The sequence below is a fragment of the Trematomus bernacchii genome, unplaced genomic scaffold (assembly GCF_902827165.1).
Source record: "Trematomus bernacchii unplaced genomic scaffold, fTreBer1.1, whole genome shotgun sequence".
Classification (NCBI taxonomy): Eukaryota; Metazoa; Chordata; class Actinopteri; order Perciformes; family Nototheniidae; genus Trematomus; species Trematomus bernacchii.
Genome location: NW_022988050.1, coordinates 16,421,403 through 16,493,491, shown reverse-complemented (window position 1 = coordinate 16,493,491; position 72,089 = coordinate 16,421,403). Strand labels below are relative to the sequence as shown.

The window sequence follows — 72,089 nt, the reverse complement described above, 5'->3', positions numbered from 1 at the left end:
AAGTAGGGTTCATACTTGGCAAGGCAAAGCTGGCCCCGCAGCCTGAACTAACAATTCCCAGATTGGAGCTATGCGGCGCCGTCTTAGCCACTGAGATTGCAGAAGTCATCTTGGAAGAGATAGACCTGCGACCCGACTCAATCAGGTTTTTCACAGACAGCAAGGTCGTGTTGGGCTATATTCACAATCAGTCAAAACGCTTCTACGTCTTTGTGAACAATAGAGTACAGCGCATCAGACAGTCCACCCAACCTGAACATTAGCATTACGTGCCGACCGAACAGAACCCTGCAGACCATGGCTCACGTTACGTCGCTGCCTCAAAGCTCAGCAGCACCACGTGGCTTACAGGTCCCGCTTTCCTCCGTCTTCAGCCCAAGCAGCTCCCAGAAGAGCATGCCGTGTTCGACCTAATCGACCCAGGCTCAGATGTAGATATCCGCCCTGATGTAAACGTCCTCACCACCGTCATCTCTGAAAAAAGCATAGGCTCAAAGCGGTGGGAGCGATTCTCCAACTGGAAGGTCCTCGTCAAAGCAGTAGCTCATCTCCATCACATTACTCACTGCTTCACCCATGCAGCAGACGTCAGCGACTGTGTCGGCTGGCACGTCTGTAATCAAGTCAAAACCAAGGTCTTCTTAAGACCCATTTCAGAACTTGCTTAGTAAAGCTTCAAAACATCACCTCGTGGTCCTGAGTTTTACTGTGTGAGTGTTTATCTCGCTGGTTAACCGAGAAGGAGATTTCGGCGAGGCCAGTAAACTGGTAATTGGTACTCCCAGTTTACTGGGATGGGGTTCGATTCCCTGCGGTGTCCTGCTGGTTTCTTTGGCATGTACATGAAAGACCATACTATTTTGTACTATAATAATAATAAAAATAGTACTAATAAGTATCTCTTACAACTGACACAAGCTTCCAAAAACTCTCAAAAACTTTCATGAAATATCAGCCATAAAGGCCACCACAGAGAGGTTGTTACAATAACAATACAATTATTATTAATGTCCTTAGATGTTACTGACCAAATTTGAAGTTGACAGGATGTAATCTGTAGGAGTTTTAAAAAGTATGGTGCTTGAAAAAGGTGAAGAAGCATCTAAAACTGCATACAACATTGATAGCAGCTGTCATACTTCACTCAGTGTGCAAAGTTTGAGTTCTTTTTTGAACATCCCATACATAAAATACAGTTAGAATGATCACATCCGGCTTCATGGGAACTAATGTGATGATATCATGGCTGCAGCTTTCAAGGAAAACTCACAATTAGCATGTTGTTGAATTATGTGCTCCCATGGCAACGGGATGTGATGGAACCTCACAAGTGGTGAGATGTGTTCAGGGCTGAACATGTGAAGTTTGAGGCCATTTAGAACATGTCCATGGGCGTTATGACAACATCATGTTTCATGGCAAGTGATGTGTTGACGCGGTAACAGCATTTCATGAAAACTCTCGAGCATCATGTAGATCAGGGGTACTCAAACTTTTTTATTAAAGGTCCACTTGTGAACTTTATACAAGGTCACTGGTCCGGATCAAAGTCATCAGTTTATCAGAATCAGATTTTTATTTTTATTTTTTTATAATTTTTTTTATTTTTTTATAATGGGACACAGGGTTCGGTCCGGATTGATTTGCAGTTCGGTCCGGATCCGGACCTTGGTCCGGAGTTTGAGAAGCCCTGATGTAGATGGAACTTTAGCAAACGTGTGCAATTTTTGGATGATATCAACATGTACATAGGAGGTACAGCAAGATCCTCTTTTATGGCATAGGATCTGTCCCCACGGCAACAGCATTTGATAAACCTCACGATTGTCATAAAGATGACTTGTGGCCTCGGCTGTAACCCACCATATAAAGTCTTGGGCCGTCTGGAGCACGTCCAGAGGAGTTGGGACAGAACCGTGTTTCATGGCGAGCATTGTGTTGCCATGGCAACAACTTTTGACGAAATGTCTAAACTGACACGTAGACGTCTTCACCGGTGGACTGTTATAACAGATGTTAAGTTTGAGCACTTTTTGACCATTTTCATAGGAGTTACAGTGTTATCGTGTTTCATGGCGAGTAATGTGTTGTCATGGAAATGGCGTTTTAGCGAATCTCACAATTGTCATATAGACATATTGAGGGCCAGACCATTAGCCATCATCTGAAGTCTGGTGCCATTTGGATGATTTTCCTAAGAGTTACGACAACATTGTGATTTATGGCGAGGGATGCGTTTCCATAGACCTCAGTTTTGACGTAGAGCTGTTGAGGCATGGACCGATGATATACAAGTGAAGTTTGGGGGACGATCAGACCGTGTCCATTGGAGTTACAGCGACATCGTGTTTTATGGCGAGGGATGCGTTGCCCTGGCAACGGCATTTGGCGAAATCTCAAATCTGACACGTAGATGTCTTCAGGGCTGGACCGTTAGCACACATGGGAAGTTTGAGCACTATTTGATCATTTTCTTAGGAGATATAGCAATATCGTGTTTTACGTCGAGGGATGTGTTGCCATGGCAACGGCGTTGGAGCGAATCGCACAATTTTCATATTGAGGTTTTGAGGGCTGGACCATTAACCATCATCTGAAGTCTGGTGCCGTTTGGACAATTTTCCTTTGAGTTACGACAACATCGTGTTTAATGGCGAGCATTGTGTTCCCATGGCAACGGCATATGATGACACCCCATCATTGCCGTAGAGCTGTTAAGGGCCGGACCATTAACCATCATCTGAACTCTGGTGCTGTATGGACGATTTTCCGTTGAGTGTTTTGTGACGAGGGATCCATGGAAACGGCATATGATGAATATGATGGCATATGATGAAACTGCCAATTTGACATGGAGCTGTTGAGGCATGGACCGATGATATACATGTGAAGATTGGGGGACGATAGGATCGTGTCCATTGGAGTTACAGCAACATCGTGTTTTATGGCGAGGGACGCTGCCATGGTAACGCCACATCATGTAAACTCAGATTTGACGTAGAGCTGTTCAGGGCAGCAGTGTTAACCATCATGTGATGTTTTGCGGCGTTCTGAGCATATCAGTTGGAGTCATGACATCATCGTGTTCCATGGCGAGGGACTGCTTAGCATCGAGCAAACGTGAATTTGGGCGCCAAATCACGGCTACCTGTTTAGTGTTAGCTACCTAGAGGTCAAAGTGTTACAAAAAACGTCCTAAAAACCATGAAAACAAAAACAGGGTTTGTAGTTTAATTGAATTGATTTGATTGGAAAAGGACACATATATTGAAAATAAGAAACCAAAAGGTGGAGTAACGTCTTTTACTGTAATAAATCAAGTGCAAGACATACATTCAAAAGTGTCCTTAAGTAAAAGTACAAAGGTGTCTGCACTACACATACAGATGCTCTATTTCAGTATGAGTATTATAGGATTACAAGCATTAATGTGTTGCAGGCCTTTTTAAATATATATATATGTTTGGATATACCAAGCATAGGATGGAAATACTAAACTTGAGTACCTCAAAGGTGTACTTAAGCACAAAGTCAATGTACTTAGTTAGAGTCCTTAAAGGGGAAACGCTTGCTTCTATTAATGATGTGCATTGCTTTAATTGGTTTCTGACTTTAATTGGTGACTGAATGTCATTTTATATTTTGATCCGCTGCACTTTTTCTCAATGCTCTTAATTTTTGTACAGCACTTTGAATTGCCTTGTGTTGTAAGGTGCTGCCTTGCCTTAATGTCAAATGTGACCCGCTCTATCGAAATCAGTCGGAAGTCGCAACGGCTCATTTCAAAATAAACGTGGATTTGCGTAAAAAACTATTTTTTCGGGGTTCGGGTGTTTTGTTTGATTTTAAATAAACAAAGTCTTGGCTTTCAGAATATGAAACTTTTATTTCCAAAATCACACGATAAATACATTTGTGAAGCTTGTGAAGGGAAGATGACAGGCACCTCTCGCTCGCAATCTGCTCTTCCGTAGCGCAGCTCCCCCTCCCTCCGGCTGAAATTATGAATGTAAGGCATATAGTAATCATAGATAACACGGCAGGGTCCGTTACAGTTTGTTTTAATCTGATTTCAATTAAACAAAGTCTTGGCTTTCAGAATATTAAACTTGTTTCGGCACATTTAGATGATAAATACAACTATGAAGCTTGTAACGGCATATTTACAAGCGGAGAACGGAGTAATTTAACGTCACAGCAAGCATAACAACAGCCGGTGTTTCTCGTGAGTGTTTTCCCCGGGAAACAAACACAAAATACACAAACGCAAAAATACACAAACACACACACACACACTCGCGAGCTTCCCCCAGACCAGTAATCCAAACGGAAATATTTTCCCTCCGGACTATTTTGATCATTTGCTCCGCTAATAATCAATCAGATCGATGGATTCCAGAGAAGAGGAAACTTTGAAGGCCTTTTTCTCAAAATGATGACTCAGTGACAGTCATTATATAATGTGACATATTTTGCTTAATATTTGGAGTACAAAAACAATCTTGATATCATTAGAAAGCTAGGAATCTCCTCTTTCCAACAGTGTATACAACTCAAAATGTGTCTTCGGGTCAATGCGACTGATTTCGATAGAGCAGGTCACAAATGTACTTTCTAAATATCTTTGTATTTATTACCAATTTAAAAAATCTACTAATTGTCAGCAAAACACACCTGTGTAAAGGTAGAGGACACCTTAAGGATGGCAGTGAACACTGCTTTTAATTGGCCCTTTTAAGAAAAGAACATGCATTAGAATCCATGTCCTCAGTGCGTAGATGTCAAATTGTTTAGTTTAAAAACAGTCGATCAGTTCTCCGACTTCATGGCGTCGACCTGGGGGGTCTCATGGTTTTGAGCGGGGGGGCAGAGAGGCTCAGAGGTCACCGTGCTGCCGATGCGTTCAGGGTCCTCCGGCTGCTGTGGGAAAAAAATAAGATGAGATAAGATGGACCTTCATTTCTCCCCGATTGGAAATTCAGTCGTTATAAAAGCAGTTAGTGAGAGTGAATATAGGAAAGAGGAAGATATCAGTATGTAGTGTCTCTACTTTAAAGAGTCATCTCCTGCTGATGTTCAGGTATATATCAGTATGTAGTGTCTCTACTTTAAAGAGTCCTCTCCTGCTGATGTTCTAACCCAGTCTCACGGCATTTCGTGTTATAGTCACAACATTAAATCTATTGATTCGTGTCACACAGAACGATTTTAAAAGCAATGTATTTCTATTGGTAGTATGTTTCGTGCCTGCACCCCGTCTTTTTGTCCGGTCGGGTCTTGGAAGACCGGAAGCTGTGTGGTTCATAAAAATATTTTCTTACTCAATATCAAGCCACGATTATTGTTTTTATTTTAAATCGTATAATGTCGGTGTAGCTCCCTCCAGTAAATGACACGAGGCTGAGGTCTTGTTTAAAATACGGGGTTTATTTCGTGGGACCTATTCCAACCCGTGAGAACTGGGTTATAAAACAGAAAAATATAAAAGGTAAACAACAAATAAATATGTAATATATGCATATGTCATCACTGTTAATGCCGCCAATTAAACAATAAACGGCACACATATCCCACACAGCAAGTAGCACAAGCTAACAATAGCATGTAGCACAAGCTAGCGCATAGCTACAGTCTGACTTTTTTTGCCGTCCGTGAGGAAAATAGATGGGGCTCAGAATACTGAAATCTGTATTTTTTGAATCTTTTTTTTCTTCTAATTTGTTATTCTTTTCTAAATAACACACTGTTATTTACTCAACAATAACACACACTTATCCTTGTTTTTATTTATTTGTTTGATTCTATAATATCGGGCTTTTTTGCCGTCCGTCAGGAACTGAATTTCAAAATAAAGTCACCGGAAACAGACATAGGCGATACACACCCACTGAACTGATTACCCAAGATCCTCAGCTATGGTTGAAGCTCGGTGATTGGATGTTTTAGCCGCAATGCATGTTGGGATATGGTGTTAATGCGATATGAAATAACTATCAACAGAATTGCGTTGCCAGGCAACAGCTTGGGGTGAAAACAGTATTTCCGGTCTCGAAGTTTGCATAGTAATGCAGTACTCATCAACTAAAAACATCAGTTTATCCTTGGTAATTACACAACATTGATTGGTTTAAATTGTACAATGCTTTTGTGTTTAACCCCTTCGATTCGGAGAAACAAATAGTTTTTGCGGAGATTAGGATGGCCGAAGACACTACACTACCCATAATCCTCAGCTATCGTTTGGGACTACAGTCCCTTTGCTTGACAAACCCTGTGATTGAACTGGTCGTTTGCTTGTGCTACACACCTGAAACCAATAGAACAGCTGTACAAGAGAGCTATCAAGGTGTTTGACAGAAAGCCTTATTCATACCACCATTGTACCATCCTTGAAAAACACAATTTCTTGAGTTTTGACAATTTTAAGTCTTTTAAAAGTATGTGTTTTATTTATAAATGTTTACATGGACATGGACCCTTAGGGGAATTCATCGACAAAAAACACACTGGACGCTGCACTAGGTCAGAAACCAGAGGAGACTGTGAAGTCCACCGTAGACGGACCACTTTCTGTCAAAATGTTCTATCAATTAAGGGCAGCTCTCAACTGAGTTACGGGATTGTCCCACTTTGAACAGTTTTAAAGGTCAACTAAAAGAATGGTTGAGAAACAAACAAACGTGCAATCACCGCTAGATGCACTTTAACACAGGGGCATCTCCTCTTGCACTTGATGTAGCTCTTTTATCTTCTCTTGCACTTTATGTAGCCCTTTTATCTTCTCCTGCACTTTATATTTCGTAGCTGCTACATTGTACTGCCATGTGGTAAATGCTTACAGTATATGCTGCTCATGCTCTTTCTGCATATCATGTATTTATTTTGCTATGTATATAAATGTCATGTTCTTAAATGTGTGAGGGACTACGGATGGAAACTAGCTCAAAGCTAAAATCAAACGTCAAACAGCTCTATGAAATGGAATGAAACCACGGCAGACTATCCAAAACTGGACTCGAACGGGTCCAGCCCCGCCCCCCCCAGAACTACACATGCTGGCTATTGTGTTTCGCAACATGTTCTATGGCACGTCTCTACTGGGAATTGTAGTTTTAAAAGACGTTTTCGTTTTTCCCACAATTAGAAGTTTCCAGTATTAAACTGTGTACAGCCCTGGAGGTTTAGGAGAAGAAAGATTGGTGTTATCAAATTTAAAACATATCATTAACCTGTTCCACTCTGAGCCTGTTTTTCAGGTCTCAGGCTCGAAAATGACATTCCCAGAACAAATGACCATATCTTCCCTTCTAAAAGGGTTAAATTAATAATCTTTTCTCAAAGTAATGATAAACCTGTGAGTTGGATGTAGAAGTGTCAGAATCAATATAAATGTTTTTTATTTTAAAGAAAATTCAGATTTTACATAGTAAAAAACTGTAAATTATAGTGTCCGTCCAAAAATTATTTTTTACAGATAGTGAAAACTACCCTTGGATGATGGGTTAGTAGACTAAAAGCTTTAGGAATCCAAAGTACAACATATAATAAGTACCCTGTATCAAGATTGATGCAAAACAAGTGAAATTTGACCTTTTTAGAGAGATTTAGCCAAAAACTGGGCCATCTGGGGTCATTTGGGTGGATTTGACCTATCTCTGGCCCCCCTTGCTCGATCTGGTTGGTTGACATACCCTTGTGACCGTTAGAGCCAATAGAATCGAAGGAGGATACTCTCATAGACACACATTGTAAAGAAAAAATGTTGCCGCTTCGCGTGTGGAAAGCGAAACTAAACTGGAGGAATGTCTCCTTCTGGAGTTTGGAAACTAAAACGCAGTTGTATTGCTTATGGATTATCAGAAATAATTTCAAAGAAGGCACAGACACATAGGATGAACCTATGGATTAACTGCAGCATCGTTTTTTTATCGTTTTAATGCCATTGAAGACCACTTTTGACCAAGGTAAGATATATTTACATGTTTAGCTTCTTGGCTCTACATGTGATGATGTACGCTTTCGTTGATAGCGTCGCAAATGTTTATCACTGAGTGTTGAGGTGGGCACCGTTAGATTCAGTGTCTCCAGGACACCAAAAAATAGTGTTTGGTTGTGCATCTAGGATAAGTAATAAGGGAGTTCTGAGTGAGTTTATGTGCCTTTGTCGGTCCCGTTTTTTCGATCGAGGCTAATTCAGAGGCTGAGTGCTAGCATTGTGGGTTTTTTTTGAAAAAAAAAATTAAAAAGATCAGTTAGCTGAGTTTCTTCCCGTTACATGGATATAACACATTCATAGTTTTATTCAATATTAAGATTCCTTAGACGTTGTTTCCTGCAAATGACGCGTTTATCCGCCCGGTACCGGGGGGAAGGCGTGAAACAGGTTAATAAATGGGTGAAAATTGCTTTTTTACTCCACTACATTTATTTTAGTTACTTTGCAGTTTCTGATTAATGATGTGAAATATAAACAACCCTTAAATCAGACTTTAGTTACACCTGAGTAAAATTCAGGGAAGGTGATTGTCAAGTGCCAACAATCAGGAGATATATTTGATAGTTGGTGCTTGAAAAGACTAAACATTTATCTGCAGATCCCTATAAAGCATATTCATTACTCGTTATTCTCTACTAATAGTTCATTAAAGACTGTATATAATGGCTATTTTGCACATCCCTTTCAAGATTTCAAGATTTTCTAAGGTTTATGGACATATCATATACACAACTACGGTGTAGTTATGCAATGATGAAAAACTTGGGTCGCAGGTTCCTCAACAGTGCATTACAAGACATCTATTAATATGTGTGTATACCTCCACCATTAAACTGTCATATTCTGCACATTTATTATACTATCTACATACATCTTATAAGAATATAATTAATATGTATAATATCAGTTCAAATAAGTGCTTCAACATAGTTAACATTGCAGGAAAGCAATATATTAGACGTTAAGTACTTTGTCAGGCTTAATATTTATCTGTAGATGGTTACCCCCAAAGCTTTTTTCTCATTTAAAAGAAGACCTTAACCTAAAGTATTCTTAAATGTTTAAATAAAGGTTAATTCGTTTTTCTGTTTTGCACATCCTCCTATTAATATCTTTGTACATCCGGCACTAAAGGGTTTTATTGTAGAGATCACTTACAGTATCTTCTTGATATTTTATATCTCGATCATTGACCTTCTGCTTTCCCCCTATTTTGTATGTACTCTTAATATTTTTTTCATCAAATATAACATATTCAACAAAAAAATTCAATAACGTGCTTTAACCACTAGGCGGTGCGGGTTAAAAAACTGTCAAGTTTAAAGTGTTAACACAACAAATTATACTTTTTATTATTAGTGTAGGACACTTATGTATGTATAACATCTGAAGATGTGTAGTTTTATTCATGTTTTCACATCATTTTACAGGATATTGCTATATTATTTGACATGTTTTACTTCTACACATTAATATCTGATTTGTAAAACATCACAGACAGAAAGGTATATCCGTCATTTAATGGTAAGCTATTGAAATTCTGAATCCATAGATGTGTCTCCCATCACCCAAAACCCCTGGCTATTCTCTCAACTCAGTATTTACGTTCTTTAATTCAAAGAAAATCAATAATATCTAGTCCCTGTCTATCAGCTGTGCACCGTTACCTATCTACCAATTGGATCAAATATAAAAGTCAGCCGAATTACTATTGATACTGCAAGGAGACGTATTGTATGAAGAGAAATTGAAGATGTTTAATTGCTGATATATTTATGATCCACGTCACGTATTCAGTTTCGGTGGCAGTTAAATGGTAAATGGACTGTACTTATATAGCGCTTTATCCAGTCTTTAAGACCCCTCAAAGCGCTTTACTTACTACATGTCATTCACCCATTCACACTGAAGTAAAAAGATATGATTCTACACTGTATTGAAGTAAACATGTATTGTTTGAACTGTTTTAGGTAATCACAAACGGGTTTTGATAAGTCACTTAGAATAGGAATGTTATTCTTACTTCCAAACTCACTGGCTTAGAGATTCTGTGTTTCAACACACCAACAATTCTTATCATCCATAAAAGCCAGATGTCGTCATCAAGTCGTTAAAAGACATCGTTAAATAGGTGAAGGAAAGTTTAAATGTCTGAAATAGGATAGTTAGGTGAAAATATCCCCTGGGAAAGGAATGTAGAGTAAGATAAGGTAAAGATAAACATTGACTTTTGACCTGGTGTGGTTTGGGATCTCACTCTGTTCGGAACTCTGATTGACCTCGGCCAGAAGCGAATCCAGCCAATCAGGGCACTTGGGGGAGGTGGTCAGTTTAAACAGCTCCTCCCCAGGGGTTCTCTAATTCGCTTGGGAGAAAAGTGGGAAGGAAGAATTCAACACATCTCCGCCCCAAAATAGGGATATGTATACGGTTGGTTTTGTATGTAAAAATGCTTCTGGTCTGTTGAAAGCTGGTGCTAGAAGACGGTAAACCGCATCACAAACCTGGAGTCCATACTTCTCGTTTTCTGAAAGCTGGTCTGTCTACCTGTAAAACCGCATCACAGGCCTGAAGTCCGGAGTGCTCGAGTACTCTGTATAACTTGTATATGTGTTTGGTTTCCTACTAGAAGTAAACTCAGATAATTTGTTATAACTTTGATTCCGGTGTTTTCAATTCCTTTCTTAATTTAATAGAGATCCAGCCTCATCCAACGAACGGCGCGTAGCAGAGGTATTCTACTCCAACAACACCCATTCATACAGAGCAGCAGTGGCGGTTCTACGGGGTGGCAGCAGCCACCTCAGAAAAATGCCTTGCCACCCCAGCTGCCACCCCAGTTGGCAGCTTTGTTTTGAAATAAAAGTTGTGGCTCATCGGACATTTATGAGAGAAAATCTCTAATGTCCGAGTGCAAGTTAATGCAGCACAAGACGGGAGCCTTGTAACCCCTCCCCCGGCCCTGGCGCGAACTTGGAAATACGATTGGCGGCGATTTCTTTTGAACGGAGGGACAGCGCAAAACGAGAAGCATTCGGACCCAAGTACACGGAAGGAATGAGGTATTTGCGGTCTACAATGACAGAGAAGAGACTGTCAAGTTTGGCTGTACTCAGCATTGAATCAAAACGCACTAAAGCTTTAAATCTTAATAAGTTTGTGAGGCGTTTTGCTGAACAAGATGGTAATCGCCACATTCAGCTGTAATAGACATGTCAACTTGATGCTCTGCTCACGGATGACTCGATGAGCATAATAAACTGTTAAGATGATGACCTTGTATGTGTGTATAACATTTTTCTTCTTTGTGGGGTCTGCCCCCAAAAAACAGTGTTAAGTCCTGATGAAGTCAAATAAGACGGTGTGTAAAACTACACTGCCCAGCCAAAAAAAAGTAACCACTTTGATTTAACCAGGCCAGTAGGTAAGGACTTTCCACTGGATAATAACTGCAGCGATGTATATGTTTTAGCTGAATACACGTTTTTTAACCTGATGCAGTTAGGGTCTTCTTTAATGTTTGTTCTTTCTGATGTAAAGTCCAGGTTGTAACTGTTTGCAATGAAGTTGTGGGGCGCTGAACTGTTCCTTTGAATCTTTTGATATATGATAGTAACTACTTGTCTTTCAAATTTGAAGGAGGGTGAGTAAGCATCTTGAGGAACATTCATCATTAACTCCTCCAAAAAATATAGTTTATTTAATAATAACACTGAATATGTGAATCATAACAGTGATTGACAGCTGATAGGAATAATATGATTGTTAATAGTATCGTATTAATTTAGACAAACATCGACGAGACAGTTAATTAATGTACTTATTGCAGCAGTCTGCATAGATTTGGTACACCTGCTGGTCTAAGAGTGAAACAAACTCATTCAGTTATTGTTCAGTTAAAATTCATTAAATGATGTCTGCCACCTTATATATTTATATGTAAGGCTTTACTGATGTGCCACAATAATGTCACCAAATGTTATTGAGTTAAAATATAAATATTGTGGCTTTCCAAGTTAACATGAATTGATATGACTGCGATTAAATCAGCATATACTTCTGCCTGGGGATGCCACCCCTGAAATTCTCCTGCCACCCTCTTGCCACCCCATGAATATTTTTCTAGATTCGCCCCTGCAGAGCAGTGTACCTTACTCTAGGACCTAACATTCACACACACTCACACACCGTTGGCCATGCCATCGGGTGCAACTCAGGGTTAAGTATCTTGCCCAAGGATACATCGACATGTTGACTGCTGGGATCGAACCCACAACCTTCTGGTTGAAAGACGACCGCATTCCCTCGCAGCCACAGTTCTTCCAGTTTGTCCAGAAGTCTTCTAATCGGGGCTCTATAAATAAAGAACTACAGCAGATGTGTAATATTTAATGCAGCCGAACCGTGTATTACAATGCCGTTATGTGATGACTTTCAAAGAGAAAAGCAGGCACACTCGGAATAAAGTATTATTTATTATTTTTTTAATGTTTTCGGATTTCATATCGCATAAACACCACATCCCAATGTGCATTGCGGCTAAAACATTCAATCACAGAGCTTCAACCATAGCTGAGGATCTTGGGTAATCAGTTCAGTGGGTGTGTATCGCCAACGTCTGTTTCCAGTGACTTTATTTTGAAATTCAGTTCCTGACGGACGGCAAAAAAGCCCGATATTATAGAATTAAACAAATAAATAAAAACAAGGATAATTGTGTGTTATTGTTGAGTAAATAACAGTGTGTTATTTAGAAGAGAATAACAAATTAAAAGGAAAAGAATATTTAAAAAATACAGATTTCAGTATTCTGAGGCTCTGAGCCCCATTTCTTTTCACAATAATCGTTCTGTATGACACGAAAAAAAGGGGAAAATCGTGTTGATGAACAGGAATCAATAGATTAAATGTCGTGACTATAACACGAAATGCCGTGAGACTGGGTTGGATGTTCAGGTGTATATCAGTATGTAGTGTCTCTACTTTAAAGAGTCCTCTCCTGCTGATGTTCAGGTGTATATCAGTATTAAGTGTGTGAGATAGATAGAACACAGGGATTTTAGCCTTTGTAGACCATTTTACATGCACTAACACCTATAGAACACACTACAGGAGAGGGAACACCACAGAAAGAATAGAGCCCCTTTAAATGTCCCATTACTTCAGAATCTAAGAAATTTCAATTTTCTTAAACCTAACCAAGTTGTCTGGGGAAAATATTGTACGAACTGCAGTATGAATACATGTTAAACTATAAACAAAAAAACATTTTGCTGTTGTTTTAGACTGATGATAATAAATAAACATGATGGTACCTGTGGATGAGAGATCATGGAGCAGGAACCCTTCAGTAACACCATGAGGCTGACCAATGTTTCCACCGCAGCGATGGTGAGGAGGACGGCCAAGTTAACGTTCACCAGAACCTGAGCAGAGAACAAGTACACTGAAAATAAAAGTCCGATTTAAAATGTTTCTTTTAATAACCTCTTGAAATATTGTGTCGCTTTTTTGTTTTTTCAATATTTTTTAGTTTCTATTAATATTTCAACTCTTTTTATATTTCAACATTTTTTTTTTTTTTTATATTTCAACTTTATTTTATTTTATTTTGCAACTTTTAAAAAAACAAATTATATTTCAACTTGTTTTTCAAAATATTCCAATGTGTTTTTAATTCTGAAAATATTCCCGTTTTTTTTTAAGTTCCTGCTAGGGAGTTTATTTAGCTAAAACGATAATAATGATTTACAGTTGTCTCTCTCCGTATGTAAGTCACTAGGAAAAAGTCTTTTTGAGCCAAAATGACGTCACAGAAGCTGTAGTACCACCGTTTGGCCACTAAGGACATTTTTCAAAATAAGCTCCCGAGCTAGCCACAGTTTATAAGCTAGGCTAACACGCTCAACAGTTCTGCTCTGCGTTGCTAGCTGTCTAGCCTGTTGCTCCCTGTCCGAACACCGCCAACACATTTAAGGTAAACATTCAACTATCCTGAACTATTATCTCTGTTATTCAGATTATACCTGTTTGTAAGGAACGTGTTTCACGAAGAGGCCGAAGGTCGAAATGGAGAGCATCACAGTGAGCAGATGCAGGATCGTGTTACTCTTCAACTGCAAACACACAGGTATTAAACGTGAAGTAACGCACACAGGTATACACACAATTATTTTTTCTTTTTATTCATGCATATTTTACTAATCATTCCCCCCTCAAATGGAAATATGTGTTTACATAAATGGTGACCAAACCGTTTGAGACCCACTGAGATAACTTAGACTAAGTTAACTAAAACACTCAGAGAGTCCTTAACCTCACCTGAGGCCTGTACTACGAAGCTGGATTTTCGCTTAGCCGGCTAACTTCAGGGAAATCTCGGGCTTTCCGGTCCTACGACGCTGGTTCTCTTTTTAGCAGGCTAGATTTCCATGGTAACTTATGCTGAGCGGCAAACCTGCTCCGGAGCAGGTTAGGTTGCAGGCTAAGAGATCAACTCAGTGAAAGCACCGCCTGCTGACCAATCAGAGCTCCGTGTGCGGAGTTTAAAGCGATCAATTCATATTACAGGATAGAGGAAATACAGAAAAACTGCCGTTGCAGGAAAGACGGCCGGCCAAAATCAACTGACTGTGTGAACGTGAAAATTAATAGAATATCCCCTCCCATCTTCAGAGCAATCTGACTATTATAATATTAGCGTTAAGAAAGCTTACTTAAATATCTGCCACGACATAAGTAACCGGATCAGAGTAACATTAAGTACAGTCCGCGGCACTGTGAGTGCAGACGGCGATGTGTCCCATTATCATTCATATCATATCACATCATAATGTATCATATATTTCCTTATTTGAGTCAGCTTCTTGAGCCGTATCTGGCCGTGCAACACTCACAGTGTCACATACTGTATGCAGAAGTATTATTTTAAGCAACACATTAAGTTGACGAAACACTCGAGTCAAATTCTCCTAATTAAAGTCAGATCCACTCGTGTCTTGGACGGGGCAGTGATTTCATAAACCTGTTAATGTACGCATTCAAACACTTTTTCTTTTACCAGCTGTATTCACCTTGCAGGTGCAGCTATGTGGCTTTTATCCTGGATAAAGTGTTTAAGTCATGGATGTTTAAAGTTTAACTTCTTCATATTTGACTAATATTAAAGTTCACTTTTCATTCAGGAAGTATGACGCTGCGCTGTCAGTACGCTTGTCCATGTTTGAGATTGGTCGAATGCTCCAAATACCACCCCTTTCATGTGAACGCGCACCTAACTAGATAGGACACGGCTGGCTTGAGCGATCCACTTGATAACCAGCGTCGTAGTACAGTTTAGCCAGAGCGCGTATGTTTTGGATTGGGCCAACCGGCTAACTCATACATATCCAGGTTAGGAAAATCCGGCTTCGTAGTACAGGCCTCAGAGCTGTAGTTATCTCTCTCAGTCTGACAGCAGAGGACTCTCCCTTCACCTTGTTGTTGAAACAGCTCCTTATATCTGTTAGAGCAGCTAGCTAACCAGATGCTAACAACAAAAATACAAGTAACCGGTTCAGGAGGTGAACGAGGTTGTGTGTGAGAGAGAGAGAGAGAGAGAGAGAGAGAGAGAGAGAGAGAGAGAGAGAGAGAGAGAGAGAGAGAGAGAGAGAGAGAGAGAGAGAGAGAGAGAGAGAGAGAGAGAGAGAGAGAGAGCTAAATCATCAGAACTGTTACAGGATGTGTCTTTTGTAAATTGTGTAACTTTTTTTTTTCTTTTTTATGCATGCTACTTAGGTACACATTAAGCTGTCTTTGGATCTTTTCTGCCATAACAATGTAAATGTCCCCTCTGTGGGACTAATAAAGGTATTCTGATTCTGATGAAGGAATGTTTGAATGGATGCATGAATTAATTAATGAATTTATTAATTAATGAATTCATGCGTGAATGAATGAGTGAATCTCACGCAGCAGTAGGATGGTTTCCGGCCCGCAGCCAGCAGAGTGAGGCCGGTCAGGGTCGTCTGAAAGCAGAACCCAGAGTGATGAAATTAATACATGAATAAACTCATTAGGTAGTAACAGTGTTTATACATGTATATGTATATTACACAATAAATCAGTGAGCCTCTGTTTATTGTTCTACTGTTCTCATTATCGCCACACACACTTGTAATTGACCGTTTCAGGTAATTGTCACATGGGTGTAGTTTAAAGGTCTCCTATTATACAATTTGTAGGCATATATTATTGGTCTCAGATATATAAAAAACATGTCTATGAAGTATTTTGCTCAAAATACTGAACACATCTCCCATTCTAGCCTCATCCCCCTCTATTTCAGCCCTGTTACTAAAGTGCTGATTCTGGGTCCATAGCTTTAAAAAGAAAAACAGATTGAAAAACAAACAAAAAAGAGGAAAGCAAAACACTTCAGAGACATTTTTTTAATATATTTGTATATATCTGAGACCTATAATATATGCCTAAAAATAGTATAATAGGAGACCTTAAAGTTTAAACCACACCCATGTGACAATTGCAGGAAGTGACCAAATACAACGGTGTGTGGTGTAAACAAATAATGATACAAATAGAAATAATCAACAGATAGTATGTGGATAGAGTCAGGATTCCTCACCCAGCCTCCAGCTATGAAGATGATGGGGATCTCCTTCCTGAAGTCGGTGGGCACTGTCATCAGGAAGGAGGCCAGCGAGACCTCAATCAGACCGAGAGCCATCTCCACCACCTACAGGAAATGATTGTGACTGATTTGCACTGCGCAAGCTCGAGTTGTTCGTCCATATTGGACAGCTACGTACGGCAACCCAAGTAGGACATTTGACACAGCGGTGTTTTGCAAAGAACAAAAAATAAACCCCACCACATTTATCTGAACGAGAGATGAGTTATTGTTATTACAACGTAATTTCCCGATTATTTTAGAAGAAACCCTTTTAGTGGGTTGAGTACATTCTTATAATAAGTGAGAAATTGATTTAAAGGGGACCTATCATGTCTTTTATACATAAATATGTGTCCCCGGTGTGTCGGGGAACTCACGCAGCGTCAGAAAATAAAACCCTCTCTCTTTTCCTCCGTACCCAAATCTCTAAAAACGGGGTCACAACGGAGCTGATCCAGATTTGCATCCGATATGACGTAATATCGGAAATGTAGGCTGGCTTTACACCCACGGCCCAATCAGTGTGACTGTTTTGGACGTAATATGGTTGGTACATGTTTACATTAGCATCGCTAACACTCAGAGCTAACCTGTACTGCACAGAGCATGTGTTTGAAGAAGCAGGACATAAAAAAGAACTCACCTTGTGGTATAACCGGCAAGAGAGAAAGCCTTTGAGCTCCATACTGTTTCAGAAATAATCCTTGATAATCCATGATATGGCGTTTCATCACAGCAGTATCTGCCGGTAGAATCTCCCGCATGAGCTCAGCCCCCTCCTTTTTTTTTTAAAGCTTTATACCCCAAATCAGCACTTTTGAAACAGGAAGTGAAATAGAGGGATATGAGGCATGGCTAGAATGGGTGATCTGTTTGGTATTTTGAGCAAAACACTTCATAGACATGTTTTTTATATATTTTTATCAACCCGGTATCACGGCAAGACGTGAACATGTGACGATTTACCATGCTGTGAAGATGTCACGATTTTGTCCCTTTAAACGTGACAGTTACACAGTATTGTTAACATGGCCCAACCAGTGGAGATATACCCGGAAATGCCAAGCAAATGCTACCCGACGGTCGGTTGTTATTATTGTCAATATTAATATAATAATGATTTATTTTGTAATAGTCACACTCGATTTCGCCAATTTTCTTGTGGCCCCAGCTGGTCGACACCTCTTTTAGCAGAAACAAAGGCTACATTAATGTATTAAATCGATGTTAATCCATGTGTGTGGATGTGGAATTAACGGACGTGACGTTGTGCGATTGCGTTGCCAGGCAACAGCTTCGGTTCATGTTCATTTACAAACTCTTCAACTAGAACCGTAGTTATATTTAAAAACATTTTAGAAGGCCTCACGAAATACTTTAATGTCAATTAAAATTTAAATGTGAAGGAATGTGTGTATAACAAAATACATCCGTCATAAAAAATACCGGAAACAGACGTAGGCAAGGTCCTCAGCTCGGTGATTCGATGGTTTAGCCGCAATGCACGTTGGGATATGGTGTTTATGCGATGTGAAATCCGAAAACATTTTTTAAAAATAAAATAATACTTTATTCCGAGTGTGCTTGCTTTTCTCTTTGAAAGTCATCACATAACGGCATTGTAATACACGGTTCGGCTGCATTAAATATTACATATCTGCCGTAGTTCTCTATTCATAGAGCCCTGATGAGAAGACTTCTAGACAAACAGGAAGCACTGCCGCCAAAACTGAAAATGTGATGTGGATCATAAATATATCAGCAATTAAACAACATCTTACATTTCTTTTCACACAATACGTCTCCTTGCAGTATCAATACTAATTCGGCTGACTTTTATATTTGATCCAATTGGTAGATAGGTTATATTTACACCATAACGGTGCACAGCTGATATAAAAGGACTTGTAGTTTTTAAAGATATTACTGATTTTCTTTGAATATAAGAATGTAAATACTGAGTTGAGAGAATAGTCAGGGGATTTGGGTGATGGGAGACACATCTATGGATTCAGAATTTCAATAGCTTACTGTTAAATGACGGTGCTAGTGGAGCACGCTCAGGTATAACCAGAATACAGTTACAGTTGCGTGTCTTAAAAAAGTAACGTATTGAGATTACTTTTAGAATACTTTTGGAATACTTTCTTTTTCCATAACAGATGGGTATGTTTTGGTGCACAGGAGACACTTATTTTACTGTTTTAATGGCTTATCAAGAGCACAAACACAACATCTTTGTGTCATTCTGGACAGCTCCCTCTCATCTGCACCCCACATAAAAAACATCACCCGGACTGCATTCTTTGTACTGTCTTAAAACCTTTCCTTGGAATATGTTATGAATTGTAAGGTGTCCTTGGGTGCTTTGAAAGGCGCCCCTAAATAGAATGAATTATCATTATTATTTATTATCTGAAACGATGTAATAACTTTTAAAACTTTTTTCCAGTCACTTGCCCCATGCATTCAGCAGCAGCAGGCCATTCACTTCGATTTGATCCCGTTATGAAATGTCATCATTTCGACAATAAATAAATGCTACATAAACGTTATCTTGCACATTTTATCTAACCATCTCCGTTTCTAACTTTCAATATATTTTAAAAGAGATCTCTCTCTCTCATCTGTGTGCGGGGCGGGGCCTCACAGACACGCTGCATCTCTCTCACGCTCACGCCGCCTACACACGGCGGCGTGCGTTGCCGCTTGGCGGTGGGCGTGTCTTGAGCTTGGGGAGTTTACGCGAGCAACGCGACCAACAACCAATCACATGAATCTCTGCTGTCAATTGCATAAAAGGTTTTACATGTCACACTTTATATGATGAACATTTATGACATTAATGTCTATGGTGCTATTTTACGCAACATTCCATGCTGGCTACATACTGTCTATGCCTGCTAGCTGTCCATTCAAACGAAGTACACTGGATATAAACTCCCCAAACAGGCGAAAACCTACCAGTTTCACCCACTGTCTCTGCCACCTCCCTCCATGTCTGGCTCCTCCGGTTTGTATCCCGGTAGGTGAACAGGGACTCCCTACCGCTACGATTATTTTCTCCTCCATTTTTTGGCATATGAGGAAATGAACTGCGGTCTGGCTCTCCCAGCATACACGCGGTTTGATTGGCTAGCGCCTCCGCCTCAGCTTCAAAAGTAGAACATTGCTCTACTTTTGCAGCGAGCACCGCGAGAAAAGCTACGCTTTGCTCCCACAATGCAGTTCGGCGAATCGTGACGTCACCCCATTCAAAGTGAATGGGCAGAAGCGTTGAAGCGTCGACGCACGCCGCCGTGTGTAGGGGCCGTCACAGACATGCTGTAGCGCTGTGCAGTGTGCACACAGTTCTGCCGGTAATGAATATTACATTTTGTGAGGAAACTTTTCCACCAATAAGTATTCCAAAATGTATTCACTTCAGGTTTACGAAAGTAACTGTCAGATTACTCGTTTTTCAAATGTAATGCCAGCTGAATACAGTTACTACTACTTGATTTTTGTATTCTGATTACGTAACGCCGTTACATGTATTCCGTTACAACCCAACCCTGCTTCTAGGCTACTGTCCCGCAGCTCCTGCCTCTCTGTTGGACTCTGTTGCAGCGGGGCTACTGCTGTGGTGCGGAGCGCACAAAGCAGACTCTTCACAACGAAGGATCACTTCTTCTTCAAGGCAGGGAAGGTTTCGCAGTATGCAGTCTACTCGTCGTGCGGGCCGGATGAGAATGTCTGGCGGGCCGGATGTGGCCCGCGGGCCGCCAGTTGGTGGTCACTGCTTTATAGGAATCTGCAGATAAATGTTTAGTCTTCTCAAGCACCAACTATCAAATATCTCTCCTGATTGTTGGCACTTGACAATCACCTTTCCCTGAATGTTACTCAGGTGTAACTAAAGCCTGATTTAAGGGTTGTTTATATTTCACATCATTAATCAGAATCTGCAAAGTAACTAAAATAAATGTAGTGGAGTAAAAATACCAGGTTAACCTCTGAATTGTAGTGGAGTAGAATTGCTGTTTTGTTTAGTAATGGATATTGTATATGGAATAAAGGTTTTGACAAGACCTGGTGTAACAATAATCAAAAAGGACATTAAAAGAGCTCCAGATGTTAATGATCTAAACAAAACAGCACACCTGAAATGTATATTTAATATTTTATTAAGGGCAGTGAATTCGTTTTTTCTGTATGTTTTTCAAATCAGTGTTATACAGTAAGTGTCATAGACAGTGTTACATTGCTATTATTATCCTTAAAATATATGTAAAACAAAACCACTTATGATCTTTTTATTTGAATGGTTTACTAATGACAGTTAATTCTGTTTTTGCTATTGATGGTTTCATTTTTGTGAAAAATAATAAAATTCAATAACGTGCTTTAACCACTAGATGTGCCTTTCTATCAGCTGTGCACCGTTATGGTGTAAATACAGCCTATCTACCAATTGGATCAAATATAAAAGTCAGCCGAATTAGTATTGATACTGCAAGGAGACGTATTGTGTGAAAAGAAATCTATGTTGTTTAATTGCTGATATATTTATGATCCACATCACGCTTGGCGGCAGTGCTTCCTGTTTGTCTAGAAGTCTTCTCATCAGGGCTCTATAAATAGAGAACTGCGGCAGATATGTAATATTTAATGCAGCCGAACTGTGTATTACAATGCCGTTATGTGATGACTTTCAAAGAGAAAAGCAAGCACACTCGGAATAAAGTATTATTATTTTTTTTTTAAATGTTTTCGGATTTCACATCGCATAAACACCATTTCCCAACGTGCATTGCGGCTAACCCATCGAATCACCGAGCTGAGGACCTTGCCTACGTCTGTTTCCGGTATTTTTTATGACGTTTGTATTTTGTTATACACACATTCCTTCACATTTAAATTTGAATTTACATTAAAGTATTTGGTGAGGCCTTCTAAAATGTTTTTAAATATAACTACGGTTCTAGTTGAAGAGTTTGTAAATTAACATGAACCGAAGCTGTTGCCTGGCAACGCAATCGCACAACGTCACTTCCGTTAATTCCACATCCACACACATGGATTAACATCGATTTAATACATTAATGTAGCCTTTGTTTCTGCTAAAAGAGGTGTCGACCAGCTGGGGCCACAAGAAAATCGGCGAAATCGAGTGTGACGATTAAAAAATAAATTAAAAACATCTAATTTTGACAATAAAAACCAACCAATAGTCTTGGTAGAGCATTTGCTTGGCACTTCCGGGTATTTCTCCACTAGTTGGGACATGTTAACAATACCGTCTAACTGTCACGTTTGAAGGGACGAAACCGTGACATATTCACGTCTCCCAGCATGGTAGATCGTCACATGTTCACGTCTTGCCGTGATACCGGGTTGATTTTTATATATCTGAGACCTATGCTATTGCCTAAAAATAGCATGATGGGTCCACTTTAACTTCTGTTTAGCAGCTATCACACTGGAGAAATAAGAAACTTAATATGTATGCAATCATTTATGGCATTCATAATTAATATATAATTATTTTCTGTTGAGATTCCTGGAAAAGGCAAATGACAATTAAGATTTTTCATTAAAAAAGTTGATTCAAGAACAAAACTTTGTTATTAGATCAGTATTTTTCTTATATGACAATTATTGCTAAATCTGAAAGGTCTTTCCTCTGTTAGGGCCAGATAACTAAGATTATTTTTAAAGATATAGTTTATACGTTTATGGCAGATTTCCCTTTTCCATTTTTTTAAATCTTATTATTATAAATATTATTGAGTGTTTTATAACGAAATCACATTTCATGCTACCTGGGATTATTATACATAATTTCTAAAGGCTTTTTTTAATATACTTTGATGACATTTAGTTAATAAAAATCATATTTATTATCTTCAGGAGAACCAACATAATGTTTAAAGTTGTTCATTTAAATTAAATATTGCTGACAGTATGGACAACTAATGAATCCCCATCACAGGAGAAACATAATGAAGGTCATGTTTAACAAACTTCAATATTAAAGAATAACTTCTAATAATAAATAATAATATTGAAAGTTAATGTGTTTTGGGTTCTTGGTAAGGTTGTTGTGAAAAATGGAATAAAGTTAAGTTAAATTAAATAAATGCAATAAAATGAACTAAATATAAATGATTTTATACAACGAGAAGTTAAAATACGTTCTGAAAAATATTCATCGAATAAATATTTGTGTTTAATATATTTGATTATCGCTCCAAATGTACGGGAGACTTTAAACAGTGATGCATGAAGGGATAAAAAAACTCACCCCGTATACTGTCAGACCCTGCAGGTGCAAAACAGTGAGAGAGACAGGTAATCAGACAGACAGGTAATGAGACAGGTAATCATACAGGTAATCATCAGACAGACAGGTGATCAGACACGCGTAGAGAGAGAGACAGGTGATCGGACAGACAGGTAATGAGACAGGTAATCATACAGGTAATCATCAGACAGACAGGTGATCAGACACGCGTAGAGAGAGAGACAGGTGATCGGACAGACAGGTCAGATGTTAACTCACCATGTTTCTGCCCGATCTGAAACACAATGAGAAAATATGAATAAATTATAAAAACATTATTGTGATTTCATTTAAATTCAGATTGTTGTGTCTCGTCAGATTTGTTTGTTTTTTTATCCTTGTTTATTTGTATTAGTATTATTTCTCGGTTAAGTTAATATTGTCAAGTCCGCGTCTGCTAACCATTTTGTTGTCTGTCATTTCCTGTTTTACTTTGGTAATCTCCTCTCTCATTTAAGGTAGTTCGACTCCTACCCATGTGTGTTTTTCACTGACCAGGGGCCTCATTTATAATGCCTTGCGTAGGATTGACGTGAGAAGGTTGCTTACGTAGTACAAAGCAAAAAAATAGGTACAGAAATGTTCCGACATTTTCCGATTCACAAAACATTGCGTACCGGCGAGGGAAGTGTGTACCGGCACTTCCTACGCCTGTTTCCCTTTATAAATCACAATCGACTCGAAATGCGGCGCAGCTTTTGCAGGCTTCACGTAACGCCCATATTTGCCTATAAATAGTCAAAGAAACGCCCATTCATTCATTCATTTTGACTGACTGCATGAAGAAGATCGCAGGAAATTACGATAGAACAGCTAAAAAAAGACATCTCACACCGTGTCAGATTTTGGTTATTTTGGGGAGGTCGAGATAAATCATATTTGGTGGATGCAGTTTGAACCAGAGTAGCAGCATGGAGGTCGGATCGTCACCAAAATAGTGGTCCGAAAAAAGTTAATGACAAAAAAAATACACATAACCTTCCTCAGGCAGTGTGTTTGTACCGGGGACAGGAGACACCCCCTTGATGAGAAACTGTAAGAAATTATCGGGGAATCCCTCCGGAGTGGAGTCATGACGGCAACTATATATCCATAATCCACCAGTTAAAGGAAATACAACTAATGTGTATTAGCTGTACAATTTACCACATATGGTGTTCTTAGTTTCCATACCTCCTGTGTTTTACGAGCGACTTATCAAGTCTTGGCAAACGGCATAAAACACGATTAAACGTGATAGTATATAAAACCGCACATTTTCCCGTCAAGTTAGTATTTTATAAATCGCAAACATTGCGTAGAAACTGCCGTACGCCATTTTTTGAGTGTATATCCTTTTATAAATGAGGCCCCAGATTACCTGCCCCACCCTTATTGTTTGCACCTTGTGTGTGTGTATTTCATCTGTGTTTTCTCTGTGCCAAGTGCCAGATCGTTTCGAGCCTTGGAGTCGAGCCATATGTTATTTGTGAATTGTCAGCCAGTTGATATCTGTGCTAGAGTAAGTTTAAGTTAGTATTTAGTAAGTCATTTTTTGGAGTCCATAGGCACTTTCACACCAAGTACTTTGCCATACTTAGTTCTGATGAACTAAAGAGCAGATCGCGTTCACACCGGAATAAGTCCCTGAGGGAGGATTAGGCAAATGAAGCCGCTGACATCACTCCTTCTACTTTGGGTTAACCCAGCAGCTTCTACTGAAGCCTTTCGAGTAAATCGCCAGAACGCCGACATCCAGGGGGCGGACTGGCCGAGGTGGGCCGGTCGGATAAGTCACTAGCACGACCCCCGCCCCCATTGACAATTTACTAGCGGTGATTACTTGCGGTACCGAGGTGGGCCGGTCGAGAGTCCCCGGGCTGATTTGTAGTCCCAGTCCGCCGCTGCCGACATCTCCTCATCACTCCACCGCTCCCACGTGTTATTTTGTGTTGCCATAAGTTAGTCTCTCTCCGTTTGTGCGCTGGGCTAATGCTAATGCTAATAATGCTAATGCGAGCAAATCAAATGGTGGCTTCACAAAACTTTTTGGGAGTTTTACGGGGCGTGGTTTGCAATCCGCCCAGCCAATCAGAAATGGGAACCTTTTTCTCCCATGAAAGTACCTGCTCTCTAGCAGGGACTGAAAAGGGGATGAAAAGTTCTCATGAACTAAGTTCTAGTTCCGGATTTATTTGGTGTGAACGCACATTTTCGGAATTATATCGGAACTATTCTGGGAAAAGTACTCCGGTGTGAAAGTGCCTCATGTTTACTATGAGTGTTTGTATTGCCTTGCAAATCACCTAAAGTAAATTCCTTTTTTGATCCGTCCTTTTGTCTGGATTCGTGCATTTGGGTCCTATCATTTTTTTTGTGTGCCCCAGTCGTAACACAGATTTATTGAAATATATTTCAGAATGTTTTTCATGTGTTTACTGTATTTTATTCAATGTATCTTTTAATTTAAATCAGATATATTATTTATTATTTGTTGTTGTCATATATATATATTTATTTTAAAAGCAACATCAATAAACCACAATGTGAAAAAAAGGAATATAAAGAATCTGAATTCACACGGACAGCTTAGAAATACAGAATATTCATCACAAAATACAATCAGACAGTTAAATTACTGTGTATTAGAAATATAGTATATGTAATACAAATTTAAAAAATATATACTGATTGAAATCCTCTAAATATAAACATTCTGTTGTCAAAATGTGATGAAGAAGCTTTGAAAACAATAGCAGGTCCATTATTTAAAGGCAATACATTTAAAAATAATAAACATTATTATTAAGAGATGTTGCAGCAGTCACTGTATAGTGCAGATTTATGTAAAAGAGTTGAAAAAATAAAGTAAATAATGTTTTTTAAAACATGGCAATATATAGAGAGATGTTGCTTATCCTAATACACCCGATTTTAGATACATTAAAACTAGGGCTGTCAAGTTAACGCGTTAATAACGCGTTAACGCAAAAAAAAATTAACGCCACTAATTATTTTAACGCGATTAACGCATGTGTATTTTTTGTCCTCGGCCGCCCCGTAGTTTCAGAGCGCATCGAGTTTAAAATACCATCTACAAGCTGATGCTGACAGCCCCGCTCCTGCCGCCCGCTTGTGGCAGACCACACTTCCACGCTCACCGGCAGGCCCGGACTGGCCATCGGGAGGACCGGGAGGGTGTGTGTATGTGTGGCGCGACTCGAGCGAGGCACACCTTACGTGTTGTTGTTGTTGTTGTTGTTAGCATCTGGTGCTAGCTAGCTGTGCTAACGGATATAAGGAGCGGACATTTCGCCGACAACTGCGCCGAGCACTTCACTTTATGCAGGTAGCCAGACAGTGGGACATTGTACGAAAAGTCAGCACACTCAGCACGGATAGTGCGCGCAACATGATTGCAGCGTCCAGGCAGCTCCCGTTCGAGCATATATGCCTTGAGCTGCACATAGCTCCAACGATCCATCACAGTGTCTTCTACACACACGCACACGCACGCACACGCACACGCACTGTATTGTATTATTGTATGAGAGAGGTTAGGTTGAATTGAGAATATTCATGAGAATATTTGTCATTGTTCAAATGATAATAAACAAACATATAAAGCATATTTGTCCACTCATATGTTGATAAGAGTATTAAAAGCTTGAAAAATATCCCTCTAAGGTACATTTAGAACAGATAAAAAATGTGCGATTAATTTGCGATTAATCGCGATTAACTATGGACAATCATGCGATTAATCGCGATTAAATATTTTAATCGACTGACAGCCCTAATTAAAACATGTACATATTTTAGTTTCTGCAGAAAAAACGGAATAAAGCAGATTTAAAGAAGCGTTGAAAGCCGCTTAATTATTATAAATGATATTAAAATAAAGACTGCAGACAGTAACACAACATACAATTATATACATATTTAACTGTATTCTGCAGATTTACATAAAGAAGCTTTGAAAAGACGAATGTGGAATAATAAGCAATAAAGAGACGAGTTGCACATCTCAGCAGCCAGTTTTAGAGACATTGAAGAGTCTAATTAAACAGAAGAAAATGGTATAAGGCACATTTGCATTAGGATAAAAACACAGTGTAAAATAACGAGCTCTCACCTCCTGCAGCTGGTTGTGACTCAGGGCGCGGTTTCCTGTCTCCGCCGTGTTCTTCTTCTGCTGCTTAATTAAATGTAGAAATCACTCAGGCTGAGTGCTGCTAATGGCTCAGGACAGGAAGTGCACACACACAGGGGGGGGGGGCTAGGTAATCTGATTACGTGGCAGTACATGATTGTTTCTTGGAGGAGAAATAAAACTCTTCATTTCCTTTGTAAAGATCATTTCTAAGAGATATTTGTCTATGTTGATATTACACATGGAGAAATTTGAACTTAAAATATAATGCCTTGCCTATCAGTAAGGATGACAATGTAAGAGATGATAAAGATAACGTGGCAGTCTGATGATGACACCCCATAATAGGCTTAGATGTCTTGAGGTCTCTATCGTTATCAAACATGTGAACGTTTTGGGCCGTTTGGAGAACGTTTTGGGCCGTTTGGAGCATGTTCAATGGAGTTACAACAACATCGTGTTTCATGGCGAAGGATCTGTCGCCACGGCAACGGCATTTGCCGAAATCTCAAAACTAAAATGTAGATGTCTTCAGGGCTGGACCGTTAGCACAGATATGATGTTTGAGCACTTTTTGTCCATTTCCTTTGGAGTTACAGCGTTATCGTGTTTCATGGCGAGTAATGTGTTGTCATGGCAACAGCGTTTTAGCGAATCTCACAATTGTCATATAGATATGTTGAGGCCGGACCATTAGCCATCATCTGAAGTCTGGTGCCATTTGGACGATTTTCCTATGAGTTACGACAATATTGTGTTAGGGTCTCGGGACATGTTTGTCAAATTGGACAAAAGTTGTATAGATGTGCACAGGTGCAACATTTGAGTTTTAGAAACATGCGAGTGTAGCCTACCACAAATACGTTATCCACTAATGCAAAATACTGTCTTCTATCATGTCAATTATGAAAAACACTAACCAAACCTCCACTGTCCAATCCATGGCCTCCTGTTTCACAGTTTTCCTCCTCACAGTTTGAAGTCAAAAGTCAAAGTCAACTTTATTGTCAATCTTTCAGTGTATACAGACAGAGAGATTTAAATACCGTTTCCCACAATCCCGAATACAAAAATCCGAATATATATAAAAATATGTATAAAAATAGGTATACCTATATATACACAATCAACAGACACATTTATACATATGCACACATTAAGACATGAATAAAAGCACAACAATCAATACAAAATAACAGTCACTTCAATATCTTTGGGAAATGTACATTAGTGCAAGATTGTCCATAGCAGTGTAAAAAGTGTCTGATGCTGGATTTCAGTGTCTGAGTGTGTGTGGTGTTAAAGTCCAGGTCCAGTGGGGGCAGGGGAAGAGAAGGGAGAGAGTTTAGCCTCCTGACAGCCTGGTGGAAAAAACTGTTCTTTAGTCGGGTGGTGCTCAACCTCAGGCTGCGGAAACTCCTCCCTGAAGGCAGGAGGGTGAAGAGGCAGCGAGAGGCAGTTGGAGGGATGGGTGGGGTCACCCACAATGCTGCAGCAGCCCTCTACTTGCTACAAATACAAATATATGAAAAGGTTCAACTACGCACACACACATCATCTCGGCTCAGGCAGCACGCTCACAGGCATAGATTGCGCAATAATGTATGCGCACCTTGGAGGTGCAGTGCAGGCATATTGTCATTCAAGAGATGCGTTGTTCTTTTGGAAAACATGTTTTTCTTTTAGCCTATTTACCTCGTTAACGTAAATAATACTCATTACATTGACACATGCATTATTTGTGATTAAAATAATGGTTGTTGGCAATGTATTAGCGACCCCCACAGATGTATGATTTCACTGCGTCCGTGGGAGCTCAGGCCCCTCCTTATGGGAGCTCAGCTCCCATTGGCTCCCACATAACTCGAACCCTGATTTGGTTAAATGATAGGCTCCTGGCTACATGATGGTACTGTTTAATATGGAGTGAAGGATCTTGTAGAGCAACATCGCCACCTGGCGGCGTCAGTGCGTTATCACTACTGGGTTCAGGAGAAATACCGTTTCAGATGTTTACATGATGAATCAACTGTTCATATGTGTTCTCATTTTATTTATTTTCTAATATTCTTACTTAAATAAAAGTACAATTACTATGGTCAGAAAAAAATCCTTTATAAGTAAAAGTCCTGAATTCCAAATGTTACTTAAAGTGGACCTATCATGCTATATTTGAATAATATAGTGTAGGACCATACCTATTAGGGGTGTAACGGTATCCGTATTTGTCCCGTACCGTCACGGTTCGGACGTCACGGTTCGGTGCATGTAGTCACACGACGAATACGCCTTTTTTTTACGAGTGGGAAAAAAGTCTGTCATTCAGGGCAGTATCCACTACACTATATATAATCCAGGGGGCGGTATTGCATCTAAAAGCTGTTTGCCAGCCGCCCTTAAACAACAAATGAAGAAGAAGAAGAAGAAAACACAACAAAACGAACAAAATACAAGAAGAAGAAAAGTTAGTATTGCGAGTTAACACTGGTTAACACACAGGAGCTAGAAGAACCCACCTGCTTCTTTTAAATCAACTGTGTGGGAACATTTCTGGTTCCCTGTGGACTACAATAACGATGGAGTGCGAGTGGTGGATCGGACAAGGACGGTGTGCCGGCGTTGTTCGACAGCGGTGCAGTATGCTAATGGTAACACAAGCCAAACATGCTAAATCATATCAGAAGGCATCACCCAGATTTAGTAATCACCTGAGCCCGGAAAAAGACAACAGCAGTTCAACAGCTTATCCCCGCTGTTTTTAAGAAGCCAATAGACATGAAAGCCGAGAGACCAAAATAAATAACGGAAGCTTTTGGCATATGTTTTTCAATAGTAGTGCAATAGTAGAGGACCCCGGCTTTTATTGATTGTGATTGAAAGTGATTGAAACACTATCTTATTATTTATTTGTAATATTTTCAAGACATTCTTTTTAATTGTACAGCTTGATGAAACCTTTTTGTTTGACATCAGCCATTATAGATAATATGGCCATCTGAGTGTGTGTGGTACTGGTTGTGGTTTGTTTTTAACTGTGTAATAAAGTTAATTATTCAAAATGTTAGAGTTCCTTATTTGTATACTGAAACTTGCACTACTGTTCAAAATAAATAAAAAACAAACCTGGAATTATGCATTTGGGACCTTTTTTTGCTTTTTCTTGTTGTACCGAACCCGTACCGAACCGTGACCCCCAAACCGAGGTACATACCGAACCGTGAATTCTGTGAACCGTTACACCCCTAATACCTATATATATAAGGCATATTTATACTTTTTTTTTTTCAAAATACCAAACAGATCATGCATTTTAGCCATGCCTCATTTTGTTCAATTTGACATTTTTTTGCTCTGTTTTTGTAAGGGCAGATTCAGTGAGAACAGCACCATCTACAGGCCTGGCATATGTACTACATCGTCTCCAGCGCTTTCGAACGGCAATGGCCGTGGCTGTCTCCTCCTGATTGGTGGAGTTGGCCCAATAGCCGTAGCGCCACTGTCCTGACGTCAGGACAGTGTTCAAATCTGGATCAGTTTTTATCAGATCCGTTGCAGCCCCTTTTTTAGAGATTTGGGTATGGAGGAAAAGAGAGAGGGTTGTGTTTTCTGACACTTGGTGAGTTCCCTGGAACACCGGGGACACATATTCATGTATAAAAGACGTACAAAAGTGCATTTTGCATGATAGGTCCCCTTTAAAGGAGAGGTGTCATGCTTTTCCAGTTATTACCCGTCCCCTTGTGTGTTATGAAGGTTTTTATGCATGTAAACGGTGTGCAGAGTCAAAACCCTCAAAGTACACCCTATAGCGAGTAAAACTCTAACACAGAAAATACCTCCCCAAAACGCCTCGTTGGAGATACGTCATTGTCCATTTGATTCTTCCGGGACGGCATGATGTCAAGCCGTACCCGGAACGAAATGGACCAATCCGTGGAGCCATTACGTTATGTCCGCGAAGCCGTTACGTTGCCAAATTGACCAATCCACGGACTTCCTCACACACACATCTGTGTGCAGGGAGCAGGCAGCTCTGCTGATTTCTCCTCCCTGGCTGCAGGCTGATAACAGACAGTTGGGATCGCGGCGAAATTCTCTGCAGACCCATTCTCACAGCGTTTATCAACCTTTTTCTTACTCAATATCAAGCCACACTTATTGTTTTTACTTCGGATGTGAGTTTGTGTGTGCTCAGGATGAGTTTGGCTGTGTTTCGCTATGTATCCTAAACAAGGAAACAACAGGCTTGTTTGAGACGAGCTGCGGCTCGCCTCAAAAGTAGACGAGAATAGCCGATCGCAGCCGGGGGAGGTCTCAAAAAGCTCGCCTGAAGTCGGACAGCTCGGAGTCGGCTTCTTCTTCTTCTTCTTCTTCTCTCGGTTTTTTGGCGGATTTCAAACAACTTTAAGGTGCATACTGCCACCTCCGGAGTCGGCTTGACTCGGTTTGCATTTATAAATGCACACGGCATCTATTGCACGTCTGTCCGTCCTGGGAGAGGGATCCCTCCTCTGTTGATCTCCCTGAGGTTTCTCCCATTTCCCCTTTAAACTGTGGGTTTTTCTCTGGAAGTGTATCCTTGTATGATGTGAAACGTAAGGACAGAGGGTGTCGTATTGTCATACTGATATTCTGTACAAACTGTGAAGTCCACTGAGACAAATGTAACATTTGTGATATTGGGCTATATAAATAAACATTGATTGATTGATTGATAAAGAATGGACAAATGTGTTTAATCGTTAATGTCAGATATGTACTAAGTAAATACATTTGTTCCTGCTCAAGATTAGATTCAACTTTATTGTTATTGCACAGATTACAGGTACTGAGACAACGAAATGCAGTTTAGCTTCTAACCAGGAGTGCATAAAGCAGTAAAGTGAAAAGTAATGTACACAATCTACAGAATAAAATATAGAATGAATTGAATGATGAAAAAACAGTGAGGGGTATGAATACACTATATACACAGTAGCCTAGCCTAGTATGAACAGTGTGTTGTATGAATATGCTAAGATATATAAAGTATGACAACGGTAAGCAGTGCAAGTATAGTATAAAATATATAGATATTAATGTCATGATGATAAACATTGTGGAACAATGATGAAAAATGTGAATGGAAGTGGCGACGTAAAACTGACACAAAACAACAACACACTTTTGCCGAGCCAATGGAGAGTTTCATCTCCAGCACGGGGTAAAACCCACCAATGAGCGCTCAGCTCGAGATACCAGCGAGTCGTTTCCCATCAAGCATTTCGCTTCCGCAGCCCGGGGAGAGAAACTGCGCCGCCTCGCTGCGCCTCGCTCTCAAGTCTGCGGGCGTCTTTGTCCCGCGAGATTTCAACGTCTCATGTAGGCGAGCCTCCTGAGCAAGTCGGACAAAATGACTAACCATCATGCAACGCACGAGCAAGACGTTGATCGCAATTGCGCAGGTCTGCGCAGGTCTCGCTTGTCTCAAACAAGCCTAACACCTCCACGGAGCTCAGCGCGATTCACAACGTCCCGACCAATCAGAGCACACTGTGCTCACAGGGAGGGTGGGGGCTGGAGCTATTGGAGCTACAACGAGCCGTTAAAGGCAGAGAGTGAAATTCAGTGAATACACGTAGTTTACAGAGATGCTGTATGAGAAACCAATGTGAGTTTGGAAAAATGCACAGTATAAATCTATGTTACTGTAGTATACCTCAACAATGGAATTATGATCAGTGGAAATGGCCATGACACCTCTCCTTTAAGTAAAGTACAAAAGTATTAGCATCAGAATACACTTAAAGTACAACAAGTAAAAGTACTTAAATAGTAAAAATAAATTATCAGCTAAATGTACTTCAAGAATCAAAATGTAAAGTACTCGGTGTGCAGAATGGATCTTTACAGTATTATATTTATTATGGTATTATATTATCCTGTTTTTATACAGGATTTTGTACTTTGTCGATGTTGACCAAATGTAGATACTTTAAATACTGCAGATGAATACTGCCTTATTATACCATATCAGCATGTTTTAACAAAGTTACTGTGACTGTTGAATAATTGTAGTAGAGTAAAAAGTACAATGTTTCCCGGAGTAGGAGTAAAAAGTAACGTTAAATGTTAAATGGAAGTAGTAAATTACAAATATGTCAATTATTTAAGGACAATAGTTTGAGACGTACATGACCTAGTCATTTCCACTACACCACAGTACACAGTTTGGTTTACATTGATTTGTATGTTACAGGACTGATATACAGTTATCTGGCATTTATTTGGCAAAATAATAGCATAGATAGACAGAATTAACTTTGGATATTGAAACCTTTTATTAACATTTTATGTTATTCTGGAGAAGTATGAACATTACTTTTACTAGTGATCCCACATTGTAGGAATACTCTGTTGCAAATATAAAACCTGCACTGTAAATATACACAAGTACTAAATATAATAGCATTAAATATGTATTCTTCATCAAATTAGTGACCCAATATAATATATTGTACCATGTTCCTATTACACATCCTTATACATACCTCATACTTAACATTAAGGCCACATTTTTTTATTGTACTCAACTTCTATTAATCTGCACACTTCTGAATTTCTTTCATTTTTATTTATTCATTCAGTCTCTGTCCTAAACTACTTGAAAATCAAGCACTTTAAATGTTATATTTTATAAATGACGCAACCTTATTTTTCAACAATTATTACCAATTGTATCAAAAGCTTTCCCTGCGAGTGTGAGTCTATTATAACCTCTATGTAATAAGTATGGTTACCTTTTTGGGCATTTCCATTGGGAAAAATGATGTTCTGAGAAAGTACTTATTGATAAAGCAAGACAAATATTTAAGGCTAAGGCATGTGTATATGATTTGTGTTTTCAAAAGAAAAATACAAAAATAAATCAGCAGAAAAATAAAAAATATACAATATTTTTGTGTTAATTTTTTTTAAAGAATAATAAAGTTTGTAAATGTCAAACAGGTTGAATTTGACCTAGATCTGAATATTACACACCCAAAGTGATTTTAACTTATTTCTGATTAATATGGACTTTTAAAAAATAACTGCTATGTTTTTTAATTGTCAACTCCATATTCCTCTTTGAAAACACAAAATAATAGATGTCAATTATGTTGATAAAAAAAAACTGTAAACCTACTTGTCAACCGTTTCTATAGATATCTTAGAAGTAGAAAATGACACTAAATGAAAAATGTCAAATGTAAAACTTGTATAATAGTGCATGTTCCATAATAAAATTAATACTCTTGTATTTTCTCTTACATTTAGAGATAAGATAAGATAAGATAAGATGGACCTTTATTAATCCCCGTGGGGAAATTCAGTTGTACAAGCAGCAACAGGGTAAGCGTGAAAAACAGGACAGCAAAGATTCACACAGATTAATAAAATAAAAAATAAAATCAAGAAAAAAATTAAAATGATAATAATAATAGTTAGGTACATAATATGCATTTGCTACATGATTTGGTCATAATGTTACAGTTTTTGGGGTCATCTTTATCCAGTAGTATCAATATATTCCACTTATGAACTCATTACATCCTTTTTTAACCCTCACCATGTTGCTGTAATGAAGTCGTCCGTCCCTCTGGCAATAAGGTATTATACTTTGAAGTCCAAACGGAAGTAACGTTGAGGCGTCAACGCTTTTATTTTTGAAACAGCAACCGGAAGCAGTCTATAAATGCTTAATCTGCGTGTAACTTTACGCTCGTACCGGACAGCTGCCACACTCTGGACTCGGACTGAGCCGAACTGTGTAAGTAAACCCACAATCCTCCGTTACAGCCCGCGAGCCGCCTAACGGCTACACCGAGCTGTACACAAACAAATGCTGTCCTAAAAATAATAATTCATAAGTATGTGATGTCGAGCACAGCGGTAATGGAGGCGGTAGGGAAATCGGTCGATGTTTCTAGGCCTGTGTGACAACAGTTTGATTCGCACAGGCAATAATTGTGTTTAAATGGATGTATTTACCACAGTGATATATACTTGTGTGGCTGTATGGGTCCATGATTAATAATGCAAGATAACGTCGTCAGTAATGGAGTTACAGCAGTTCAATTGCAGTGTAATGAAATGTTATACAGCTAAATGAATATGAAGGAATGTGTAGTGTTGTGGATTTCCCTTATCGATAGTGTAGATAAACATCATCATATTCCTTTAATATTATCTATATTTAAGACGTTTAAATCTCCAAATATTGCCATAGAACTGTATATTGAGCCTGTGATTTATTACCGTATTATGTTTGCTCCACTGGTTTACCCTTTATGTGCTTTTTTTGTTTGTATTATTATATGATATACTTTAGTAGTGTCTCTCTGATGTATATCTACTCAGTTAGTCGATAGAAATAACATGAATCAGCAGTTATTTTGATAATTGATTAATTGCTGTGATTTTTTTTAAAGGAAACATTTAGAAATGTGATTGATCCAGATCCTGTAACTGGGGGATTTGCTGCTTTTTGATTGTAAATGGAATATCTTAAGGATTGGTAAATAATAATGAAAAACACATGGCAGATTATTAACAGTAATAGCTGTTGCCATACTGCACGTCCATTATAGTGACTGTATTGGACTATATGTTTCACCTGTCATTGTGGAGTTTCTGCATTGTCATTTTATTTCAGTATCTGTATGACATTTAAACACTTTCCAACAAGAACATATGGTAGCCCTCCTAAATCATTTGTAGGATTAGTGTAGGTATGCGGTGTAAGAAAAAGCATGGTCAAAGGGGGGATGTGAGTTCCTTGGTAACAAAGTCTTCTTGATTTGAGAGTTTTTGAATGACAGTTTCCCTGTTCCTTGTCATTTGAATATCAAGCGTTTTCCCTTCACACACACACACACACACACACACACACACACACACACACACACACACACACACACACACACACACACACATTACACTTCCTGCTGATTGTATAGTGTGAACTTTTTTCAGGTATTTTCATTGTTTTTGAAATCCCTCCTCTGCTTGAATTGACATTGAAAAAATACCTTTTAGGATCTAAATGGCCACAAAGGTGCAACATTTTCAGTATCCTTTTAATACGTTGAGGTGTATTATCAGGCTTTCTACCAAGGCTGCATTGCAAAAACAAAAAATGTAGGCTGCATTCAAAGCCTTCTCCAGTTTTGTGTTTGAGGCGGTTCAGCTGGTCACCTGCTTGTTGCAACGCGTTTATTGTGAGAGGGAAATGAAGGTTGTTAAAGGCATGACTCGGCAGCTGGACAGTTACTCATTCATATGTTGTACAGACCTTACAGATACAGAGTATTTAAAACATATTATGACAATGTATATATGAGTTGAAATTTGTAGCCCTTTTTTGATTGTTTACGATTGGGTGATCGGAACATTTCTCACAACTCTATAGAAACTTTAAATCCTAAAAATCTAAACTTTTTTAAGATAAGAAAATACAATAATTTCCAAAATTCACAACACGTTTTTATTTAACGACATATTCTGATTTAATCCATATGTGCAGGCATTTAGCCTTTTAGAAACAACATTTTAGATTAGATCAGATTAGATATTTTATAGTACTAACATGTTTTTTTTTGTCCCAGCTGCAAAAAACACACGAGTGAAACATAAAAAAGTATTGAATACAATTGAACCTATATCAGCAATCTAACAACATTAAAATGACATATGCAGGATGTAGCCACATAATAAAACATGTTTTTCTTTCTATTTCTAGACGTTCTGACGCCAGACATTCAAAGCTTCTTTTAAAGAACTCAATAGAAGCTTCACATGCATAAAAACGTCATTCTTTACAGCCTTTTTAATTAAATTGAAATAAAGCTGAGGTAGGAGCTTCCTATTCATTTAATTTCAAATCCAACTGAGACGAAAACAAGATGTATAACCATGAAGTATTTTCATTAAGGTCATGTTATTGTATATGTGCAACCTCCCTGCAGGTTAATTAAAGTACGCCCATGTCTGTGAGTGGTTCTGAATGTGGCCCTGTCCCCCCCCCCCACAGCGTTCCTGTGATGCCCCAGGGCGGGTTGAGCTGCTCGGGGTTGCGATGCCTTATGTGGACCGACAGAATCGCATCTGCGGCTTCCTGGACATCGAGGAAAATGAGAGCAGCGGAAGGTTCCTGCGCCGATACTTCATCCTGGACACCAAACAGGGAAACCTGCTGTGGTTCATGGACAACCCACAGGTGAGGGAGCGTGTGTTTTGTGAGGGAAAGTGAATGAATGGGTGTGTGTGTACATGATTGACAGCTTCTCCCATGTGTCTGACTTTATAGAGACTCTTCTTTGGTTAGTCCGCACTGAAAACATCTGAACCAACTGAGCACACTTGTGTTTGGTGGTATTAAAAAGAGATTGTTAGGGCGCTTTGTTTTGAAGTTCAGACACATGTTTAGTGTTCACCGTCAGGTACAGTGATGAATTTCCTTCCTTCCAGGCAGCTATTATTAACCTCAGCTCACAATGAAAGTCAACTAGCAGGGACTTGCAACTTCAGGGAGTTCTGGGAGAGAATGCTTGCTTTAGTTGCCTTTATTTTTTCAGCAAAGTCAGGTCGTTTTCAGGCATGCAGTTAGGAGCAGTAACTTCTTTAAAAGCCTCCATGGTGGTGCTTTCAAGGACTCGCAACACCTGGTTGTTGAATGCTGAAAAGGATTTCATTTTGAGTTCAAAAGCTTAAACAAGCAGAACTAACTTAGTTGGGACTATTTTCATTGACGGATTAAAACATATTTGATACTCTATTGAATTTTGGGGAGACAATAAAGAACATTACCTGCCTTTAAGAGGCCATATTATGCTTTTTAGGGTTCTTCCTTTCCTGTAGTGTGTAACATCGGTTTTTGTGCATATAAATGGTCTGCAAAGGCTAAAGTCCCTGCGTTCCCTCCAGAGGGAGTTTCTCTCCCACACTCCCCCCGCCTTTCTATTGATTAGCGCTTAACACATTGTATGTGAGAGGCTAATGGTGTGTTTACAGCAGACGCAATACGAAGATTTGTTGGTGAGAACGGTTGACCAATCACAACAGAGCCGGCCAATCAGAGGCTAACCAATCAGAGAAGACTGGGCTCTGGTTTCAGACAGAGGGTGAAAAGAGGTGCTGCAGCACAGGCAGTATGAGACAAATAAAGAGCTTTTTGAACATTAAAGCATGGAGACATGTCCCAGTAGAGACACTACATACTGATATGAAACTTGTAAATGAACATTGAACTTTTATAAATCTAAACGAAATGAACACTGTGATGCATTGCCTTTAACTCTAAATCACGTCTTTGAAAAAGCTGGTATCAACTAAACTGCTACCCCCTCCCCCTCCATATTTGTAAACTAATTAAATAACATTTAAATTAAATGGCATTGTCAAACAAGCTTCAATATGCTCTAAACAAAGTAACAAAAGAATAAACCAAGAAACAGTTGGTAAGGCAGAGGAAGGTGGGGTGGATTAACATTTTGGATGAAACAGGAAGTTGTGGCTTTGTTGGACAGAACTACACCTGACACATATTTGAGTGCGCTTGGTTGAAGCTGTATAACTCACTTGTGTGAGGAGTTTGATAAGAACTTATCAAACACATGTGAGTGGTGTGACAGAAAACAGGAACCAGAACAGAAACCGAAAAGGGTAGTAGTATTTATATTTCCCACGGCCGGGGAATTCCCTGCAGGGTTTTAGCTGCTGCCAGTGGACAGATTATTGATTAAGAATGCTGATAACTAATAATCGTAGCTATTTTATTATTATATTCAATTATATTTGTAACAAAAATGTTTTAAATGTTTAGATTTCCTCTAATGTCAGGAAATGTGTTTTTCTTTTCGGCCTTTAGCAGTCACACGGGGAAATTAATACATCCAAATTAATGTGCAAATTCCAACTATACACTTCTTGTTTTATATACAAATATAGAAAATATTCTTATATATATATATATATAAAAAAATGAATATCCTACATTTTACCAAGCCGTAATGCAAGCTTTTTTGATGGAATAAGTAACAAATCCATTTTTGTTACAATAATGCTACCAATTTTACTTCTACAACTTCTACTAATATACATCTTTGTGTCTTTGTTTAGAATCTGCCTAAAGGTGCAGAGAAGGTGGGATCTCTCAAACTTACCTACATCTCCAAGGTAAGTCCCCTTTCTCACAGACACACACACATACATACATACATACATACATACATACATACATACATACATACATACATACATACATACATACATACACACACACATACACGTACAATACACACAAACGCACACTTTCAATTTCTTGGTGGAAGACAAAAACGGATGAAATTCCCTACTTCTTCTATGCTAAGTTAAGATGATGATTGTGTCCTTTCTGGATTCTGGCTTTGTATTTCTAACACATTTTGACTGAGTTTCCAGACAATCAGCGTAAGAAAATGTTAATGAATGTCACTGTAAAGTTTAACTCTACTCTTTCTCTCGTTCAGGTCAGTGATGCAACCAAACTCAGACCGAAAGCCGAGTTCTGCTTTGGTAAGTTCATCGTTGTTTTCTTCTCCCCATCTTCTTCTCCTTCCTCTTGTCTTTTGCTCACTACATTCTCCTTCTATCTTTGCATGTGTATAGACGGCAAATTTGCTACCTTTCACCCCACAAAATATCATATTCTTCTGCCTATGTTCCTCATTTAACTGAATCAAAATACAACTGTACACCTTCTTCATTTAAGTTGATCTGGTTAACTGAACAAAGACTAGCTTAATTGCTAGGCTTGCTAACTTGTGGTAAACACACTTTATTTAAACTCGAATGAAACAAAATAAAACATATTGGTTAGTTTTATCCCTGTTCTAACAATCAACAACTGTGGTTTGGCTGAATTAAACAAAAACAATTATATTCAGAGGCAGAACATTAAAATTAGTGAAACAAAAATCAAGAAATCTGCTTTTTTGTGTATGATTTGGCTAGGCCCCTTTAGCTCCAATGTAGGGAAATCTGAAGGTTTCAATATACAGTTATATTTGAGACAATAGTGTGCTTCCAGTTTGTGTTTGTCTCTTTCCTGTTACAACTTGACAATGACACAAAAAGGCGGCTCCATAGAGCAATGGTTTCCCCCTTTCGAGTGAAAAAGCTGTACTGGACTGCACTGATCCCTGACCCAGACCCCATCGAACACCTTTAATATGTATATAAAAGCCAAAACAGCTACACAAATGTCTGCAGTGAGTTCAAAATTGTCTAAAAGCTGCAACAGATATGTATGTCCATGTCCACATATGGGAGCAAAATGAAGATGTCCACATACTTTCCAAAGTACTTTTCCCTATTTTCATCCTCTTCCCATCTCCTCTACCCTTTTTTTCTCCAATCTCCTTCAATTCCACTCTTTATTCCCTTCCTTCCTTCCTTGTTTCTGCTATTCCTTTTCCTTTCTTTCCTTCTCTACCTCCTTCTTTTCCTCTCCCGTTCCTGGTTTATTTCCTCTCTTTTGTCCCTTGCCGCTTGTTGTTCCTCTGGTGGTCCACAGTAGCTGTTTGTCACTCAATAGGAGGAAACTGTACAATGACCTGATCCCTGCATGTGTTAACGTCCCATCCAGATGCCCTCACACTCACACTCACACTCACACTCACACTCACACTCATCAGGTCAGAGTCATTGTACAGTTTCCTTCTTGCTTCCTCTGCCTCTGAAAATAACCAAACTGTATTTTTAGTTCATGATTTGCATGAAGCTCAGGGGATTTTTCTTCTTCCTCTTGTGTTTTTCACTTTTGTGTTTCAAAGTTAGAAGCAGGTGACAACCAACACATTGACATTTCTCTGTTTGACTTTCCCCTTCTGCAGTTATAAATGCAGGAATGAGGAAGTTTTATCTGCAGGCCAACGACCAGCAGGATTTGGTGGAATGGATCAGTGTTCTCAACAATGCTACCAAGATTACTGTGAGACACACACACACACACACATACATACATACATACATACATACATACATACATACATACATGGATCAATAGGTGACCCTGTTTCTCCTGCTGTTGTACGCCACTCTGTCTTCTGCCTCAGGGTATGGCAGATGGAAAATTACCCATCAGGCTAGAGAGATGAAGTTCAGTTCAGGCTTACAGAGAGTGTGACAGAGAAGATGGGAGCTTTCATATCCACCTGCAGCTGTTTGTGGTCATGTCTGGACCTTAAAAGTTATTCAATATTTCATCATACTATATTTACAGACGTGGCCACAACCACTAACGCCCACCATGGGACGACACGTCTCCGTTTCATTAAATAGCGCGTGATGCAGGATATGAAATGTTTGCATCTGCTACTCCTAACCCTGCTATTAAAGGGTGGAAGGAAAGAAAGAAAACACTCACTAAAACAACAGTTAACTGACATACAAATATTTGTAATTACTCAGAGGTTAAAACTATCATAAAGGACTTTATACATAAAGCTTGAAATTGCCACAGAGCGCTGTGCTCAAAGTTTGAATTATTTTAAATTTGGCCCATTTGCCACTGACAAGTACATTTACTTAATAGTACTTATTTGTATGTAGTGTCTCTACTGTGACACGTCTCCATGCTTTAATGTTCAAAAATATCTTTATTCTTCTCATACTGCCTGTGCTGCAGCACCTCTTTTCACCCTCTGTCTGAAACCAGATCCCATTCTGCTCTGATTGGTTAGCTGGCCGGCTCTGTTGTGATTGGTCAATCTCTTAGAGATTTCTCGCCCTCTCACTTACAATGTGTTGGGGCTCTAGCCAATAGAAGAGTGATTGTTACATAGTGATGTCACTTTGTAATATGTAAATGAAATTGTATTTGTATAGCCGAATATCACAAAACAAAAATATAATACAATTCAAGATGGAATGTAAAACAGAAAAAGAAAAAAAAACACTGAAATAGTAGGACCATGGAACATTAATAAGTTTCAGGATGTTTCTCCTCCTGAAAGCTGAACCAGCCCTAACTATATACTTTATTAGAATATATGATGATGATGATGATGATGATGATGATGATGATAATAAGACCAAATCAAAAGGACTCCATCTGTAAGCTTTGCTGCCTGTACCTGTCCTTGAAGGCATTACTACAAATATAAACCACTTTAACCTTCAACCCTTTGAGGGTATAAAAAGTGTGTTTGACGGACAGGACTGTTGTTTAACTTCCGGATGTTTCTTTAGGTGCCAAAGCCAGACGAGGGCCAAACAACTGCAGAGACTACCCAAGACGTTCTTGGAGCCATGAAGCAGGTCTCCTACAAGACTGAAATTATAGGAGGAGTCCCAATCATCACAGCTACCCAGGTAACTGAAGTTACCTACTGTAACTCCAGCTTCTATGAGTATAGGCGTAGCCCTCTAAGGCTATCGTAGAGACTACGGTCACACTTTGTCCAGCGATAAAAAAGGGGGAACAAGGGCAGCTCTGCGTGCAGACAGGCAGGAGAGCGCACAGCTGGATCCCTGACATCACTCACTCTGACAAGACACTCAGTACAGAGTGTGTCAGAGAGGGGAAAAAAGGGAACATCCCTCTCATAAGATGGGAAAAAGGGCCGCTCTCTGCGTGCCGAGAGGCGCACAGCTGGATCCCTGACGTCACTCACTCTGACAGGACACTCAGTACAGGGTGTGAGAGGAATGGGAGACATCCCTCAAATACAATTGAATAAACGAACAGGGGGAAGACCAAGAAGCAGCAGTGCAAATGTCTTCCACTGACAAAACAGCTGAGCTGCCATCTCCTTGGATCCGGAGACATGACGGAGCCACAGAGAGGGCAGACAAATCACTCACCCTTTTTGCTGATGTCAGGGCTAAAAGTAATGCTACTTTGGCTGACAAAACCTTGAGGGGAACCTGATCTAAAGGTTCAACTGGGGCTTTACTCAGTGCACGAAACACCAAAGCCAAGTCCCACTGAGGCGCCAGTGTGCGTGACACAGGTCTGAGTCTCCGTACTCCTCGCAGAAAACGGCTGGGTGGCTGCTGATCGCTCCCTCCGCCTGGGAGAGAGCGTCCCCGCGCCACGGAATTTCCCACGGTCTGCCTGATAGCGTACGCTGTAGGCATGGAAACCAAGACGCTCCCGTGCGCTCTGGGGCTATCAGGACCGCTGATAGCCGCTTCTCCCGCACTCGGTCCGGGAACCGAGGGGTCAGCGAAACTGGTGGGAAAAACGTATAACAGCACATTGGGCCACGGCCGATGTGCGAACGCGTCTACCCCCAGAGGGGGGTGATCCTGCGCTCTGCAAGCCCCTCTGTTCAATTCGCCGGGAATATACATTGCTCTGATGGAGAGCAACGTGTGTGCGCGCCCAGAACAGCAGCCGCCTGGCTGCGTTCAGAAGCTGCGCAGATCGTACTCCTCCCTGGCGATTGAGGTAGGCTGCCGTGGCCTGTTGTCTGTGCGAATCAATGGGGCGAAGTGCTGGAATACTTTCCAAAACGGAGAGCAGCTCCAGCACATTTACCTCTGAAGCGCAGGCGAATGAACCACCTCTGGAGTCTCCTCCTGTGGAGGAGACCCAGGGGGATCACCTCCGTCATGCTGAGCAGCTGCATCACGGAGAGGGCTGTCACCATGCTGCGGGTGTGACACGCCGGAGAGGGCTGTCACCATGCTGCGGGTGTGACACGCCGGAGGAGAGCTGTCAGTTTCTCCACTCTCTGCCACGAGAGCCGCACTCTCATGCTGGCTGAGTTTAATTCCACTCCCAGATAAATGATTGTCTGAGAGGGAAGAGGACAGATCTTCTTCCAATTTATGAAACCCAGGCTTGACAGATGCGATACGAGATGTAACGTCTGTAAAGCGACTTCCTCCCTGGAGCAAGCCAGCAATAGCAGGTCGTCCAGATACAACCACACTCTCATCCCTCCTCTGTGTAGCGGCTTCAGAGCCTTCTCTACACACTTTGGAAAAATGCGAGGAGCCAGGGAATATCCGAACGGCAGACGGTTGTCTGGTCTGATATTCCCTGAAATGAGAAACGCAGGAATTTCCTGTGTTTCGGGATGATGGGTACGTGGAAGTATGCATCCTTCAGGTCTATGGAAGTGCACCAGTCGTCCTGGTGAACACATTCCAGCAGCTGTTTGATTGTCAGCATGTGGAATACTGACAGATCAAGGATGGGTCTCATACCCCCGGTCTTTTTCGGGATTAGAAAAATAACGGGAGTAAAAACCCCTGATTTTCCTCCCTTTGAGGAACCCTTGAAAAAGTATTTTTCAACAGGAGGTCCTGCAGCTCTGAATGGAGCGCAAGACACTGTTCCTGGGAGCGCAAGACACTGTTCCTGGGATGACAGGAGTGTTTCCTGTATCCCATTGAACTGTGGGGGGGGGGGGGGGAAAGAGGTGAACTGCAGAGTACCCTCTGCTGATCAGCCTGCTCATCCATCTGTCCATCAGACATACATGCGCTGCCACTCTGAGAAATACTCTGAGAGCGGGCATACATGCTTGTGCATGCTTGCGTCATGGTGACGAACCACACGCCTCCACACGCTGCGTTTCACTCCGGCTCTCATCATGCGGCGCGTACACGCTCAGGGGATGAGTGGAGGTGTGTGCAGTGCTGTCCACACAAGGCGTTATAACGGCACTCGTGGGTTTATTATGACCGTGTGTAGGAGGTATATCTGGGACAGAGGAATGCCGCGAGCTCTGCAGTTTATTAACCGATAGGTTAAAAACAGCAGGCTTCTGCAGCGAGCCCTGCTGGCTACTAACCGATAGGTCAGAGGCAGCTGGCTTACACAGGGTGGGGGATATGTGAGAAACAGTTGTTACTGATGACACCGACAAACTGTTGGAAAATGAAACGTTTTTATTTTCTTCACAAAAATCCCCCCCCAAACCGTCAGTATCGGCCCTGCTTCTTCGTAGGCTCTCGCGGAGCAGACCAGGAGCGGGGGTGCCTCGATCCCCTCCGACTCGCCGCCGGGAGACCCTGTCTCTCGGGTGGCGGAGGAGTGGAGACGTGGGACGGAACCACCACCGCGGCCGCCGAAGGGCGACCCTGACGCCGTGGCTGTGGGTGCTGCGGGCGCTGCTGCTGCTGTTTTCATGGACTCCACCATCGCGTGGAACTGGGGTCCGAACAGCCAGCCCGTCCGGGCTGATTGGAGCATCCAGCAGCACTTTCCTCTATCTCCTCCGAAGCCTCGGAGGGCATGGAGGGCTGCTCTGATAGTCTCACTATGGAGTTGTTTGCCGCTACAGACGCCTGGAAGGCACACTGGTGCATCCGGTCAGTCTGGCGGACGACAACCTGGTCCCCGGGGGAGGAAAGCAAGGGACGCCGTGCGGTGACCGTGCTGGCCATGCTTCACCACGAACAATGCCGTCAGGTTCGGCTCCAGGGGAGGCGCGGTCGGAAAACCAACATCTGTCAACCCCTTAGTGAGAGGGACGTATGAGGACACCGGAGCCTTCAGGCTCCTATAGGGGCCGCCGCCGCTCCCTCCTGGTACTTCCGGATGGCCGGGAAGTGTGGCCAGACCGGGTCACTCCTGACGGTCTGTACCCGGGAGAAACACTCCTGCCACCGGCAAGAGAGCTCTCCTGAGCCGGAGGAACGAGGAGACTTCTCCAGGCGGCTGCCTTTTCGATGATCTCCGGCAGTTCCTGCAGGATCCCGCCTATCGACGGCAGAGCCGTGATGGCGGAAAGAGGGACCGCGGGTCCCGCAGCCGGGCCAGGCCGGCACCGGGCTCCATCTCTGTCTCCTCCGTCCGGGGGAGAAACGGGATGGAGAAAACCACACGGTGATCCGTGGATGGAGGCGGGGTAGGGGTCATCCGACTCCTGCCCAGCACTCGGATCCAGGAACTCAAGGGCTTGGTCCACGGAGTAGGACTCTGGACTGGCCAATCATCCTCCTCGGCCGCAGTAGCGAGAGCGTCTGCTCTTCGCTGTCTGCGGCCAGAGGGAGACGGTCACAATGACAATGAGCACATGACACGTGCTGGGCGAGAGCTGGGCGAGAGCTGGGCGAGAGCTGGGCGAGAGCTGGGCGAGAGCTGGGCGAGAGCTGGGCGAGAGCTGGGCGAGAGCTGGGCGAGAGCTGGGCGAGAGCTGGGCGAGAGCTGGGCGAGAGCTGGGCGAGAGCTGGGTGCTCCGACCCCAGGCAGGATTCGCATCGTGAGTGCCGGTCATAACTCATTATGAACCCCGTCTGGCATGAGGAGCAAACTCTAACACAACCCTGTGTACTCATGTTTAAGGATCTTTTTCGAGGTGGCTCTTAAAAGAGCCTTTACTCTTTAGTGTCTCTACAGTGCTTCAGTACCGGGGTGCTGTGGGCCTCCTTCCTATTTATACCGGATGTGAGTCCGAAGGTGGGGCCCACCTCGCAGGTGGGCGTGGACTACAAGTGTTTTCAGTGCTGCGCGGGTGCGCAGGGGATTACCCAATAGCGATAGCCTTAGAGGGCGAAGCCTATACGAAATAGAACACTCACACTGCTGTTGTATTAGCAGCTGTTAGCAGGTCCGGTCCTGTCAGTGTTGGTATGCAGCCACACACATCCGACACGCTCCAACACAGACCAGCAATGGTTGGAATTTGATGACTGGAAGCCTAGGTTGCACCATCAAGGATTTAAGTTAAAACGTCTTAAAATAACAAAAAAAAACTGTTTGAACCCAACTTTATTGATTTGAACAGAAATTAAACAACCAATCTGTAGATTCTAGCTTATCCAAATAAATAAATGCATTTGCATGCTGTCAGCTGGGGCATTCACTTTTGGCTTCTCTGTATTTCCTAACAAAATGCTACACTCCAGGCTAACTAAAAAGTCAGTAGCTAAATATTACTCATGATGACTCAGTAGAACAACTCTAATTTATTCTCTTTTGAGAAGTGCAACACAGCCAAATAATATAAGATTCAAAAAGTGGACAAGATCACCTATGTTCATCAGTCCATCTCAAAAAGGCAGCCATATTAAAAGATACTCTTCCTCAACAATAGGTTTAGAATAAAACTTGATCCCAATTTTAAGATTTTTTTGTTGCAGCATAATTCAATTGAAGAGTACGAACTTATTACATGTTTAAAGACAGGTTTAAATGTGGTCTTTCTTTGGGATTATAGCCTTTGCAGACCATTTGCATGCCGGAATTCTCCACTACAGGAAGGGAAAACCCCAAAAAACATAATGGGGCCTTTTTAAACCGTGAGCTATTCACATTTTTAAAACTAAACCTTGTTTGTGCAACCCAGACATAGAGTTTTAAAAAAAAAAAAAGGTTCATCACGTGTCTTTGCTAAACAATGCTAAATCAGTAGAGACAAATTAAGAAATGTGATGTTCCCCATTACAAAGAGATGCTAATGTTGCACCGTACTTGCTGAATGTGCAAATAAGAAGCTTTTTTAAATTGTAAAATGTTTTGTTGTATGTGTGTTTCAGGAGCAGGGGGAAGGGCATACCGAGGGGGAGCGGGGAGGTTTGAAGAAAGGTCAGAATCAGCTTCCCTACTTCCTATCCAGAGGAGTGCAGGACCAGGCCATCAAGGCCGGATACTGTGTCAAACAGGGGGCTCTGGTGAGGCCACACACACACACACACACACATACACACACACACACACACACACCTCTGCTGACACAGCAAAAACAATATTCTTGAAAAAACTAAAATAAATGGATTAAACTTAACCAAAGAAATGGTAAAGCAGAGTATGCTTGAGGACCTTGTGATTGACAGGTTGCTACTATTCGGTTGTACTTAGTTCCACTCTCTTTTGACACTTCTGGTTCCTTAAAACCAAGATGGCAGCGGCCAAAGTGCCAATCTCAAGGCTTTAAAACCTTAGTAACCAATGTGTGTACACTTATGTTGATAATTCTGCTCCTCTTCCTCAGATGAAGAATTGGAAGAGGAGATACTTCATGCTGGAAGAAAACGCTCTCAGCTACTACAAATCTGACCTGGTGAGACAATATGTTTTTTTCTTTCTTTTTGAATGAACCAATTGTTAAAAAATGATCATGTTACAGCAGTATGCAGATTTGTGCATGTAGCTACTAGCCACACTCACTGTTGGCTTACATTACACTTAAGCATATACACACACACACGCGCACACGCACACACACTGCTTACTAGTACTGAGGAATAAAACTGTGCAAATATAACAATTGTGTGTGTGTGCAGTGACTCTCTCTGCACTCAGTTAGATGTGTGTACACGCAGCAGCATGTTTCCTGAATTCCTCATGGAGAGATTAGCGACTCCTTACGTGTGTGTGTGTGTGTGTGTGTGTGTGTGTGTGTGTGTGTGTGGAAACTAAAGTCTGATATGAGAAGAGAAAATCAATGCAATTTAGCTAATCAGCATGTGGGGATAGAAATGTAATAATAACTAAGTAGTATATAAGTGGCCTCTTTTTTACCACCAGCAGTTTTGGTTGGATTATGTGATGATATATACTTTGAGAAAGTAATAATTAGTCCAGGGTTAGAGATCCTTCTGTATATTATAGAGACTTTTATCTCTTTGAGTATCGGACATGGTGTCAAACAGATCATTGAGCAGGAATGCAGACCAGGAATGGTTTTAATAAAGTGTATGAGCTTAATATCTAATGTGTACAGGTGCCTACTTATAGTTTCAAGTGGGTTTTTGCAAGGCAAGAGGAAGCATGGAAAAAATATGTTTTATTTATCAACACCAGAGGCACGTTTTCTTTGATATAGAGCTCTTAATCAATCGCATTTTCTTCCTTTTAGTTTATGTATTTATATTTATTTATTATTTATATTTATATTTTAATAATTAATTTGTATTTGGCCCAATATAACAAATGTGCCTCAGGTTGCTTATCCTTTCCTTAGACTGTTGCCACTAAGTAGGAATCCCCCGCCCACTTGAAAATGTTCACTGTGTGTTCTGTGCTTTCAACATTGAGCAGCAAATAAAATAAATAGCGTAAAATATAATCACCACGGAGCTATGCAACCAGACACACATCAGGACGCAGTTACATAGTTAGCGTATCTTCTATTTCTCAGAGGAACAATAATAAGTGTGAGCTGTATAGCTAGCTCTAATGGAAGATGGAACTTCCTGTGATATCTCATAAAAATAAAAGCTGGCAACTAATCAAGCAGCAAAAATGATGAAGCAGTTTAGGTGAGGAAGGGAGATGTCATTTTAAATTCATATACTACTGTACAAAACAAAAACTCATTATGGCTCTATTGAGCTTTTTGGGGTTTCCCTTTCCTGTATCAGTTACATAGATTTTTGCGCATGTAAATGGTCTAAAATCCATTGGACTCCTTTGCTTACTTATGTCACATAATTACATCACTACATAACACTCATGGTTCTATTGGCTAGTGCACCAACACATTTGACGTGATAGGCTAAGGGGCAGGCCAGCTAACCAATCAGAGCAGACTGGGCTCTGGTTTCAGACAGAGGGTGAAAAGAGGTGCTGCAGCACAGGCAGTATGAGAAAAATAAAGAGCTTTTTGAACATTAAAGCATTGAGATAAGTCACAGTAGAGGCACAGAATACAAATATGAACCTGAAAATGAGCAGAATAAGGCTCCTTAAGTATGCTTTTTAATTTAATTGTCTGTGCGTTTTACTTTGGAATCACCATACGTTATAGTATGCATGTTTTTGCTGTTGTGAAGTCTGTATGTGTGTTTGTGGGTGTAATAGTTATCTCTTGTGTTCCTTGCAGGAGAGAGAGGCCCTGAGAGTCATCCCTCTGAAGGAGATTCACAAGGTGCAAGAGTGCAAACAGAGGTCAGTGAGTTCCTGTGAGGCGTTCATGAATCAGTGCTGCTGCTGCCAGGCCTTCACATGGCAGCTCATTAATAACCGTCTCTGTTCTGCAGTGATCTGATGATGAGGGACAACCTGTTTGAAATGGTCACCAGTTCCAGAACCTTCTACATGCAGGTAACACACATGAAGATAAATCTGTCAGTCAGTCAAATGTATATCGAGCCTTTCGTAAACCCAAGGACCAATAGTTTACATCTTTGTGTAAAATCTTGTTTTTTTTAGCCATGCTAGCAAAGTGTTTCTTGTTCCATCTGCTCTGCAATTCAGTACTCACACTGAAATAATGTCAACAACTATTGGATGAATGATGGAGATAAAGTTTATTACAAATCTTGACGTGGTGATCCCCTAACTAACTAACTCACTCACTCACTCACTCACTCTTGTGAATTGTCTCTACAACTATTTGATGGATTGTAATGTAATTTGTTCCACAATAAAATGTTCCCCTCAGCAAAATTGAATTAGCGAATGTTAGCATGCTAACACGCTACACTAAGAAGATCATGATAGACAGTACGCATGCTGTCCTTAATCAGCCTCACAGAGAACACAGAGATGTATTGTTTTTATAATCTCAGCTTGGAATTTCACTTAATGTTTCTCTCTCAGGCTTTTAACACTGTGACATTATTAGCACTGCAGTAATAATACTATTTATGCATTTACAAATGACTTTTCCTAGAAAAACAATTAAACATGATCCCATCCTGTCTTTCTCTCTCCCTGTGTTTCAGGCTGACAGTCCAGAGGACATGCACAGCTGGATTAAGGCCATCTCAGGGGCCATCGTAGCTCAGCGAGGCCCCGGACGCTCCGCTAACACTGTAGGTACACACACAATGGAAAACACTGTAGGTACACTAACAAGGGAAAACACTGTAGGTACACTAACAAGGGAAAACACTGTAGGTACACACACAAGGGAAAACACTGTAGGTACACACACAAGGGAAAACACTGTAGGTACACACACAAGGGAAAACACTGTAGGTACACTAACAAGGGAAAACACTGTAGGTACACTAACAAGGGAAAACACTGTAGGTACACTAACAAGGGACAACACTGTAGGTACACACACAAGGGAAAACACTGTAGGTACACTAACAAGGGAAAACACTGTAGGTACACACACAAGGGAAAACACTGTAGGTACACTAACAAGGGAAAACACTGTAGGTACACTAACAAGGGAAAACACTGTAGGTACACACACAAGGGAAAACACTGTAGGTACACTAACAAGGGAAAACACTGTAGGTACACACACAAGGGAAAACACTGTAGGTACACTAACAAGGGAAAACACTGTAGGTACACTAACAAGGGAAAACACTGTAGGTACACTAACAAGGGAAAACACTGTAGGTACACACACAAGGGAAAACACTGTAGGTACACACACAAGGGAAAACACTGTAGGTACACTAACAAGGGAAAACACTGTAGGTACACTAACAAGGGAAAACACTGTAGGTACACTAACAAGGGAAAACACTGAAAAGAAAACGTGTATAATAAAAAAGCAAAAAAACCACTTGAGGTATACTTATTTAAAAATAAATATATGTAGGTATCCTTAAAAAATGTAGTTATCCTGTCAAAAAAAAATTCAAAGATAGTGAGTAACATTTTAGTAAAGAAATAATGTTATACTCAGTAATAACATAGGAAATGGAAAGATATACTATATATTTGACACTTCTGGCATTAATATTGAACATCTTTAAAAGGCATTGAGCCTGCATTATTTATAAACCAAGAGCAAAACCTTGTACTCAAAACTGAAGTGGACTCTAGTTAGAACTTGAGCATTTACATTACTCTTTTCGACCCCTTTTATTTGTGTTCTTTTCAATTTAACAGCGTATAGTATGCACAGGACCATATACAAAAGGGCAAATAGCAACACATGTAATGTCACAAAGATGATATTAACAAAAACAATGCATCTTGCTTTATAGTTTTTTAGAAACCATCCCTCCGATTGGTCAGCAGTGTCACTACACTCTGGCCCAATCCCAAACCACACCCTACCCCCTACCCCTACACACTCCCCCTCTGTGACGGAGTGACACTCGCAGCTCAACGAGGCTCCCTCCTGTCAGATGGAGGGAGTAAATACAGCGGCAAGCTTTGGGACAAACTCCCCTCTCTCCGGCAGAAACAGGAAATGCCGTAACTGTACTGTATGTAACAACGCTTTCAAATCAGCATCTCTTAGACAACAAATTAAAATGAATAACTTAGTTAACTAAAATAAAACTCCAAACATCTTTAATTGTGTTACTTTTTTGTAAAGCTCTTTTAGTTTTAAACCTGATGTTTATAAGCTTCTTAGTTTTTGCAACAGTCTGTAAATATACACAACTTTATAATAAAATGCACACATTTACCTTTTTCTAGACTAACCACAGGTACGATCCTAAGTTAAAAAAATATGAGGTTATCATGAGGTTGTTAACATCGCAGTTTCAGTGGATGTTTGCTGGAACTACTTTTTAACAGCGTGTTTCCTGACGGACACACACAGCGTGACTCCGGTCAGGTAGAGACCGGTCTCAAGTCAGCACCGCTGCAGACTCGCTGTTTGAGGGCTTGATAGCCCACTCCCCCTCCACACCGCTCCACACTCGTTGGTTTGGAACAGCACTTAATGTGGCCGACCCTCCGCGCGAACGGAGGGGTAGTGTGTAGGGCGTGGTTTGGGATTGGGCCTAAATTGTCTGGTCCAATCACTCGCTTGTTGTTCCAGTCAAGTAGCTCCATCTTGTGGTGGGAGGATGTACTGCAGTTCATCAAGATTTAAAACAACACAAGGAACATTTTGATTAGATCACCTTTATTCATTCAGAGAAAAATCCATTTGAACCTCAATTTCAATCAGACATAATTTGTATGATGATGATGATTGTTTTCACAGGATGATAAGTGTTTGTTTCCTCGCACAAATTGTCTCGACACATCTTACACTCTGAACTACTATTTATGTCTATTCTACACAAATGCACACACACTCACTCAAACACACTCCCTGTCTTTGCTGTTCTTACTCTCTCTCAATCTCTTCACTCTGTTCGAAGAGTTTCCTTCAAAGAACGCACAGTTAAGTCGTGGCTACTCACGGTTTGAAACCCATGGGAGATTCTCTCTAGTGGACAGGAAAAAACTCCCCAACAGCTTTACATTTATTATTATGTTCAGTTCATGTAATATTGAATGATGTTATATTCTAACCCATTGTATCCTATAAAAAACATCCCCCAAAGCACTGCATCTCACCTGTATGCTTCCAACTGTGTACTTGATGTGTTGAATTAATAGTTTTACAATTAAAAGGTTAATAATTTTACTTCAGAGAAAAACTAAGTATCAGTATCCAAAGTAAGTTGTAAAATGGCCAGTCGCAAAAGTGAACTGCAGTCAAAGACATACTGTTTATTAATATTGAACATATTTCCAAATTGCACCAAATTCAACATTGCACTTTCTTGCCTTCCCAGCAATGACAATGACATATAGACATGAAACATATGACAACATTTGAATGGGTTTCATTACACTTGTTCCTTGGATATTCCTCGCTGCAGTCAGGCCTCTGGATGGCTGTGTGGTGTTTTGGAGAGCAGCTCCTCACATGACTGTAACCGAGCTGTGCTGTAAACTGTTTTCAGATCCGTCAGGCCAGAAGGCTGTCCAGCCCTTGTATACCGAGGTATACGCCATTCTGCAGTGGTGAATGCAGCACGTATGTGACCCAGTCCCCCCCCCCCCGATCCCTTACCCAGCAGTAACCCGCTCACTACAGGAGTTCTCTGCTTCTGTGTCCCACTGAGGCCCTTGCATTTTTACAGTTAACTCATCATGTTCATCCATCCTAAAGCTACTGACAGATACCCCAGGAGTTTGCTTTGCAGTGCGGTCGATTGACAGTATTTGAATATAAGATTCAAATTGAACAGTTTTCTTGACAGTTTGCTCCTCAAAATGTCTTGAAAACAAAAATCCTAAATGATGTGAGTGCTGCATGAAGTGTTCCTGGTTTTTGACATTTGATCTGAGTCCAGGTATTTATCCTCGTTGGCAGATGTGCTTGCTGAACTCTGATGATGTTTTTGTGCCTGTATGCTGTTTGTTGGCAGTATCCTCATCCTCCATCATAGCCCGCCCCCCCCCCAGACATCATGCTTATAATTGTTTAGATTAACACACTGGTCCATCAAATCCTACAGTAGCCTCGGAGATAAAAACAGCTTTGGTGTTGGATTTTTTAAGTCTGATCTTAAATTATTTCCTGTAATTATGATTTAGAAATATTTTGGAAAAAAAGGTTTTGGTAGGATTATATATTTTTCTTAATTTATTTACACCTGGAAAAAATAAAAAAGTCCTTTCTATTTGGATCATGGGTTAGTGGTACACTTCAGCCTCTAGTGGTCATAATAAGTATTACAATAACAAGATGTTTATAAAATGGGGAAAAATTATTATTCTGGAAAAACTTTTTTTTCACAGATAAAAAAATCCAATTCAGGAAGATAAACCTGATGAAACATGTGTATGTATTCATTAGCCGTACATAGGATAGAAGCCAATTGAAATCAGACCTAGAAAATGAATCGCAAGATTTATTTCTGATTTGCCTCATGCTATTGTTCATCCCAGCTACACATCTTTTCAAAAACACATTTTAAACTCGCTTTACGTTGACATCTTGGCATCATAATTAGAGGCAATCCACATAGGACTAAACCCCATCCTTTCCTTATAACATGACCAATCATCTCTGAACTTTTTAAGTCTTTCTCCTCTTTCTTCCTCCCTGTCTCAGATGTTTTCGATGTTTCATGTTGTGTGTCATATTCACGTCTTAATAACATTTACAGCATACCTGAATCCCAGCGGAACTTCCACAATTCATTATGAGCTTTTTCTTTTTTCCCGCTAACCCTCTCTGTATTTCCTCTGTGTGTGTGTGTGTCTGCTTTTCAGAGAGTAAGGTGTGACAGTGAAGTACTAACCTTCCCCAAATGAGCCCCGCTGCCTACTTCCTGCCCCTCCCACCGCTGCTCATCGTCCAATCACCAAGCCCCACTGCCTCTCTGCTTCCTTAGCAACCGCTGTTTGATCTTGCCCTGCTCCTTGGCAACTGCAGCATCACTCGTTCGTACGTGTTGCTTGGAACTGCATGGACATTGGTGTCACAGTAGCATTTCACATATTTTGTGTGACGCCTAGCAATTAAGCTAGCTGGTTAAATGTCCTAACTGGAATTATTTACAACTCTGTTCTTTCTTTACTAATATATAATGTTGTCTAACATCTAACCCATACAACCTGCATGTTACATTTTTCTGTTCATACCAATAATGAGTGTCATCACATTTGAAAGTATTTTAGGGAAATGTTTCCTTGATCACCAGAAATCAAATTGATGGCAAAAGCTCGGATAACTGCTGTTAATAAGGGTCGGATGATTATGATGATTATTATACTGCTTACACTATTTTGAATTCTAGTTTCTCCAGATCCTAAATGTTCTCTTTTATAACTACACCTAAAAAACGAGGGGCATATTTCACAACATTTTGTTTTATTTAATGTGATAATGGCAGATGTAATCGCTGCAGAATATTGCATTTAGATCAGTTTACTATAAACTTTTTTTCACTATGCGATTCTGTCTGCCACTGGGTATGATCTCATAGTATAAAAAAGGCAGAAAGTAATGCTTCAACCATTGCGCAACCACAACAGCACAAAGAAAAGACTTTCCCTGGTAGCTATCTGGAGCTGCACCCAGTTTCCAAAGACCAATCTTTATCTTTATGGCAGTTACTTTCCTAGTGGAAATGGTGGGTGTCGGAACAACCAAAGTAACTGTGGACAACAAAATGGAGTGTCCTGTGCAACTCTTTTCAAGTGAGAGTAACTAGCCTTTGCTCCAAGAGTTGGTAGAATATAAAAAAAAGTCTTTGTCAGGATAATATTTTATCTGTTTTATAAAAGGTACAAAAAAAAGTTTTGAATATAGCGGTTGTGCACAATACAACAACAAGATAAAAAAAGATGGATATAAAAAAAGGTTAGTCAGAAAAATTGTGTTTGGTGACGTCATCTTGCAATACATAAAGCTTAGTGGTTGTGTACATCTCAAATGTTGTCACTAGTAGCATTTAGGCTCTGAGTTTACTGGTGAACAAGGTGACGATAAGTTCCTTATTTTGACTTGATTTCTTTTTTTCCTTACATTGTTCCTCTCACTGCACTCCTCATCCCTCCAGCCTCCATCCATTGAGCCATCGCTGTCTTCCATCCCTCCATCCATCACAACCATCTTCCTCTTCCGCCTCTCACTTCTTCTTCTGTTTATCTCTCCAGGAACACAGTGGCAACTCCTCCCCAATATCAACATCCTCCACCTTTTACTACCCCATCAACACGGATCTACCCTCCCCAGAACCCCCCACTGGCTCCTCACCAGCGGGCCCTCAGCTTCACTCTGGACCCCCACCACCAGGACAACTTCCTGGGTCTGCTGCCGTGGAGGCTGAGCGGCGGTCCGCCCTCTGCGCGCTCCCGCCTGTCGCTGCAGGAGACCGTGCACTCCTCCAAGTAGCAGAGGAGGATCAGTCACCATGGAAACGGCGCAGCGAAATCGCCAGGCAGGAGATTGTCGGCAGCGACGGTGACGAGGAGCTGAACGGTCGCACCATGGAGAAACCTAACCTCCAGATGACCCTGATCTGAGGACGCTGAGGTCTCTAAAGGAAACACTCACTTCCTCCTGAGCTCCATGATTGGCTCCTACAAACCTTCCTAGGATCTTTGGTATGTGTGTGCACACGTGGAATAGGACCTGCTGTTTTCTTTCCTTCACTATCGTCTTCCCCGGATATTATTTACACATTGTGATGCAAGGAAATCAAATTGTAGATATTGTTTAGTGACGTTTTTTCAATGTTTTAGTAGCGCTCATTAACCCCGCTCATCGCACCATGATGGGCTGGTTTCATGAAGCATGTTAGAGACAAACCAAAGTTGTGCCGTCGTTTCGTGTCGTTGCAGCAGCAGCTTCTTCAAACTCTGGAGGTGTGACTCCACTGAGACCCTGACTAATCCGGCTTCTCAGTTTCTTTTTCAAGACGATCTCGCTTGATGCTGTAAGCTCTTTCATTCTAAATTTCCCTTTTTCAAATGTGTTATTGTCTCTTCTCTCTCGCCTAATGTAGAAAAGGTATTCATGTTGGTGTTATGGCTCTTTAAAGCTCCAAAGTTTAAATTCACAGAGGGTGCATTTCTGCTTTTCATTTTCATGCCCAAAAATGGTACCTTTGTTGACAGATGATGTCTTAGACTTTTCAAAAAATAAGGAGAAACAAACTCATTCAAACAATGTGTTATTTTTGATAATGGATTTTTCACAAGCTAATAGTCAAATGTATAGCAAAATATCTTCATGTCAGTGTACTGGCTGCAGTCAGTGGATTCACTTGTTGAGGTGAGGTATTTCTGCACATAGCTTCTGTGTGTAGTTCCACTTTGGAGAGTCTAACATGTAAATCCCTGCACTATCCAATTGTAATGACCTCACTCATTAAGTGTTAAAGTGCACCATATCAAATAACATATATCTCAAAGACAACAGATGCCAGTTTAAAAGATTAGATTATTTTAAGTCATTGCCTTATACTAGAAACAATGTGGGATTTAAATCAGCATTTCTGAAAAGAAAAACCGTTTTGCATAAAGAATTAGGAACTTAAACACTTTCCTTTAATATATAGGAAATCATAGATCACCAACTATTTTCATAATCAAAAAGTGGTTTAGAGTGATTTTTGGCCGGTTTATAGACCAAATGATTAATCAATCAATCATCAGATTTAATCATGAAAATAATCCTGGTTGCAACCCTAAAATGTATCAACGACTTATGTGGCTTTAGTAAAAGAGTTTAAGAGCTGCTTTTATTCACCAGCGTTACTCACCTCCTGCACTGTGTCACCGTTCCTTTGTAACTCCACCAGATGTTGACGTATTTGTGTTAATAATCAAAATTGTTCATCTGTTAAATATTTTTTCTGGACTTTTGGGAGTTGAGAGCCAATGATTTACAGACGTGTTCCTGTTTTGTCATGTTGGGCTGGTTGTGGGTGTTTTTCAGTTTGTATTGATTTTATTATTCACAGTGATGAGATGCTTTCTAAAGGATGTGTTGTTTACTGACTTTTATGAACACGTGTGCACGGCTGCATGCACACAACCCCCCCACTGCTGTGTTCCTGTTTGACAAAGATGGGTGAAGTGCCTGCGTTGTTATTTCTAAAGAGTTGATAAAAGATTTGAGCTGTTCCCTTTTTATTGTGATTCTAAGACCATGTGCTCCGTTTATTAAAATACATTTTAAAAATTTGTTATAACTGCATGTAGGTGTCTTTCTTGCTAACAGGTCGATTGACGGAGAAGCAGTGGTGCAAAGTAACTAAGTACATTTACTCAAGTACTGTAATTAAGTGCAATTTTGAGGTAATTGTACTTTACTTGAGTATTTCCATGTTATGCTACTTTGTACTATTATTCCACTACATGTATTTAGTACCTTTTAGTTACTTTACAGATTTGGATTTATGATGTGAAATATAATCAAGTGTTAAATCAGACTTTAGTTCCACCTGGAGTAAATCCACAAGCTACCCTGCAGTATACAAAGTCATTCAAACTAGCTGCACCTTTACCAGCTTTGAGAACACTTTCATGATCAATCATTATAAAACATATCATATATATTATTCTGCAATGGACCAATCTGCACAATGACTACTTTTACTGTCGCTACTTTCACTATATTTTGATGCAAATACTTATGTACTTTTACTTGATTAACATTTTGAATGCAGGACTTTTACTTGTAACAAAGTATTCCTACACCCTGGTACTTCTACTTTTACTCAAGTACAAGACCTGAGTACTTCTACTTTTACTCAAGTACAAGATCTGAGTACTTCTCCCACCTCTGAGCAATTGTTGCTTTCCGTTTCACATTAAGAGGTTGTGTATGTAACTGTACTGTGTGTACATTTCTAGAAAGGACCATACAATGTTAAATATTTGGCCAAATGTTTAAAAACATAAAAGCACATAATTCTTTTGAATAAAGACACTTTTTCAGATTTGGTTGTTTATTAACTACATTTAAATTGCATGGAGGATTTGACCAAGGACGTGTGGAAATGCGTTATCGGAGAAACAAGCTAAGCTAACAATTACAGTTGTGAAACCTTAAAACCAACTGCAGTCAACAGTGTAGAAAGTGTAAACTAGTTCCATCAGGAGAGACTTATTACAGTAAACTTTAGTGAACATGTATCGACATGTGCACAAGATTATAGAAATGTGAATGGGGACGTGTCTTCTTACAGACTTGCGAAAGAAAAACAAATGTTAGTACATTTTCAAATAAATGTGCCTTATTTAGTATGAGAGATAATGCATTGTTTGCATATCAAAAGTCTTAAATAACGTACATACAGTATAACAAATCATCAATTGAGGAAGTTTTGTGGTTATTGTTTTGTTTACCTTCTTTGAACCGAAGGGTTGCCGGTTCAAGTCTTAATCGGACCAGTGTGGACTGATAGCTGCCGGTTCACTTCCTGGTCACTGGCGAGGTGCCCTTGAGCAAGGCATTGAACCCCCCCACCACCGCTCCCCGGGTGCTGTACATTAGCTACCCACTGCTCCTAGTACTAGTTAAATGCAGAGGTCCAATTTCGCTATAATAAAGAGGGGTTTCATAGTGTCTCCCTCCCCCTCTCTAAACTACAAAGCCCTAATATTGAAAGGATACATTTTACAACAACAACATGTTTGGATCATGACAGGTGTTGGTGTGTTTACACCCTTCAGTGAGTAGCTGGTCTTGTATTGCCACTATCACAAATGTTCCTACAGACAGTGTTTGACGTCATTTCAGGCTGTGTCCTGATTTATGGAGCAGGAAGCCTCCCTTCGTCCTGCTGTTTCTCATTAGGTGGAGGCTCTTCAAATAATAAACTCTTATGGGCCGGTTGTTTGTCATTACTTCATGATTTTTGGATGCCGGCTGGAGATCGTCAGTCCCAAAGCACCGTATCATGCTGCGGTCACGCTCCACACCTCCAGGAGTGTGGAAGATGAACATCATTTATCTGAGCTGATGCACTGTGCATCTCTGGAGACACACACTGAGCAGCCCTGATAGAAATCTGTGCCGTTTATTTGAATTAAATCCCAAGAATGTTGAAGGTACTACAATGGTCGACACCAATGACTAGTATCAGTATTATCTTAATTTGCAGCTTTAATAAGGCTACAATGACGACGTTTGCTATTTTCCCCTCATTATTAATTTGAGCTCAGCTAGACCATATGTTCCTCATCATGTATGAATAACACAGAAACATTGTTTTACTGCTCTCTGTGGGCATGTTGCACTTTGGGCCACGTTCCAATCAATGATTTTAGAGGCTGACCTGGTGGGTAAAACAACACAGAATGGAATGGAGCCGCCAGCTTTTCATTTTCTATGAGAAGTGTTAAATTCCTTGCACGGACTATATGGGTTGGTGCTGCAGAAATACCTGGAAGAATAGTCACATGGTAACCAATCAAATCTGAGATCCGTCATTTTGAATATGTTGATTACAGCTTCTTTTTTTACTTCACTTAATCTGAGATGCTTCACTTTGATTTGGAGAAGATTATCTTGATTTTGTCTTTAAACCTTTGGCAATCATCCATAGCAGCTTCATTTAAAAACATGTGATAAATGCATGTGAGTATGTGTAAGCCACCCAAAAAGAAAAACATGAGAGTGAGTTTAATGTGAGCGAATTCCAGCAGAAGGTAGTGGTGGGGTCGCAGAGGGGAAACACAGTCAGATTTTCTTTGGTAAAGAAAGAGTGGAGAGAGGAAGCCATCAGTTCCTCAGCTGAATGTGTCAGCTGGGGGTCCGAGAACTTCAGCCCAGTTTGTGTTTGTTTCCAGAAAGTTAACAAGTGTGTTGAAGAGCTGAGCTGGAGTATTCTTCCTTCCTCCTGCTAATGTCTACAAAGGGACTCTTTGGTGATCCACTTTGCAACCTGCAACAGAAGGAGAAGAGCTGAGGAGGAGGAGGAGGAGGAGGAGGAGGAGGAGAAGAAGGAGGAGCATTTCACCAGAGGACTCCTTCATCATCTCTCTCATCAACAGATAAACTGAACAATCCACATATAGGCAAAAAACACCACGTAGATGAACATTTACTTTATATTTTTGTATTTTTTCAGAGCTCTAAATGGTTTGTTTTGTTCCTTTTGGTTATTTCTCTTCAGCGTGAATTAGTTTAAGGAGTGGAAAGACACTAGGTTTCACTAGGGTTGAATAAGTGAATAGAGATGAATCATGTGTGTCATGATTTTAGTTTTGTGTGTGTTTAGCTCAGTGGTTCTCAAAGTGGGGGGCGCGCTCCCCCTGGGGGGCGCAGAGGCATGCCAGGGGGGGCGCGAGAGACCAGGAGGAAAAATGGTTATTAAAAAAAAAAGAAATCATAATTAAAAAAAATATTGATTCGAAAATAATATGATACAGTACAGTACTATTACGTCTGGGTCTCTGTGTTTCATTAAAGCTCGGCTCTGTGTGTGTGTGGAACGAGCCGTTTTGTGTGCGTGCGTGAGCGAGAGAGAGAGAGAGCGCACCGGTACCGGAGATCGTTGTTGTTAGCTTCTGGTGCTAGCGAGCTACGCTAACGGATATAAGGAGTTTTTTCAACAACAAAGTGGAGGAGAGTCCTCTCCTGTCAGACTGAGAGACTCAGTGAGCTAAAGGACTCTCTCAGTGTTATCTCAGTGGGTCTCAAACGTTTTGGTCACCATTAATGTAAACAATTATTTCCGAGGCACACGTTTATATGATCATTATAGTTATAAAAAAATAAGAGAATAAATGAAAAACAGGTATGAAATACTATATGACAGTAAAAAAAGAATAAAGTTTAAAAGGGTGATTTGTAAAATATCCATAAAGAAAAATAAAATCTGTTTACAGTTCTGCTTCATATGGGTGTTGAGAGATGTATCCATAGATCTCTTCATTTTGCTCTCAAAGTGCACCAGATTGATGCTTTTAACTTCAATATTTAAAAATAAATCTTCCCGGGGAGCATGCCCCCCTCCTCTAGGACCCCCCTAGAGGAGGAGAGGACCCCCCTAGAGAATATTAGGTCCACACACCACCTGTAAAAATAGCACCTTACCCCTGCTTACACCTATATGCTGTGAGCTGATTATCGAGCCTTCATTGTAACAGTCGCGGGTACACTGAGTATCTGCGTGGGGATTGTTGCAGTAGAAAATTCCACTGTAGCGCCCGGTACATTAATGGGAAACCCTAAATGTTTGAGCACCCTCTATGAAACGTCAAGCTAACCCACTGCACCGCCAAAATAAATCTCTGGCGCCGCCACTGAGCCTGACTATTTGTATTGGGGGAGCCCGACAAAAAAAGTTTGAGAACCACTGGATTAGCTTCCTGTTTTATTTCGACATTTATTTATTTTGTTTTTCTTTGTTTTTCTTTGTCATCTGCTTTTTTTTTATAATAAAAGCTCACCTTTGACCTCTTGTTTCGTACTGAGTTAGGGTCCTGCATTCCCACGAAACCCTGGCAATGTGTCTATTATCTTTACGATAGAGATATATCTGTGTTCCTCTAGCTTCATTCTTCCACTCCTCCTTGAAAAAGAACCTTGGCTACTTGTGCATATATAAATGATTATATTGTGTTTTAAGTAAGTGTTACATATTCATCTTGCATATGTTCCATATCTAATTCCATAATCTAGATTTGTTTTGTTTGTTTTTAACATTGTGCTTCTTTGTTCAGGAGTTGCTATCACAATTTCCAATTTGATTAAACATGGAAACAACTTGGACAACAAACAAATCAACCAGTAAAGCATAACGTAAAATGAAACCACATTTAGGAGAGAAATGTATTGCCAAAAGTGAACGTAGTAATGCAACATTACTGTTATTGATCAATGTGTGTGCATGTCTATGTAGCCCGGATGGATACATCCAAACACTGCCTTCACATCATTATGTAACATCTGTTCTTCTCCAGCTGTTACAGTCAGCGAGGCTTAAATATCCACGAGGTAATTGCCATATCAGGCTGAGTTTATGTGGACTGCTGAAAGAAACTCAAGTTATGTATTCCTGAGGGTACACAGGCCAAACAAAGCAGGGACGTCTCCTCCAGATGTGTCCCACAGTGGAATTTGACATCAGAAAACATTACAGCGATAAAAATATCAGCTTTTTGGAGTCGTTTTTTTGTGAAAGATCGGTTTTTATTCTAACATGTTGTTCTGAAGTGTATACATCAGACAGGAATACATCTGTGGTATACCTCAGGTTGTTCCTGTACTAAATGTTATTGTAAGTTATAATTTTTAAGGTGTAAATGTTATGTTTGTGCTCCTCAAGGAAACTCTTCTGTCTAACAAAGTTTGTGAGTTTGCTTGACTTTGTGTGGTTTGTTGTAGTCAAGATGATTTTCTACTTGCAACAATTTTTTTAAATCAGATGCGGATTATCTTGTTATGAAAGGCAAAACCTTTTTTTTGGAAAGGCAACACTGACATCACACCACTCTGCTGAATTAAACATTAAAAAGTCCACTGATTGAATTCAAAAAGCCGTATCAACAAATCTTTACAAGGGACAGGTTTATCTCCCATTTTTACAAGCCAATAACTCCTGTTAAAAGTTGGGGTCACTTTCTACAATGACGCTTAGTTTTAAGCCCAAATACATTGAAAGATTAAGTAGAGAGTAGTTCAGGTCAGGTTGGCTCCCGGCTCTGCCAAAGGTCAGCTTCATCACCCCGTTAATGGCTCTTTTGGAGCAAACAGGGAGTTGCTCTGCTCTTTCATAAATACGCTTTTAAACCTCTCTTAGATAAGGTTGGGTGGGATCTTTTCAGTTAAAATTGGGGGAAATGATGGAGTTGGTCAGCTGGGTCTGACCTATGGAAACCTAGTGAGCATTTACCTGATTATCGACTTACACAGATTGCACAATATCTGTGAGGTTTTAATTAACCAGCAGGGTCTGCACTCATAAATTCAATATTCTTTGAGTTATCGGACATAATATTGGTCATTACTGAATTCATTTATTTAACACTAGGAAACTAACATTTAAAAAAATGGCCTTTGTTAATCCGTTATGATGTTTTAAGCCACATTCACATGATACACGGTAAGAATTGTAGCCTGAGTTCAAAGTTCTAATTATTTCAACTTTGACCTAGTGATCGCTGACCTTTCGAAATGCAACCATTATAACATTACAGTACGTTACTTACCAGACACTTGTACTTAAAACGACTTACGTACACTAGATACAGTTGACATTCCCCACAGGAGCAATTTGGGGTTAAGTGTCTTGCCCAAGGACACTGCGACATTTAATTGCAGTGGGTGTCAAGGTGGGATTGAACCGGTGCTCCCATGAGCCACCGCTGCATGTAGCGGTACAAGCTAGCAGAGGAGGCAACCATAGAGTCTAAACATAACTGGCTGTTTTCCCCTCAAGGCTCTGCACCCAAAGTATATCATGTGAATGCAGCTTTAGGCTTCAATATTACATTTCAAATAAGGGCACCCTAATTATGAGGCAGGCCTGACTATTACTAAACTGAACAACATGTACTCTGCGTCTTCCAGTCAGGTTGCCATGATCTTGGCTAACGAACAATCTAACACAGAAACTTCACAAAGTTGTTATTGCCATCATCCACTGTGATTTACATCCAGCAGTATACTGAGGCTTTATTAATCATTGATTCAAATGGGGCCACCACCACTCAGCAGCTAACAAGACGAATGGGAGTGAGGAAGATGCTGGCTCTGAACTCATATTTGCAATGTGTCCCTGCTGAAAGACTTCAGAGGAAGAGATCATGTGTTCTTTCACAGAAAGACAGAAAGCAACCGATGCTGCCAGTTGAGGATTTAAGATTGAGTCGTGACACTGCCAGTAACAACAAATTAGGAGCAAACTAAGCGTCCTTTACTGCAGCCCTGCTTATGTGAGTTTAGTGAAAGCTGCTTTATTTGCTTTTAAGTGTCCCACATGCGCTTAATGTTAAATGTTAAACCCAGAGAAACAAAACAAGGCGCCTTGGTCATCCAAAACATCTATGAGAGAAAACATTGGAAGCGCCCTTTAGAGATTTGTTTCATTAGGAAAGTTTTACATTTTCTTCCATGTCAGCTAGCTTTTCATGTTTCACACTCATACAGAAGAAGAGCAAGAACTTATGGAAGCATCTAAGAAGTCGACAACATCACACATAGCTGATCAGTTGAACGTTTATTATGTCAAGTATAAGTTCAATCAGAAGAGACTTATTTTCGTATTAAAAATGTTTATTGACGTGCACAAGATGATTTCTCCCCCCATTTTTCTGGGGTCTAGACACTTGTGGTGATGTTGATCGGATGAAGAAGATGCTGCAGATCTAGATTTGGTGAGGAGTAGATTTATGACAAGCTCAACCTGTGCACTGGAGCTGGATGGTACTACGGAGGCCGACAGGTGCTAACACGCTACAACGGCCCAAAACACCTACATGTGGAGCAACTTTGTAAACAATGAAAATATAGAAACTGAAATGTTCCAAACACAAGCAAATGGAGAATATTGTTGTAGCTGTGTGCATAACTATTTAGTGCAAGGGTGTCAAACTCAAATACACAGTGGGCCAACATTTTAAAATCGGTACTAGTCGAGGGCCGGACTGGTTCAATGTTTATTGCAAAACTTATTGAAATGAACTTATTGCACATATTCAACCTGGAACTAACAAAGCTTAAATTATTGCCTATAAAAACAACATTAAACATTAAATAATCAGTTGCATTCATTTCTCATGGCTCTATCTGCAGCTTTTCCTCAGTCATTTCTTATGATTACATTTTTCCACAGGCCAACCACAGCTTCAAAAAAACTATTTCCCTCAAAGAAAAAACAAACATGCTCTGTTGTCTCAAGAAAACAAGTGCAGAAGGAAACATCCATTGAAACTCAGTGTGCTCTGTGATACTAGTTCAAGCCAGATACTTGGCATATACCGGCGGGCCAGATCTAATAGTAATTAGAAATGATCCTGCGGGCCGAAATTAAATCCACCAAGGGCCTGATTTGGCCCCCGGGCCTTGAGTTTGACACATGTGGTTTAGTGTCTCCTGGTTTCCGTTGTGTTTTGAGCTTCTTGCAGCATTTTATATTCGCAGCGTTTCGTTTATGCAGCACTTTTAGTAAACGGTGCACATGTTTTGTCAAGTTGGTGAAGATGTGTCTACATTTGCATGTGTTTTGGAACATTTTTGTATTTGCATCGTTTGCAAAATCAACTGATCAGTAATGTAAGTTAAGTACGTCAGAAATGATTTTGAAAGTGTTTCCAGTATCCATCAATCATGCATCAACTCTTAGTCAACTAAGTAAAAAACACCTTGCCGTTTCCAGACCGCTTGTGTAATGCAATACTGCAAAGTGCGCAAACAAATGCGTAAATGAAGAGTTTACTTAGTCCACATAGTTGCCAGTTTTACTCTTTATAAGATGGGCCAGTAACGGATGACCTGATTCATAGTTCAGGTCAGGTCGGGTTCTCCATCTGCCAAGGTTGTCCAAGTCTAGTAAACAACATAGTAGAATATAACCAGAAGAAAGTTTTCCAAACAAGGATTAAGGTTTATTTTTTTTATTTGACCGTCAGGGAAGAAGAAGTGTTTCTGGTTCATCTGTTGGTCTGTTTCATGTTGTCCTGATTCAGCGGTCTGATCAGGAAACCTCACATTTGTCATTGTTTGTCTTGATATAAACCAAGGATCTTATGTTTTTGTTATTACTCATTGCACACAAAATCCAAACCCAGAGACAGGGGTTGCAGAGCGGCTCTGACATGTGGGTTTCTCTGGTCTGTTTGGACGGATGGGAGGAGGCCTGACTCATCTGAGAAGCACACACATACAAACACACTCATGCATACACACAGGCCCGCTCTGTGCAGGAAGAACAGCTGCATGTTAACATACGCCAACTCTGTCTTTGTTATTCTCTCTTTTATCTTTTTCACGCTCTCTCTCTCCAACTGGGACATGCACATGCATAAATCAAAATGATGCTTACCAACTCAAATTGAGAGGAATTGAATGGATATTTCACACACGCTCTGGGTTTCCAGGAAAAGAAGACTTTGAATGGCCTCAGTGGACTTCACATCATAAACAGGAATGAAGAGCTGTCCAGGGGGGGGGGGGAGGGGCAGGCGGAGGACACTTCCGCTGGGAATGGTGATTTTGTTCATTTATTGCATTTTATATATCGGTTTAATGTGAATTCTGACTCATTTGACATGTATGACTCATTAAAAAAACTGTTTCAATTTCCAAAGTCATAATAATGAAGTTTCAATCGCAGCTTTTAAGCCAACATGGATAAACTGTCCTTAAAGTTGTCAGAAAACTGTTGGATGAGAAGTCCTTCTGCGATGAGCATCAAGTGATTAATGAAAGCTCGCAACTATTTCATGTTGTTAAGGTTGTTTCCCCAATTACTGTTTCCAGGGTTAAGAATAAACTGTCAGTCTCAATTTCAAAATAATTGAAGACATGTTTTACTAACATCTCAGGCTCATGTATTCCAGTTTCACTTCCAAGCATGATGGAAAACAAACAACACTTCCAGTTTAATCATTCTAAGTAATGCGAGACAACTTCTTATTGTTTTTTTATATGAATTTCATCTCAGAGTAAAATGTATTGTAAACATTGCTAAAAAACTGCAAATGATCATATAACAGCATAAATGTCAAGTTTCTATTTATTTTATTGTTCAGCCCTAGTGGATCCTGAAACACACTTACAACAAAATTGTAGATGGTTTTGTTTCCAAACTGTCTTACTGTTGCACCAAAGTCCTTAAAAGGTCCAAAGGAAATGAAAGATTAGACAGATTGTGTGTCAGGAGAATAATCACGATATGTTCATTCTCCCAGTGCATTTATCATCACAATACACTCAGTTCAATCATGTTTTAAAAACAATACACTTCTAACTGGTTCCTTATGTTGCCGGAAATCTGTGAATCCTTTTAAGGATACATGTGACTCATTCAAGGACATGTAAACTACTTTAATGGCCAATAGCAATCCTAATTCCCCAGACGTCCTTCACTTACAGTACCACTAGAATACTACTTCAAGGAGGTTTGCAACTCCTCCTTGAATAGTAATAATGCAAGATTTCTTTTCAGCACTCTAGCCAGGCTGACAGAGAGCCACAGCTCTATTGAGCCTTCTATTCTATTCCTATAGCACTCAGTAGTAGTAGTTTTTAATGATAAAATTGTTACTCTTAGAAACAAAATTAATGCCTTTGACCAGTATAGTGTTATCAACAGCTCCCGGAAATGTAAGTTCTAATATTACACTAGATAATAATTTATAATGCTTTTCAGCCATAAACCTTGAACAATTGAATTCAATTATTCTTTCTTCTAAACCAGGGGTACTCAAACTTTTTTATTAAAGGTCCACTTGTGAACTTTATACAAGGTCACTGGTCTGGATCGGTAAAGTCACCCCCCCCCCCCCCCCCCCCCCGGAGCGGAGCATCAAAGCTGAAATTAAGAAAATGTTTCTTACGGCGCTCTATGCATGGGGCCCCCTTGAGGGGTTTTCCCGACATGTCGTTGCAGTAAATTAAAGGGTGTTTCATGTTGTCGTTGCTGTGGACCTTCTTAATCTACCTTCTTTTGGGGCCCCCTTCTGGTCCAAGCACTTGCCTGCCTTGCCTGTCGGCAAACGGCGCCCCTGTAATATACACACACATTCAATACATACATACAGTATGATGGCTTGAACTAGTGGGAGAAATGGCACTGTTTGTCTGAAGCCAATGCCTTGAACCTCGGCAACAAAAGCATTAGAAAGTCAAGGTAAACTTGCGGTTAACTTGCGGTCTGCAATGCGTGTCACGCTCGCGCACACAAGTACATATATATGCACGTTCATTCTCACAATGCGTCAGACACAAGACGCACGCGTACACAATGATGTACATTAATTTATCAGAATCAGAATTCTTTTTTGTTCCACAATCATTCAAAGTAGCAGTGATAAAACCGCTTCTTAAAAAGCACAACCTCGATCCAAAGGTTTTAGCCAACTATAGACCTATTTCTAATCTTCCGTTCCCCTCAAAAATTATTGAGAAAGCGGTCGCAAAACAGTTGTGTGATTACTTAAAAAACAATGATTTATTTGAAGATTTTCAGTCTGGCATTAGAACACATCATAGCACAGAGACAGCTCTGGTTAAAGTCACAAATGACCTTATAATAGCTTCAGACAAAGGACTTGTCTCTATTCTTGTCTTGCTCGATCTCAGTGCTGCATTTGATACTATCGACCATGATATCCTGTTGCAAAGACTAGAGCACTTAGTTGGCATAAAGGGAACTGCTTTAGGCTGGTTTAGGTGGTCCTATCTATCTGAACGCTCTCAGTTTTTGTGTGTCAACGATGAATCTTCCATGCAGACCAAAGTTAGCCATGGAGTGCCACAGGGCTCAGTGCTTGGACCTATTTTGTTCACATTATATATGCTTCCGTTAGGCAATATTATAAGGAATCACTCTGTACATTTCCATTGTTATGCGGATGATACTCAACTATATTTATCCATCAAACCTGATGAAACCAATCATCTAAATAAAATTCAAGACTGCCTCAAGGACTTAAAAACGTGGATGACCTTACATTTTGTTATGTTAAACACGGCCAAGTTATTGCATTCGGCCCAAAGAATATATTTATTCCAGAATGGTGATGTGGAAGTTAGCAATGAGGTGCTGAAGATTGTCTTGACCAGGGGTGCGGATGCAAGAATAGTGATTGAAGGAACAGAAGTCCTTCAAATCTCGGATGCGACAAGAGCCTGTGCAATGCTGATGGGGCTAATATACGCACTCAACCTGAACTACCTAAAAGAGATGTTAAAAACGTTCATATTTGAGAACATTTGTTATAAAAAGGTCATTGTGTAAAGAACATTTTAAAATAAACTGTTAAAAAGTGGAACTTAAATGTGTATATTATTTTTGACTCAAAGAAATTAGTTTCTAATACTCAAACAAATTAAGGTAACAATTTGCATGGACATTTTTGAGTAGTTTGGACTTAAATAAATAAATTACAATAGCTTAAAGGAGAGGTGTCATGCTTTTCCGGTTATTACCCGTCCCCTTGTGTGTTATGAAGGTTTTTATGCATGTAAACGGTGTGCAGAGTCAAAACCCTCAAAGTACACCCGATAGCGAGTAAAACTCTAACACAGAAAATACCTCCCCAAAACGCCTCGTTGGAGATACGTCATTGTCCATTTGATTCTTCCGGGACGGCATGATGTCAAGCCGTACCCGGAACGAAATGGACCAATCCGTGGAGCCATTACGTTATGTCCGCGGAGCCGTTACGTTAAGCCCCCGCTGATTGGTCCAAATTGACCAATCCACGGACTTCCTCACACACACACATCTGTGTGCAGGGAGCAGGCAGCTCAGCTGATTTCTCCTCCCTGGCTGTAGGCTGATAACAGACAGTTGGGATCGCGGCGAAATTCTCTCTGCAGACCTATTCTCACAGCGTTTATCAACATTTTTCTTACTCAATATCAAGCCACACTTAATGTTTTTACTTCGGATGTGAGTTTGTGTGTGCTCAGGATGAGTTTGGCTGTGTTTCGCTATGTATCCTAAACAAGGAAACAACACCTCCACGGAGCTCAGCGCGATTCACAACGTCCCGACCAATCAGAGCACACTGTGCTCACAGGGAGGGTGGGGGCTGGAGCTTTGGGAGCTACAACGAGCCGTTAAAGGCAGAGAGTGAAATTCAGTGAAAACAAGTAGTTTACAGAGATGCTATATGAGAAACCAATGTGAGTTTGGAAAAATGCACAGTATAAAACTATGTTAGTATACCTCAACAATGGAATTATGATCAGTGGAAATGGCCATGACACCTCTCCTTTAAATAAAAAAAAATGCAACTTAATATCATTCCATCTTTACGATTGATGGACGATTGTCGCGTTGCTCGCTTCAAAAGTAGAGCAATGTTCTACTTTTGAAGCTTCGATGGAAGCGTCAGCCAATCGAATCATATGCCAGTACAAGCTCTAGCCAATCAAACCGCGTGCTTGTGTGTCCGGGGCGGGAGACTCATGTGATTGGTTGTTGGTCGAGCTTCAGACACGCCCACTGGCAGGCTTCAACGGCGTGTGTAGGGGGCCGTAACGCGGCCGTAACGCGGCCGTAACGTGGCGCAGACGGACCCGGTGGAATCTAGGGGTTAGAGTGTCGGGGGACACCTTACTTCTTCCTTCTGTATGTCTGTACCTGTGTACTCTCATGTTCCGAATAACCTAGCTTCCCCCAACTGTTGTATTTCAACAGTTGAGTAACTTCTTGCATTTAAATAACTGTTTGGATGTGTTCCAGTCAGGATTTTGTCAAAACCACAGCACTGAGACTGCTCTTGTAAAGGTCTTCAATGACATCCACTTAAACACAGACAGTGGCAGAACTTCAGTGTTAGTATTATTAGATCTCAGTGCTGCGTTTGACCCTGTTGACCACAACATATTACTAGACCGACTAGAAAACTGGGTGGGACTTTCGGCAACAGTTCTAAATTGGTTTGAGTCCTACTTAAAGGACAGAAAAAACTTTGTTTCTATAGGCAAATACACATCTGAGTTGACAAATATGACATGTGGGGTACCTCAAGGCTCCATCTTGGGGCCTCTTCTCTTTAACATCTACATGCTACCACTGGCTCAGATAATGAAAAACAACAAAATAAGTTACCATAGCTATGCGGATGACACACAAATTTACGTAACAATTTCACCAGGAGATTATGCTCCAATTCAAACACTGAGTAAGTGCATTGAACAAATCAATGACT

At 40.4% G+C, this 72,089-nt stretch overlaps 1 protein-coding gene across 1 annotated transcript; it reads left to right on the top strand.

Annotated features, from left to right (window-relative positions):
* Positions 1 to 34,822: 34,822 nt before the first annotated feature.
* LOC117473481 (pleckstrin homology domain-containing family A member 1-like) lies at positions 34,823 to 58,441 on the top strand. Its single transcript, XM_034119070.1, has 12 exons — positions 34,823 to 34,913; positions 37,176 to 37,361; positions 39,263 to 39,319; positions 39,652 to 39,697; positions 41,017 to 41,114; positions 42,374 to 42,496; positions 47,621 to 47,755; positions 48,076 to 48,144; positions 49,909 to 49,973; positions 50,066 to 50,129; positions 50,753 to 50,842; positions 56,400 to 58,441. The coding sequence occupies exons 1-12, from the start codon at positions 34,839 to 34,841 to the stop codon at positions 56,766 to 56,768; spliced, it is 1,377 nt and encodes a 458-aa protein (XP_033974961.1). The 5' UTR covers positions 34,823 to 34,838; the 3' UTR covers positions 56,769 to 58,441.
* Positions 58,442 to 72,089: the final 13,648 nt, after the last annotated feature.

Coding starts and splice junctions, on each gene's coding strand:
- LOC117473481 (XM_034119070.1), top strand. CDS start 34,839: ATGCTTAATCTGCGTGTAACTTTACGCTCGTACCGGACAGCTGCCACA. Junction 37,362..39,262: donor GGTTCATGGACAACCCACAG/GTGAGGGAGCGT, acceptor GTCTTTGTTTAG/AATCTGCCTAAAGGTGCAGA. Junction 47,756..48,075: donor GTGTCAAACAGGGGGCTCTG/GTGAGGCCACAC, acceptor CCTCTTCCTCAG/ATGAAGAATTGGAAGAGGAG.